At 39.1% G+C, this 63,624-nt stretch overlaps 3 protein-coding genes across 3 annotated transcripts in view; all 3 read left to right on the plus strand.

The window, feature by feature from the left end:
• gabrb2a (gamma-aminobutyric acid type A receptor subunit beta2a) overlaps positions 1 to 13,785 on the plus strand; it is a 47,524-nt gene extending 33,739 nt beyond the window's left edge. Inside the window, exons 7-10 of the mRNA XM_079631556.1 lie at positions 713 to 865; positions 7,748 to 7,992; positions 8,432 to 8,572; positions 10,801 to 13,785. Of these exons, the coding sequence (XP_079487682.1) occupies positions 713 to 865; positions 7,748 to 7,992; positions 8,432 to 8,572; positions 10,801 to 11,145 (884 nt within the window). The 3' untranslated portion in view covers positions 11,146 to 13,785. The remainder of the gene's footprint in view (positions 1 to 712; positions 866 to 7,747; positions 7,993 to 8,431; positions 8,573 to 10,800) is intronic.
• Positions 13,786 to 26,215: 12,430 nt separating this feature from the next.
• On the plus strand, positions 26,216 to 52,977 carry atp10b (ATPase phospholipid transporting 10B; the record flags this gene model as incomplete). The annotated part of the gene is made up of 10 exons (XM_079631044.1): positions 26,216 to 26,625; positions 43,390 to 43,594; positions 45,191 to 45,276; positions 46,841 to 46,947; positions 48,026 to 48,157; positions 48,551 to 48,678; positions 50,144 to 50,396; positions 50,615 to 50,826; positions 52,483 to 52,674; positions 52,888 to 52,977. 10 exons carry the CDS (start codon positions 26,216 to 26,218, stop codon positions 52,975 to 52,977), a joined length of 1,815 nt encoding a protein of 604 aa, XP_079487170.1.
• A 3,727-nt stretch (positions 52,978 to 56,704) lies between these two features.
• LOC307008304 (phospholipid-transporting ATPase VD-like) overlaps positions 56,705 to 63,624 on the plus strand; it is a gene marked incomplete at its 5' end in the record, with an annotated part of 17,011 nt that continues 10,091 nt past the window's right edge. Inside the window, 6 exons of the mRNA XM_079631045.1 lie at positions 56,705 to 57,191; positions 57,920 to 58,026; positions 58,118 to 58,244; positions 59,395 to 59,582; positions 62,318 to 62,618; positions 62,741 to 62,817. Of these exons, the coding sequence (XP_079487171.1) occupies positions 56,705 to 57,191; positions 57,920 to 58,026; positions 58,118 to 58,244; positions 59,395 to 59,582; positions 62,318 to 62,618; positions 62,741 to 62,817 (1,287 nt within the window). The remainder of the gene's footprint in view (positions 57,192 to 57,919; positions 58,027 to 58,117; positions 58,245 to 59,394; positions 59,583 to 62,317; positions 62,619 to 62,740; positions 62,818 to 63,624) is intronic.

A 63,624-nucleotide genomic window follows, 5' to 3' on the forward strand; every position in this document is an offset into this window, starting at 1 on the left:
ACATTCTCAGACACTGCGCTTATTATTGTGACCTGTTCTGCCACCTAATATATATTTGTGGTGGCCTGTTTGTTTACTAGAGATAGACCAATGCATTGATTTATCAAATTAAAGCTCTCAGCAGTCTGCAAAGAGCAAGAAAAAGGCTGATGGTAAAAAAACTGTTTATTGATAATCTGTTTATTGGCATCACTGTTAAAAAGTTTAGGGTCAGAACAAATTTTTTTTCTTTTATTCAGCAAGAGCGCATTACATTGATCAAAAGTGACAGTAAAACATTTATTATGTTACAAAAGATTTCTCTTTAAAAAGCTTGCTATTCATCAAATAATCCTGAATTTATCCAGGTTTGCACAATAAAAATAAGCAGCAGAAATAAGTTTTTTTCAAGAAATGTTTCTTGAGCAGAAAATCATCATATTAGAATGATTTCTGACGGATCATGTGACGCTGAAAATTCAGCTTTGACATCACATGTTTAATTTTCATTGTACAATATGTTACAATACACAATATTGAACAAAATTGCTGTATTTATGATCAAATAAATGCAGCCTTGGTGAAGATAAGAGACGTCTTTACCAGTCAAAAGTTTGGTATCTATACTTATTATTAATTTTAGTGTACGATTATTGCAATTTCCAGCATCTCTAGATTTGACTATAGAGCATGAATGAAACTGTCCTTCTCTCTGTTTTTTTCTTTGGACCAGGTTCTTATCCACGCCTGTCTCTGAGTTTCAAACTCAAGAGGAACATTGGTTACTTCATCCTGCAGACCTACATGCCCTCGATCCTAATCACCATCCTGTCCTGGGTATCCTTCTGGATCAACTACGATGCTTCTGCTGCCCGTGTGGCTTTAGGTGGGACTTCTGATCAAGTGATGTGTGTTGACTAACTGCATACTCTCCATATGCGAGTTGAGTTGCTGGAGATGTTTGCTGGGCTCATGGTGACCACTCTACTACATCTTTATTCTCTATGCTCAGGGATTGGTGGTTATTTGGATTACTGGTACTTGTTTTACAGCCTCTCATTGCAGTTGAGTAATACATCAGTGACTGATTTTGCCAAGACATGTTTCTGTATCAACATCCTTGTTGGTCCTGGAACAACATTGCTATTGAGTGCTGCAGTGATGATGGTTTTTTTGTCACCCTTGTTCCCTCAACTAAAAACCAATAGGATTTTTTTTCCGTTGGCTTTTGGATTATCGCAGAAAATAAGCTCTGTGACTAACAAAAGTGTATGATTCTTACACATTTTGTTAATCATGATAATCTTCACAAATTAGCATTTTGAATTTTGAAGCTAAACATATATAAACGAACTACATCACAGTCTGATGACTTTCAGACAACTCTTTCAGTCTTTATTTAAAAAGATTTTCCATGAAAGTTTAAGGTGTAATAGTTTGTCAGAGTGTGATTATAAACATAATGAGGCTGTAAAAGCGGCTTTATTTCAGGCATTTAACTAACAACCCATTAAAAAACCCATTGACTTCGGGACGATGGAATCGGAAGTGCTAAAATGCTAACTCGTTTCTGGGATTTAGGAGTCATGCTTGCAGCACTTTTATATGAACACTTTTTTCCCCCCATTTATAGTCGATGTGGGATATTCCGATGATATCTCAGTTTTCCAGAGGTGTTCCATTTACTCCCCACTCAAAAGGTGACGTACAGGGAAACAAGAAATCAGCAGAGAATAAGTCATGATACGCATTCATTTTGCAGGTGTGAGATTTTCTGCACATTTTTTTTTACACATCTGTCTTGTCAAACACTTGCTAAATAAGTTATATCTTATAATATTGGAGCTTTGACTCAATGATTCTTTGCATTTGCTCAAATGTCACTACTGTCTGTCTACATACTCCAGAGTGGCCTCATATTTGTGTGACGTCAAGCAAGTTTAATAGTTTGAAGTTCAATAGTCAGCGTAGCCAGATTTGTAACTGACGCCATGAGGTTATAGCCGCTTCAGTTTACCAAGGACCGCCCATTTAACTCTTTCCCCGCCAGCTTTAAAAAAAAAAACAGTTGCCAGCCACCACCAGCGTTTTTGATAATTTTAATAAGTTTCATGGGCCCCAGATTTTTTTATGAATATCTGGACATGTATATCAAAAGAAAGAACACAGGCTCTGATTTAAAACAAAACACCCTTTTTTTCCATCTAACTTCATGCATTCTTTTTTTACTTGAATGTGGGTGTTTCAGCAAAAATGTGATCAAAAAGCTAAGACAACAATGTGCATAAGCAATGCTTTTATCGCTTGTTTTTGCACTTTTTTTGCCCATGTTTTGATCTGGAGATTTTCTACTCTTTCAGAAGATGCAAACAGTGCCTCCTATCGTATAACAGTATAACAGGGAACTCTAAATTGTAGTTTTTTTGTATGACGGAGAAGCATTGTCTTATAAATAATGGAAAATTCCATCAATCACGGGTAAAGAGTTAAAGGGATATTTCACTATAAAATGCAAATTATGTCATCATATACTCACCCTCAAGTTGTTTCAAACCTGTATGAATTTCTTTCTTCTGCTGAACACAAAGGAAGATATTTTGAAGAATGTCGGTAACCAGACAGTTACCAGGTCCCATTGACTGCCATAGTATTTTTTTTTCCTACTATGGCAGTCAATGGTAACAGTTAACTGTTTGGTTACTGACATTCTTCAAAATATCTTCCTTTGTGTTCAGCAGAAGAAAGAAATTCATACAGGTTTGAAACAATTTGAGGGTGAGTATATGATGACATAATTTAAATTTTAAAGTGAACTATCCCTTTAACCACTTAGGAAGAGGTTGTCTGTAAAGTGACCAAAATGTGTTTTGGTGCGGTTAAAGGTCACTTATATTCGAGTGAAACGGCTCCTCGAACAAGAAATGTAGGGAGCGGGACTTGATTTTGCCCATTGGGAATTGATTGGATGGTTGTGGTTTGCTATTGGTTGATCTGATGTGAGTGACAGGTTGTCCCGCCCTCGCGCCAGTAAACACATCATCAGAGAAGAGATATTGCTTCAAGAGGGAGGGGAAGTTATTTTGATTAAAGATGACGAGGCACATGAATTTTAAAAACAATGATGTGCTCAGATAAATCATCCATAATAAATACTGCAATATGCCACACACAAATAATTTTGATATCATGGTGGCTTAAAACGAAATAATAGTGCAACAATCTAAAAAAAAAACATGATAAATTAGTTGATGTCTGTGAAGTTTAAAAAAAAAAATCCACCTAAAACAAATAAGCTCTAATTATTTCAATGGCGTTCACTTCATTAAAAGCCATCAGACGCTCCAGGTACACGTATGTTTGAAGCACATCTCTACACATTTTAGTGTCTACAAGCAATTTTGGTGATTAAGGGTGTGTTCACACTTGCAGTTCGGTTCACTTCATTTGTTTGGTCCGGACCAAAAAAAAAAAAAACCCATTTAGTCCTGGTCCGCTAAGCGTTCACATTGGCATTTTAACACAAAACCTAAATATACCGAAACTAAAAGCATAGGGATTCATTCACAACCTGATTGGTCCTTTTTATGACGCAGATTTTGTGATGGAACTTACCGCACATCCAAAACAATGCTGTGCGCTGGGATTAATGCGCTCGTTGTATGTGCGTAGCCTACATATGATATTGTTTTGACCAGCTGAGAACTTGTGAAGAGCTTATGAGATCTACTGTGAGGAGACGCGGTTCTGATGCCTGTACCGAACTGTGATGGGCAACATAATGACTATGATGAGAAAAAACAAGCATGCTTGAGTATTCTGTCCTTTTTAGGGTCGCATCTTGTGACATCATGTCCAGTTTTTGGTTTGTTTACATGTCTTTGGTTGTTGTGTTCATATATCATTCGAACCACACCAGAGTTCGCTTGGAAGTGGACAGAGACTCCTCTTTTAAGGTTTGGTGCGCACCAGGGTTCAGATGGCGGCGTTCACACTTATTTAAATTGACAGAGCACTAACAGAGCAATCGCACCAGGGTTTAATTGAACCAAACATGTCAAGTGTGAACACGCACTAAAAATACACTCACTTTGTGAGCACTGATTTGTTTCCTGGCAAACCATTACACGCCGCCACACACCAGGCTCCCGGAAATCAGGTAGAAGTTTCCAATCAGATTTAAACTTCTGACTTTGTGTTTCCAGTTTACTGTGCATCAGGCGTTCCATGTAGGCAAGAATGTTGATCCGGGATCGACAAAGATACTGATACAGAGACATGTCTTGGCAAAATCAAGGTGACCTTAATACATCTGAACTGCTCAGAGGTTGTTCTTTCATTGCTCAAGAGACCTAAACCTACTGAGGTCCTTTGTTTCATTTATCAACTCAGATGTTTCTCCCAACATTAGTTGAGGTGAATGTAGAGAAAAATGTTTGAATGCATGATGATAGACACAGACCTTTGATACACTTGCAAATCCGAGGACAGTTTGAGACATTGGGCCCTATCTTGCACCCAGCGCAATTGACTTTGAACACCGACGCATGTATCATTCCTATTTTGCACCCGCGCACAGCAGACTTTTCCCTCCACAGACGCACGTCGGTAAATTAGGGAATGAACTTGCGCTCGCGGGGGCGGTTCAGCGCAAAGAGGAGGCGTGTTCCGGCGCAAAACTGCCCTGGTGCTATTTTCCAGTTTTAGAAAGCAATTGCGCTACTGACCAGGAAAAAAACAGTCTAAAGACAGTGGCGCGTTGCGCGTTAGTGATGTGGTATTTTAAGGGCGCGTGCTTGGCCATAATGTAGTGTGTTAACGCGCATCCACTTTGATTCTCTAATAATTATAAACAGACGCAGCAGTTTTCATTTTTGCAAATCATACATTATTACAAGGAAAAATATTAACACACGAGGGAGGTTGTGTCCGTGAAGATGTGAAAAAGATCTATCTAGATAAAAAAAAAAAAATCTAGATTAGGCTACACATTTACCCAAATTATACGCCTGTTTAACCGAAGCTAATTTGGGTGGGTTTCTTCCATCATCCCCAGTGTCACTTCTCTGTGTTTTACGGCCCTGACGAGAACGTCGCTCTCCTCGGCTGTGAACCGCTCCTGGCGTGCGGCTGGCAAACCCGCCGTTATAATAGCGATTCGCCATGGAATAAGCGCGCCGGCTCTTAAAGGAAATGTGAGATGACGCTCTGATTAGTTTATTTCACGTTACGCCCAAACCACACCTATGAATAATGAAGCTACTTCAGACCAACCCCTTTTAGATTTGCGTCGGGCGCAAGAGTCGTTTATCCGCCGGGAAAATAGCAACAGCGCCCGGATCCGCCCACAAAGTTACTTGCGCTTTGCGCTTTGACACTTGCGTTTCAGATCGTTAAAATAGGGCCCATTATCTCTTCAGAATCTCTAGAGGAGACAAAATGAGATTACTAAGATCTTTTTAAATTTCCATCTCCAAACTAGTGAGACACTGCGGTCGTGCTTTCCTTCGTGCAGTACCTGCCTGTGCTCCAAAAGAGGAAGCTCAAATTGCAAATGAAATTGTATGATGCTTGGACTCAAGTGGGTCTTAAATCTGCCTCACTCCAATGAAGATGCTGCGCTGCCAGTGCTCCCCTCCCTCCCGCTCCAAACTCTATTAGAAGCGCTCTGTAGCCTTTCCTGATCTGCGCTGATGTATTACTGCTGATTAAGCTGACAAACTTTCCTCCGGTCGGTCTTTACTGACGTGTTTTATGTCCAGGGCCATGTTCCTGCCATTATGACAAAATGGCTTCTTCTGATGTTGATACTGGGGGGGTGGGGAGACGGGAAGAATAGATCACTGATGATAGGAAGGCCGGGCCTTTTGTGTTTGGGTGAACTTGTCAGAATTAATCTGTCTGCAGTGAGGGGCATGTGACAAGGAAACACATGTCTCAACCCTGCTGTATTGTTTAAACAGAAATACAGCATCTCTATTACAGACTTGACAGCTCTTTCTCTCTCTCCTTCCTTCTCTCTCTCTCTTTTCGAAATGAATTGCTTGAGCTTTCCTCAGTGAACGTGTGCTAAAGCTTAATGTGTGAAACCAGAGATGATGCTGAGCAAATTAAACATTTGGGAATATGGGGAAAATGCTGACGAATTGTTTTTGACTAATTTGGCACATGGTTAGAGGTGAGCTTAGAGGTGGAAATCCATCATATAACTAGATTTTGACATTTTCTTAAGAAAATGTCGTTGGTGCTTGCCTGTGCAAAAGTCACCACTCACCACCATGATGGGGGTCTTGGTGGTTTTTAGCATTGCTGTGTTCTGGGTATTTGCTAGACTGTTTTAGCTTGTTGCTAGGGTGTTCTGAGTGGTTGCTAGGCAGCTGCTTACTTGCTCAAGTCAAAAGAGCCCAGTCTCAAATCTCTGGTCTATTCTGGTCTCTAGATGCCTTACCGTTATCTAAGGTTTGGGGACAGTAATATTTGTTTTTAATAAATTAATCGTTCTATTCAGCAAGGATGCATTAAATTAATCTTACAAAAAAAAGCTCTTTATTTTAACTTTCTATTCTTCAAAGAATCTATCAGGTGAATATCTTAAGTCACATGATTTGAGTAATCACTAATGTAGCGAAACATTGCGTGCCAAAATTTAGACAAGATCGAACAAACCCCTAAACTCAGGTATTAATCTTCGTCATGTAACTCGTCCCGCAATGTTCGTACCACATGAGTGCTACCTGAAATCATCCTTTATTGAAATCCATAACCCTGTGTAGGATATGAATAGTGCCACTGAACACATCTCTAGTGCCCTGTTTACAACTGGTATTAAGATGTGTTTTGTTCGATCGGATCACAAGTAGACGAGGTAGACGCATTACGTTTACACCTTGTGTTTTAATCCACATCTTTTGTCCACTTTCAACCACTTCTGTCCTGATTTCTTCGAGGAGAAGGTAAATGTAGGGCTTTTTCAGATCTTTCGATCTAATGAACGAAATAAGCTTATGCAATTTACATATGAACGCGCCCGGAGACGACAGAAAAAACATACGGAGAACATCAGCTTTCGTTTCTGCTTCGACAGCCACAAGACCAAGCCGAACGCTATGAGTGCGTGTTAGAAATCAAGCCAGATGTTTATCGCTATGAATGTGTGTTTAGAAATTCTCTCAATGGTGAGAGAACATTGTGCTCGGTAAGTTTTTCATCTTCAAACATCTGGGTCTTCTGGCGTTAAAATCTCGTCTGGCTAGCGCAATTCCTGTAATGTTAATGCAGAAGGTCAGTTAGGTGGTAAGTAGGCAGTCTTTTGTTGCTATTCAACCACATAAGCATTTACACTACGAAAGCAATCCGGTCTAATGCGTTTTCAACTACCTCTGAAAGTGCTTGAAAGTGGACAAGCTCGAATTGTTTAGACCCCGTTTACACCGTCCACTTATGATCCGATGGACCAAAACGCATCTTAATACCAGGTGTAAACAGGGCCTAAGTATATCTTAATGCTTCTCTCTGGGAGTGCTGTAGCTTGCAGCACATCGTTCAGTTTGCATTTGCATTAGCACATTGTGTTCAAGTTTATTGTTGTCAAAGTTTTCATAATGGTTTCAAGTTTGAAGATGACACATGAATAACCTCTGTAATTGCTTAGTTGGCAGCTCCTACTCAGTACTTTCTGGATAATTACGTCTCTTGTTATATAAAGCTGCAATTGACTTGAGCTTCACAGTGCTGTGCTTAATTATCCTTGAACACTTTCTTTGAACTCCAGGTATCACCACCGTGCTGACCATGACCACCATTAATACTCACTTGCGAGAGACCCTTCCCAAGATTCCCTATGTGAAAGCCATAGACATGTACCTGATGGGCTGCTTTGTCTTTGTGTTCCTGGCGCTGCTGGAGTACGCCTTCGTCAATTATATCTTCTTCGGGAGAGGCCCTCAGCGGCAGAAGAAGGCGGCGGAAAAAGCCGCCACGGCCAACAATGAGAAACTCAGAAACGACCCCAACAAGGTACTGCCGAGCTGACCGCACACACACACGCCGTGCATCATTAGGGTTTGTTGAAAAAAGGCCTCTGGTCAGTAGGTGGTCAGTTCTCTGAGGTAATATGTTGTGACTTCTATCAGTGTCCTTTCAGGGTCAGTGGTCTTTGGAGATTGCTAAAACACCGGATGTATAGCTGTATTTTTTCCACTGGCATAAGCTTGTTCACCAACCACAAGCTAATGGGCTTTTACCCTCAGAAACATGTGATGAAATATCCGGGAGATCTGCGCAGACTTTTGTTAGCTGTAAACAACAGACACGCTCGCTCACGCCGGGCCGGCCGCGTCCGAGCTCGTGGCTGGCGGAGCCTCTAGGGCTTTCCTTCTAATCTCATTGAAAGAGTTGTGTCTCTCTCTTGAGTGCGGCCGACCTCTATAACAGTGCTGATTTTGTATGCTTGCAGTGGTTGGTGGGAAGTGTAGTTCAGAGAGACGATGCTCTCTATGCCAGAATGAAACAGAGGGAAATTGACGGGTATGACTCGATGTGGGATCCGATCTTTGCGGAGGATGCAGCATTAGGACTAGGCGATCAAAGACTTAAGGTACTGAATATTTGACCTGAAGTCAAAAAAATGCAATGGCTCTGCATCGATAACCAACCAGAAGTAAACACACCCAAGCTCTTTTTGTTTGATTATGATTTCTTTGGATGACTTTCTGTTATTCCTTTAGAGTAATGATGGTAGCCATCATCATTTCCACCATTACGTTGTCCTGCCCTTTTTTCAGTTACTGTTTGCACCCGAGCCTTTTTCCCAAACGCCCATTCCTGTTTGATCGGCGAGCGTGGCGTTTTGAGCAGTACGCTTGTTAGCATAAAAGCCCATTCACACCAAGCATAATGCTAAGTTTTAATTATAGTTTATATTCTCATTATATGAGAATAGGAAAGTCAACACCACAAATATAACGATAACAACACACAGGAATATATAATTGGAATTTTTTTTTTCCAGGTGATGAACGATAAAAACATTGACATTCAATCAGAATCCAACAGACTTTAAAGAGCTCAAGCATTTAAAGAGGCAGATGGCAAAACTGCATCGTCCCTTGATGTGGATGGTAATGTAGTTATCGTTATATATTAGATGTCTCTATAGTTATCGTTCTTGGTGTGAACGGGTCTTAACTGTCTGGAAATTTAGAGGGCAGAGTTTGATTTTGGGGTCATTTTTAGCACAAAATAAGTTCTTTAAAATTTTAAAATAGCGAAGATTATTATCTATATTTAAAACCTAAGTGGCCAATTGTTAATAAACTGCAGATATATGTATATGATATAATATAATTCAAAGCAAATGAGGTATAAAATGTGACCCTGGACCACAAAACCAGTCATAAGTCGCACGGGCAATAGCCAACAATACATTGTATGGGACAAAATGATCGATTTTTCTTTTATGCCAAAAATCATTAGGATATTAAGTAAAGATCATGTTCCATGAAGATATTTTGTACATTTCCTACCTTGAATATATAAAAAATTATAATTTGTGAGTGAATGCATCACAATCACGGACATAAATGGACAACTTTAAAGGCGATTTTTCTCAATATTTAGATTTTTTTGCACCCCCAGATTCCAGATTTTCAAATAGTTGTATCTTGGCCGGATATATACTATCCTAACAAACCATACATCATTGGAAAGCTTATTTATTCAGCTTTTATATGATGTATAAATATCAATAAAAATAAAAAAATTACCAATAAGACTGGTTTTGTTGTCCAGGGTCACAAATGTTCAAATTAAGTGAAAACTTCTGTTACACCATATTTCAAATATTCTGACAAAAGTCAAAAGTGTTTTCAAGGTTATCGGTAGATTTTTTTAAACAGCACAAAGGGGAACTAACACTTAATCTGTCGAATAGGCATTACTCAGTCTCAATGAAATCAAAATGATTTGAATATACTAATAAATCGCATTCTCACTAGCCAAAGGAAACATTTGTTACTTATGTACAGTAGCATTAGCAATTAGCAAACCGCATTAGCAATGTTTACGTCTCAAGGGCAGCTTTTGCCGGATAATTTTGATGATCAGTGAGCAGCTTAAGATACAAAAATCCCTAAAATTACACTTTAAAATTAACGCTTGTAACAATCTAACAGTAAAAACAGAGTTTTCGTAGGGTTATCGTGGAAAGTGGAAGCAACCAAATGCTTTCCTTCCCGCCCCGGCCTTTCCTTTCCTCCATCTCTGCAACCTGATTCCTCACTGTTGATCTAGACTTTTGCCTTCATGTTTTTGCCTTTTTTTTATTTGCATTTATTTGGCTTATTTATATGCAGACAGAATTTTAACCATGTTATGGTTGAAATTCGGAAATAACTGGATATTATTGCCTGAAAAGCTTAATTCACAGCTTACTATGAGTGCAGTGGAACTATCGCTGATGATTAATTTACTCTATATATTTGCCAACTATGGTTGTACTGCATTCATCATAGTTTTAAAGAGACAGTCCACTTCTTTTCAACATCTAGTTCATGATACCCATCATTGTACATCATTCCAACTTATGGAAAAACAGCATTAGCCTGCGGTCTGTGATTCAAAAAGAAGACGTTCAGGAAGTAAAGGCGGCTTCCAGTTACATCAAGAGAGTTTTGAAAATGTCTTACACAGATCTCAGAAAAATGCTGGTTTTGCACATATAGTGTTGACTTATAAAGGGCTCCTTAGCATGATTTCAATAACGTGCCATTTGAAGACATTGATTGATATTTAGACCTGATTCTACAATGTTTCTTCTCTCCACAGATGACCGCTGATGATATCCGGCTGACCACGGTAGAGATGAAGAACGAAATGGGGCCGTCCGATCTGTCCAGGGGTCTTGGTGACCCGCGCAACACCATGCTAGCATACGACAGCTCTACCCTGCAGTACCGCCGGGCGGCCATGGCTCGGCAAAACTACGGCCACAGCGCCCTGGAGCGCCACGCCACCCAGAAGAAAAGCAGGCTCAGGAGACGGGCTTCCCAGCTCAAGGTCAACATCCCAGACCTGTCCGATGTCAACTCCATCGACAAGTGGTCGAGAATGATCTTCCCCACCGTTTTTTCCTTCTTCAACGTAGTTTACTGGCTTTACTACGTCCATTAAAAGGATCCGGAGAGCGGAACGGACCAAAAAAGAAAACAAAGAAGAGTAAAAAAGAGAATAAAACAATACACCTTTTGCTGATTTATTTCAAATATATAGTGGAAAGACTAAGGAAAGACAGTCAAGGTAAAAAAAAAAAAATCAGGATGGACTCTCTTTCGATTTTTTTGGACATAAACATTGAGGAAACACATCGGCGGCGTAACTGGAGAAAAAACATGCAGTACAGGGCTTGTTCCAGAGTTTCAGTATACCACTTATATTTGTCATATGTAGATTACTCTGTGGATCAAATATTTATGCTTGTCTTTGCATATATTTTAGGGATTTGTTTTTTGGGTTAGTATATGTTTACTTCGTAGCCAACTGCATCCAAGAAAGCTTTACAAACGGAGTCGGTCTTGAAAGTCTATTTTCCTATAGTTAAGCTGTATATCAGATATCTTTTAAAAGCATGCTTTGGTTTGTTTTCTTTATCTCTTGCAGAGAGCTGGAGCACAATGCATTTTCATTTTGACACTTTAAAGGTTCTTCTGTTCTTTCAAATGAGTTTGCAGGATGCAATGCAAAGACGCTGTCAGGAAGCCATACAGGGTATTTTCAAAACAGGTCCTTTTACTATTGTTTTGTTTTTCTTCTTCTTCTTCTTCTTCTTTTTGATGTTGGGCCAACAAGGAAACTCAGCCCTATTAAACCGAAGGTTTTATCTGATGCAGGGGAAATACGCACAGGCTGGGCCACGACGAAGAAGGACATATGTGCAAAGGACGGACTGACATGGACCATTACCCTGGTGGTTGGACTCACTGTCCACTCCAGCTGTGTCAACAGTACCTTGGCCGTGTAAATGCTAAACAGTCCTCATCTCTACACTGTATAAACTTTGTGTGGTGAGCCGCTGGGGAGGGGACACGGCTGTTTAACATCTCTCAAGTGTTTTTCAATACATAGGTGTATTGGACGAGGCCAGTTAACCTCAACGAAGAAAGACGCAATATATCTGTAAACCATTAACACTATCGATAGATATAAGTTGAAAACTAGTAGCTGATATTACATCATGGTAAAAAAAAAAAAAAGAAACTTTCTGATTCAATAGTTATAATATCAGATGTTAATGTTATGGTTCATTATTTAAACGTATTTTTTGGTGTATTAGATTTCTTAATGTTGAAGACTTTGGTTGAAGAAAAAAATCTTGCTTCTTAAAAATTGGGCAAAGGATCTGAATCTTTTTCAAAGGCCTCAAAGTGTACCAGTTGAATTTCAAGCAAGAAACCCATCATTGCTACTCTCAAATTTATGGTAACTATCACTTCTGTTGACTAACAATATGTGAAGGATCTGGATCATACAATCAAGGCATCTGTCAGGCAATTTTGTATAAAATCCTGTAAATTATAATGATATTTCATAATGACCTGTAAATATATATATTGTGTAATGATTGTCAACAATAATGAAAATGTATCTAAATTAAATTATTAAAGCTTAATGAAGCTTATATCTCTTAAACCATTATCTTACAGAATTTTTACTCATCGTTTAACGGCGGCTTCAGTCAGAAAGGCTTGAGCTGGAGTTACTAGATTACCAGTGTTACCCATTACAGGTAACGCGAGTTACGTAATCAGATTACTTTTTCAAGCAATGCATTACTTTTAAATTTATTTTCCCATTAATTGACTGACAGCTCTCCTGTCGTGGAGAGAAATCGTGACAGCTCTCCTGTCGTGGAGAGAAAAAGTGCAGAGGCGTTGTGTGCGCTGTGTGAACATGCTGGTTTTACAGCTAAATGTGGACATGCATTTACTCATCTCACTTGCACAAAAACAGATTCAGTATTCCTCAATATGAGAAAAAAATGTGAAATGCAATCTCAGATTATTACGCAAACCTGCTGTAATTAAATGTTAAATAACACAAATATACTTTATGTATTTAATCTCACTTTATTAACCAACGTCTTTGCTGCTGAACTTCGATGATCCAATTCAACCGTACTAAAAGGCTAAAATGACTAGTTATACAATACTCTCCAGCATCCTATTCTTCTGTGACTTTTTGTATGAAAAGGCCTTTACATTTTCCAAAAATATAACTTTTTTTGGTAATAAATAACATACAAGCAAGCAGAGTCCAGGTGAGAAAAGGTAACTCAAATGTAACATATTACTTTCTATAAAAAGTAACTAACTATTAGTTACTTTTTCAGGGAGTAGTGCAATATTGTAATGCATTACTTTTAAAAGTAACAATCCCCAAAAGTGCTAGTTTACTAATAGTGCACACTATATATTGTATACTGCCTACTATTTTTCTTTTTACAGTTGACAGTATACAACTATAAATATTTCAACATTGTATTCTTCATTGTTGTCACTTGACCTCTTCACATTGCACATTGAGTGGTGTCTAGATATCATATCATTATTTAGCATTTTCAATTGAATTATGATTCATTAAAATAAAACAATTTAGCATTTTTATTTTTTATTTACAGTTTTTTTTTCATGCCGTTTTTTTGGTCATATTCAAGTCTTTCCTTAACGACATGTTAAAATCACAGTTGTAATTATTTCTGGTCACACTAAATATGTAATTATTTCATTTGTCACACTAAAAAGGAAAGTCAAGTTGAGTACTTTGCATTTTTCTGTTGTGTACTATGCGTTTTGGCGGATGTAAGGGTATTCAATGCATACACATGTACTTTAGAAATAGTATGAGTATTATGGTAGTGTACTATTCTGAACATATCCACCAGCTCATTAGATTAAGCAGAAGAACAATATTGAATTTGTTCTCAGTCATGTTGTGCGTTTAATCCCATTGTAGGCCAGTTGGGACGTGTACATGATTACGTTGCTCACAGTTCATTATCTCTGGTTTGTTTGAAATATGGATTCTGCTAACACAGCACAGGACTAATATCTTTATGGATCCCTGGAAAATGATGAGCACTTTAATAACTTTGGAAGATTTTCAATAGCCCTTCAATGTGCGTTGACGTATTACGCTTAAATTACCATAAATCCATGCGAGCTCCATACAAAGGAGAGGAGAAGATTAAGATGTGTTATTGTCGCCAGGTGATTGAGAGACTGGGGTGTGTGTGTGTGCTTCAGGAGCGAGTGGAGTGGGGTGTTGTGCTCACGCTATGACTGACTGGGTGCCAGAATGCATAATGGACGAAAACACTCCTCTGATAGACAGAGAGGGGGGGAAATGCAGTTCTCATGGGCAATGGAGGCTGCCACAGGGGACATTAAGGCAGAAAGGCATGAACGTTTCAGTACACTATGGACTCAGTGTAAAAGAATGGCCCTGTAGGCCAAAGGAGCAACGAAATGAAAGCTAGGCGGAAATAGAGATCAGAAATAAAGATTTTTCACCTCAACAGAACCCTTACTGACTCACAAACATGCATGATTTTTTTAAATGGTGATTTCCAGGCTAAAAAGTCAAGGGAATGTCTATAGTGAATATACATAGTTATGCTTATAGCTTTAAATAATTATTTTGTTTTACAGTAATGGATATCTAATACCTTTTTGTGAAAGGAATCACTGTTTATATGTTTTTATTATCAATTTATTCTCTCAGTGCTTGTTTGGCATGGTAATGGATATGACAATGTTGAAATGTTTGGTCTTGGCTGAATAGATCTGCTACGCTGCTGCTACTGTTATTGCTGCTGCTGTTGTTTATTGCTGCTGCAGAGCAAGTTCGGGACTTGCTACTGCCAATAGATGCACGACACATTGCTGTGTGAGCAAGTAAGACATGCTACTGCTGTACAATATACTGTAGCATCCATAAATTACCCGTAGCAGATCTATACAGGTGGAGCTGGGGACGGTGGAGGGTTTCTGAAAGTGTAGAAAGTATCTGAAGCGAGCTCATTGGCTGCGGATACAGCAGGAACCAATCAGCTGTGCCCTATAGCGAATTATGCGATTACAAGCAGATTGAGTTAAAGGAGAACTTGGCAACTTTTTTAACTTAATAAAACTGTCTAGAAATCATTTGGATAGTTAAACAACCTGTTCTGGTGATGTTGGTGACTTTCCCCAGTGTTCCCAGGCGGAAAACCAACCGTGCAACTTGGGGACTACCGTCCCGGCAAGATAGAAATTGGACGTCTCGTGAGAAGCGAGAACGAGCGAGAAACACGAACTGCTTTAAAGTTGATAACCGAATACAAAATGTACATGTCAATGTTCTATTCTACATGTCTGTGTATGATGTATTCCCACCTCGGTAGACATAGCTCCACATGATAAAGTTGGCTTTCTCCGATCATAACAAATGCACATGAGCAGCGGTTGAAAGGGGGAGGAGGGTGCCGCAAGTGAGTTTTTTACGACAGTGTTGTGAAATATACGCCCCACAGCTGTAGGGGGAGCTCGTGGGGAAAACATGCGACAACAAAAGTGAAAATCAGCGTAGAAATGACTAGAGTTGCCGAGTTCTGCTTTAAGGACCGATCAGCCTGCGCCATCTAGAGTTTCATGACAGAACTTTGTTTTTGTTTTGAAACTATGAATATGCTCACTTAAAAAAAAAAGTGTAAAATGTCCAGATTGTACAATGTTAACAACCCTTGCTATATATATATATATATATATATATATATATATATATATATATATATATATATATTTACTTTGAAACTTCACTCTGAAATTTCTAGATTTTTTTTTACAATTATTACAAAGAAATTACATTTTCAAGTAGGCTAGAAAGACTTAAAAAGTATTCCAATGATCTTTGTTTTGTTTACGACTCACTGAAAATCAGTTTTTACAGTGTATTTCCGTATTCAGTCATCCGTGGTTTTACTCCTGAGGATTAAATTCCTCTGTCTTAATAGCCCTGAAGCTAACTATGTTAAAGAACTCCACCTGCACAAAGCAGACACACAGCCATACTCAATGTCAAGTGTAGTTGCCATGGAGATATCTCTGCCAGGAAGTGAGAGAACAAGCTGGCTGTCTTAAAGACAGGGTTGCACGTTCACCCCTAGAGTTGGCAGTCAGTGTGACGGGAGCTGCGGTAATTAAATAGTAAAAGTCTGCACACGGGCCAGCGAGAGGAAGACTGTCACGTCTGAACCGCTGCCACAGCGGGACCATCATCACAGACTGTGCTCAGATGACTTAGTCTTCTCAAAACACAGCATTTTAGTCAAAGTCGCTGATGTGACTTCTGTGACTTTCTCTTTAATATCTCAATTGTGTCTCTTAGAAAGTAATGATTCTCCTGCTTCTCATATTTTTTCACCAGAGAAAAGATCCCATTAATCTCCCACTAGTCTAGTGATTTATATTTCATACAGTGTGCAAAAAGAGACCCAGGTTTAAGCCCTGAGCAGATATATATTATTTTTAATAAACCAAGCAAAATATCAGCTGAACTTGGCAGCCAGCATTATTATTTAAAATGGCAGATTTAACACTTTGTCCGGTAATAACTATGTTTGTTTTCCATGAGAACAAGTAATCTAGACCCATACTAATAATAATATATACATACCGTTCAAAAGTCTGCCGCTTTTCTGTAATTCATTCATTCAAATAAATGCAGTCTTACCACACTACTTTATCTCTTGTGTCTGATTCAAAGTGGACAGAAAGCTAGATCTAACGAGCCATAACTGATGAAAATAACCATAAATTTGCTTCCTTCTGGTCAAATATTAAACAGAGCAATGTCAGAGTCAACAGTATTCACACAGGGTAAGTGTGGGGTTCAAAATAATCAAATATATTTGAAAATGAACAAAGACATTGTTTCAATCCCCTCTATTTCTTACCAAAAGGACCATTTGGAATTCCTAAAAACAAAGAGGAGTTGATAGTGATCAAGGCTTGTAGGCCAAGAAGACGATGTGTGTACATGGAGGGTCTGCTAGTTGACACACCTTTAGTACAGTGGGGGAAGTTGAAATCTTCTGATTGGTCAGTTTGAATGTCTCACATGTTTTCAGTCACATGGGCACGGAAGGGATAAAAGAAGATTGTAACTCTTTTCGCTGGCTCTTCTTTCCCTCTGGGTCCCTTTCTTAGGGCACTCTTCTTTTGCCTCCTCTTTTCTTTGCCTCTTTCTTTCTACACTTTCTCTCTCTCGCCCTATCTCTCTTCCTATCATTCTACATATATGCTGGGAACGATTAATGGTATACATTTTTATCATCTCATACATCTATTTCAAAGGGGTGGTAAAATTGCCCTTTTCACAAGATGTAAAATAAATCTCTGATGTCCCCAGAGTGTGTATGTGAAGTTTTAGCACAAAATACCCCACAGATATTTGTATATAGCATGTTAAAGTTGTCACTTTTTGACGGTTTGCAAAAACGCACCGTTTTGTGCCTGGCCCTTTAAATGTGAATGAGCTGCTGCCGAGGGCGGGGTTTCAAGAGCTCATGTGTGTTAGCAGCTGCGATTACCTCACGCAGACACACGAAAGTGACAGAAACTGTTCTGCCTTTAATGTTAAAACGGAGTCAGACAAAGATGGAGAGACTCAAGAATGCAAGAGGACGTCTCTGAATGGTGAGTTGATGAATTTATGTTGCTGATGTGGAGTTAACTATCTTCAATTAGGATATTCTGTCATGGTAATCTTTAAATCGCTCGTATAGGAACTGTTGTGAGATGCACACAGAGTGACTTTCTATTGCATGTGAAAAGATGGATGCTAAAGTTTGAGCTGACTCACAAATGTACTCCTATACAACAACTTTTCCTCTTCTCAACATGGACTGTGTTCCCGGGGGCGGGGTTTGTTTATGTACATTTTAGGGTTGGTGATGTCACTAACCTGGGAGTAATGTCGTGTAGTCCCTACCAGCCGTTTGTTGTAGTCCTTTTCTTTATAAGCAAATACCTTCCTTTGCTTTGAACTTTGAGCGTTGTAACTTTGCAGATGTTGTTTATGCTCAAACCGCAACATTACACACTAACTAAAGTTAGAAAAGTGAAATCATACTCAATCACCCCTTTAAGTGCAGTGTTGGGGAAAGTTACTATTAAAAGTAATGCCTTAAAATATTGCGATACTCTAAAAAGTAACTAATAGCATTACTTACAGTAGTTACTTTTTATGGAAAGTAATGCGTTATGTTACTTTTACATGACTTTTCCTAATCTAAGCTGGGCTTGCTTGTTTTACTTTTAATAAGAAAAAGTTATATTTTTGGCAAATGTAAAGGCCCTTTCACACCAGAAGTAAAAGAAAGAAGCCTCAGGCAAATCATACCTGTACAGTAGAGGGCGCAACTCAAACAAAGCTTTCAGCTGTGTTGCCGTTCTGGATCACAGAAGAATAGGACACAGTAGAATAAAGTTCAACACTTACTTCAGCAATAAAACAACAACAAATTAACTACAATAACTATTATGTTCACACAGCGAACACAACGCCTCTGCACTTACTCACGAGTTCTCTCAACATGGGGACAGGAGAGCTGTCAGTCAATTAATGGGAAAACAAAGTAACTTGCGTTACTTATTTGATAAAGTAAATCCGATATTTTGTTGTACATTTAAAAGTAATGCGTTACTTTACTACTTGAAAAAAGTAATCTGATTACGTAACCCGCGTTACTTGTAATGCGTTATCCTCAACACTGTTTAAGTGTAACCATATTGTCATTAAACCTTTTCAATGAAAAATTATGTGAAAAACTAGTTTTGATTCAGTATTAACATTAATGTGTTACCTATTGCAATACAATATCGTCACTAAAGCAACGCTCTCCCACATATTTTGCTATTATAACTGCGCTTATTTCCGTCGTTGGTATGAGTAGCAGTGGGTGGTAATAGACAAGAAATTTACAGTTTTATACCATCTTGCTGATAACGCTTCTTTAGTCATTCGGCAATCCTGCAGCCTCAATAATCAACAATTTATTAATCAACAATCGTCATCTCTGTGTATTAAACTGGAAAGTGTTCAAAATAATAACACACTTCAAATGGCACATAACTGAGCTGTCTCCTGGGCTAAGAAAGAGCAACCTCTGAGCAATAATATTTTCCTCAGGGAAGATAGCAATGCACATGAGACCTATAAGCAAACATAACAAAAACATGGGAAAACAAGAGACCCTTCAACACACAACATCGTATTAACTTATATATAGCATTTAAAGCAAGATCTTGTTCCCTCCCCTTTTCGTTCCTTTCTTTTCCTCTCTGAAAGGGCCCTAGTGTTGTTGAGATGCGAGAGGGCTGAAAAAAGAGAAAAGCAGAATAACCAGATGCTTTCCTCTCTTCAATGCTTCTGTGCCACTGGAGGAATTAAGGATTCACAGATCTTTGTCCTATTTGTCAGGAAGTGGAGAGATGGAAGAGAGGGGAAGGAAACCGAGAAAGAGAGAGGGATGGAGGGAGAGGGGTGATGCTCTACTATAACAGCTGCTCCACCGCACTGCACGAAACAAGAGGGCCAGGCATCCTGGGACGAGGCAGCCGTACGCTCCACTACTGAACCTCTGCTTTCATCAGACTTACACAACACATGGTGCGCTGCAGGGCCATGTCAGCTAGTGACAGCTGCAGAATGGGCTCTCTCTCTTTCTTTCTCTGTGTGTGTGTGTGTGTGTGCGCTGCTATACTTGTACCGAGACAGATATATGAGCTCACTGCTTTTAATCACAGTATGGTATTTATATATTAGTCACTTCACATGTGAATCCAGTAGCTTGAGGTGCAGTGATTATATAGCAGAAGTTGCTGGATTTGAAACGCTTGGGTTCATGTAGGCATGATGATTCCTCGCTGAGAAAAGGTGCGGTCACATTTAGCGTTGTTCTGCGAATTTTTGCAGGTGAAATACGGTCATTTTTAATGGGAATCCATGTGATTTGGGAATTTTGAGTCAGGGCGAAAGTTAGTCGTGCGGTATAGAAAGCTGCTTGTGATTTGAAAGTGACTTTTGTGTGAGCTGACTGATGAGCAACAACTTTAAAACCACCTGCCTATTATCCTGTAGGTCCCACTTGTGCCGTTAAAACAGATCTAATGTGTTGAGGCATGGACTCCACAAGACCTCTGAGCGTGTCCTGTGGTTTTTGGCATCAAGACATTAGCAGCAGATCCTTCAAATCCTGCAAGTTGCGAGGTGGGGCCTCCATGGATCGGATTTGTTGGTCCAAAACATCCCACGGATGCTTAATGGATTGAGATTGGGGAATCTGGAGGCCAAGGAAACACCTTGAACTCTTTGTCATGTTCCTCAAACCATTCCATTCCAGTTTTTCGGTGTGGAAGGCTGCATTATCCTGCTGAAAGAGGCCTCTGCCATCAGGGAACATCATTGTCATGAAGGGGTGTACATGGTCTGCAACAATCTTTAGGTAGATGGTACGTGACAAAATAACATCCACATGAATGCCAGGACCCTATGTTTCCCGGCAAAACATTGGGTCTAGAGCATCACTTCCTCCACCAGCCTGCATTCTTCCCATAGGGCAGCATTACGTATGCCAGCAGTTTGAGCTACAGTAGCTCTTCCGTGTAATAGGACCAGACGGGCTAGCCTTCGCTCTCCATGTGCATCAATGAGACTTGGGCGCTCATGACCCTGATGCTGGTTCACCGGTTGTCCTTCCTTTTACTTTGATACTAACTAGGGCTGCACGATTAATCGAAATGAAGCCGCACACGATTTGGTAAAGGCTGCGATTATTTTATGCGCAGCTTGTCAGTGAAGCACGGCTCTCGCGCAACCAAATTTGACCCGCAGAAGTAGATAATTAATGTCATTTCAGGAAATCCCTATGGGCATCATAATATTGCTGTAGCTGAATGAACAGAACTGGGTGTTCATTGGGACCGGGAACTGTTTTGGAGATGCTCTGACTCGGTCATCTAGCCACCACTATTTGGTCTTTGTCAGAGTCATTCAGATCTTGGCCATTTTTCCTGCTTCCAAAACATGAAATTCAAGATCTGACTGTTCACTTGCGGCCCAGTATATCTCACCCCTTGAAAGGTGCCATTGTTACTGTGGTATAAATTCCCCTACACACCTGACTAAAGCATCTCCTAATCGACACCCAAGGGTAGAGTCTCCTAATCAATGCTCCTGATCGATGTCTTGCTGAGTCGGACGACGTCTCGCCCCTTATGAACACTGTCACTTGGGAATAAGGTCTCTAGTGCTCCACTAACCTGCTGTGCAGCCGACAGACAGACTCCAGAAAATGCCTTTCAATATGTTGAATCACGGCCGGGAGGATCTCGGACTAATTTCAGAGAGAATCCATAAAGAGTGCAACAGTTTTTATAAAATAGGAGCATGGCAAATGTGACATGATTCATTGCATAATTTTACTCCAATATGATTTGTTCTTCACACATATAACTCTCTGTTAAAAGCAAATTTAGATTCATTGATACTTCAGCTTGTTGTTGGGGTCATGAAGTTACTGTAGACCAAACTAGACAGCTGTCTAGTTCCGTTTCCCCTTTTGTTATATTCAGACACACTAACTTTGTCCCAAGTGTTGGGGACTTAGTACTCAAAAGCAAATGTTATTCCTGGAAGAAAAATAAATGTTAGTTGTTTAATTAAAAAATACCTCCACATTACAAAATAATCAGTCTCGTTGACTTCTTGTGGCTGATCAGTGTATATCAAAACACTACTGACAATAGGCAAAATATATATATTTTTGTGTGTGAAATTTTGCCGAAATGTAGCTAATGTGACTGCACCTAAAGGTGTGATTTTTTTGAACGCTCACATATACACTGTCTATAGACCTTATGCGCCAGAGAAACAAGTTTTGTGTTTGAACTTCAGTTTTTGCAGTAGCTCTCTACATTTCTAAGGCATCGCTGTCGAAGAGAAATTAGCTGGTGAAGTGGATTTACTTTTTAACAAAAGTTATCATGAGCATTGTAATGTTTGAACCGGATGTCATAACAAATGTTAGTAAACCGAGAAGATTTTAAAAGGAGCAGTTATTTCATAAATCCATAAAACCTTCATGCTGTGGAAATACAAACTGGAAGACATGAACCCAACGACCGCAGCGATGAAAAGGGGTGAGACTACATAAGGTCTATACTTACCCACAGTTCAGTAGTTGTTCTTGCTAAGGCATCATGATTCATCATCGTTGCTCATACTTTGAAAATATTCAAAATAAACAAGAATCGGCACACTGCCACTTCTGCTCCCAAGAATTTATTAAAATAAACAACGTTTCGACCCAAAGGGTCTTCGTCATAATTTCTCCCATAAATTCTTGGGAGCAGAAGTGGCAGTGTGCCGATTCTTGTTTATTTTGAATTTGATGCTTCATTTGATCGAGCACCTGCCAAAAGTTTTTTGGATGTGCGCACAATTTCTTTTTTGAATTCATATTTTCAAGTCAAAATATTAGGCTAATATGTCCCATATATTTGTGTCACAGATTGCATTAAATTGGTGCACAGTTGCTTTTCTGGTAACACTTTTCAATAAGGTCATTAGTGATCAGTAGTTAGTAATTAACTAACAATGAGAAATACATTTGTTACAGTATTTATTAACCTTTCCTTTGTTAGTGTTAGTTAATACAAATACAACTATTCATTGTTAGTTTATGTTAGAGCAAATTTATTAGTATAAAATGATATTAACAGATACATGCCTTTAATAATGTATTAGTAAATGCTGAAATTAACATTAACATATTTTTCTTCGTTAGTTCATGTTAATTGACCTATGGCTAAGCCACGCCCCCTCCACTCACTTGGACAAACAGTCAACATTCGGTGACAGGCGCTATGGCAGCTTATGGAGGCAATTGATGATTTTTGGAGACAGAAAGATTATATATCATCTCGAAGTCACCAAAAGGGCCTTAACTATGCATTGGAGGGTTATATTAATAATTTTATTGTTGAGAAGGTCGATGAAAAGCTTTAGCTCCAGGCAAAAATGTACAGGTCACAGTGTAAACGTGATAAACCGCAAAAATAAATAAAATAAAACACAAAGTTCCCCAGTTGTTTTGGTAGAAAGTTGTCTAAAATGTTGTGCTTCAATATGTAATTAATGGTTCATGATCAAATTAAATATGTACGGGTCTAAGATGCATACGTTTCCAGGACAAACCTTTTTACCATCTTTACCAAGAGTAGCCTACCTACCTCTCTGTTAGCTTGGTGCTACAGTATTTACATGATTCATTCAGCACAACATTGCTAACATTTGTTATCTCAGTTATTTACAGATACGTTAATGAAGCTAAGTGACATGATGTACAACGCAGCTAGAAGCTAACGTTAACGTTTTCTAATGTTATGCTATTGTTAGCCTAACGTTACATTAGAGATGTTAAAGATAACGTTCAAATACGTTGTTGACTTTCCTTAGAACAGATGTAGACAACCTTGTTTATTTTATCCACGTTTAGTTAGTGTTGTGGTCTATACCGCATAACTTAATCCAGAGCAGACACTTATCTCGGTTGAGATGTGGCTTGGGAAAGGTTAAAAAATACACACCGTCGCCCAGCCTCTCGGGATACATAGTGTCGGAGTTGCATGTACCCCATGCACACCATTTGACCATTTTAAACTTAAAATGACAAGAAAAAAAGATATAAAAACGAATGAAAACTGACTAACTGCAATGCATTTCAATAGACATGGAAGCAGAGAATGTCAGAGTGTATTGGGTTAGCTATGCGCACTGTGATTGGCTCATCGCGTTTGGGGGCGTGGCTTAGCCATAGGTCAATAAGTGCAATTTAAGGGTTAGTTCACCCAAAAATAAAAATTCTGTCATTACCCTAATGTTGTTTCAAACCCGTGAGGAAATCTTCGGAAAACAAATGAAGATCTTTTTGATGAAATCTGAGAGATTTCTGTCTCTCCATTGACAGCTAAAGTAATCCATGTGACTCCAGTGGTGTAACCTCAATTTTATGAAGCAATTGCTATGAGTTGCTATTCAATTTTATGAACCGCAATTGCTTTGTTTGCGCAAAAAACACACACACACACACAAAAAAACAAACATATTTTACCATTTTATTACAAAATATGCATTGTGGTGCTCTCATGAATATGCATTGGAGATTAATATTTGGTTAATAAAGTGATAAATTGTTTAGTTTTTTTGTGCAAACAAAGCACTCGCGTCGCTTAAAAGTTACTTTAATTATGTCTACCTTTCTGGGCATTGAAAGTGGTAGTTGCGTAGCTGTCAATGAAGGGACAGAAATGATTAAAAATTATTATCATTTGTGTTTCGAAGATGAACGAAAGTCTTACAGGATTGAAATGACATGAGGGTGAGTAATGTTTATTTTTTGGGTGAACTAGCCCTTTAACTAATGTAAACAAATGAAATCTAATTGTGAAGTGTTACCACTTTTCTGTTGCAAGTATTTGTCTTTGGATTTTAGCCTGCGACTGCATAGCAATGCACCTGAAGCCGCTCAGAACTCTTTAGCAACCACATAGCAATGCATGTCAGAAATAAATCTAGTTCTCTTTAAATTTCATCCGTCACTTCTCTCTCGATGTAAGACTTGACAAACCTCATCATTATCGCACATGTAATGTATAGATGTTTTTTATTAGTATGGGCCGACTCGGCCGAGTGGAGGTGATGATAGACAGGATTTTATTTTTGTACTCGTTTAAGGTGAAGTGACACATAGGTCTTAAAAATACTGCAGGAAATGATGACATCCGCCTGCGAACAAGTTTGTCTTCATTGCATGGGCGCGACATCACTGACTGGCTTAATTCTTAAAATACACAGCTAGAAAAGGGTTTAGACATTTCATTCTTTATCATGACTATTTTCCACATTGTGTATAGTCATTCATAGTAAAGTCATTGAAGTATGAAAAGAAATAATTATGTGAATAATGTAGCGCTCAAAAATGTTAAACAAGCTTTTGAGTAGGTACTTATTTTTAATAAGCAATTACTTCACAACAAAAAATAAGTATGTTCTATGTAGTATGAATATAATCTGGCCGTACTACATTCGCCATGTCATTGTCATGTGACCTACCAGTGTCCGTTATATGCACACTTCAGAATCTCACCGGAAGTACTGGGTCATCCGGGTACTTTACTCTTTTATGAGTACCGGTACTTCTTTTGTCACATACTGTTTTTCGCCCACTATATAGTAGGGAAGTATGCGATTTCAGATGCAGCCACTCTTTCTCTAACCAGCATCACAAGGTGCATCCTGGGATGTATTTGAAGACTAGAGTTTTTTTTTTTTTTTTGGCTGCTTTTCCTTCACTATACATATTAAAAATTATTGTTTTGAAAAGATATCCATTTTGTACCAAAAGATACAAAGCTGTCTCTGGGGTGGTACACTTTAGGTACTATTATGTCCCTTTAAGGTATTCATTTGCACCCTTCAGGGGTTAAAAAACTTACACTTTTTGAAAAGATACCACCCCAGTGACAGCTTTTGTACCTGTTTTTTCCCTGCGAGTGTACTGCAGAAATCTAATTTCAAGCATTTAAGCATAAATTTTCAGAACAAATCATTTTATAATTTTTTTTTAAAACTTAATTAACAAAATGTCCAGGCTTCTGACCGGTAATGTGAACACTGTGTCTGCAGTGAACATGCACTATTATTTATGCGGATGACTGCAGTGAGCTTGAGTATATCCTGCTCAGAGCTTTGATTAATGTAATTGGGTCACTGGGGTGCCGTTGTGTCTTTGAATCTTTATTTCCAGCTTTGATTCTGGCGCTGTATCTGTGGCATACGGTGCTCTGACAGCATACCTTCACCTCAGACAGGTGTTCGTTCCCATAGAGGGCGGTCAGGGGAGTTTAACAGGTGTAGTCTCAACCCACATTTTTTTGCTCTCTCTCTCTCTTTCGCTTTCTAACTCACTCTCTCTTTCTTGTTCTCCGCATTTCTCACTCGTACAGGTGATGTGAGAGGCATACAGGGCAGCTTCTTATAAATTTTGGTAGCTGTGAAGGAGGACCCCCCAAAACTGCAGGATTTAAATTAAAGCTCCAGATTTAAGTGTCATGCAGGGCAGGTTTATTTTGGCTGAGACATCATGACTTGGACGAACCCTCTGACCCTTCTTCGGCAGGGCTGGGTGAGGCACAGGGACCGGGACAGACCCATCAGGAAAGTGGTCTCCAACCTGCCCTCGGAAGATCTGAAGAAACGTGACCAGCCGAACCACCAGTATGAGGGCAACGCGATCAAAACCAACAAATACAGACTTTGGTCTTTCATCCCTATGAACTTATTCGAGCAGTTCCACCGTATGGCCAACGTTTATTTTTTGGGCCTAGCCATCTTGAATTTCGTCCCGGTGGTGAACGCGTTCCAGCCGGAGGTGGCTCTCATTCCCATTTGTGTCATCCTGGCACTGACCGCTGTCAAGGATGGTTGGGAGGATTTCCGGAGGTACCAGAGTGACCAGCAGCTCAACAATATGCCTTGCTTCATATTCAGCAGGTAAACAGCTTGCACGTCATTGGTGTAATAACTGTGAAGTGAAAATACAGCATATGATTAATATTCATAAAATATTACTATTCAAATATATTATAGGGTTGTCAGTTGAACATGTTACTTTAATGTAGCGGTTCTCAACCTTATTGCCCCCTGTTGTACAACATAATATTCAAAGCCCATTCAAAAAAGATATTTACAGTAGGCCTGTTTCGTCTGTGTTTTTGATAAAGCTGATTATTTTCAAACTTTTATTGACATTTTTGATTAATGTAGCTAATAAAATTAATTTGTTAAATAAATTAGCCATGCTTCATTTGAACTAAAACTAATTATTTTAAAACAAGCAAAATTAACACTATAAAATGTATTTATTCATGCACCCTGCATTCCATAAGGCACTTTCCTACCATCGGATCAATTCTGAAATGCTGAAAAACTGCTAAGGTGCTAAAAGTTAATGCTGAATGCTAGCAAACAGTGAGAGGCAACATTTAAATGGTTAATTTGTACAACACATTCAAAAATTGCATTAATTATGTTCCTTGAAGTTCACTTATAATGTTAATACTGTTTTACACACACACACACACACACACACACACACACACACACACACACACACACGGAAGAACTATTATTTTCAACGCTCATTTTGACCCTCTGTCTGAAATTATTTGTTTTTAAGGGGCGGCTCCTTTAAGGCTTGTCAGTAAATGGCCACTGTTGTGATTGGCTAACGTCATTGCAAAGGAAACAGTATCAACAGCCATTCGCTATTGCACACGAGTAGGTGTCTTGAAAACATTATGCATATAAAACGAACATACACTTGTTTGAAACTGCGTATAGAACCTATTATAATCACTGACGCTGTCTACTCTGGATACAGTATACAGATATACAGTATACATATACTGGATACAGTGCACAGATTATATTTTGCTTCTAACGTGACGCTGACATCCAGTGCAGGCAAGTATCAGTTGTTAAGTGACTGAATGCTAGTGGGCGGGGCCTATCGTGCAATGATTCGTCATGTCTAGCTCTGGAGGCAGTCATATGCAAATATACTTGCCCATGTGAAGCCACAGACCCCGCTGTGAAACTTGCAGGATGGTTTAATGATACAAAGACCTCTTATATGTACATTTTATTTTTACAAATTTGATTTCTCATTTAAAAAATAATAGAATGGAACATCGGAATAGAGAGGTTCCGGAAGTAAAAAGGTCATTCATCTTCTCCATAGGGAAATTGATTTTGAACGGTAATATAAAGAGATAAAATTATATCATGGCTTATAACTCTTTAATGAAGACTTTAAAAGAAAAAAATCCCATTGGGAAACATGAAAGAGAAAAATACTTCTGGAACCAGCACAGCTGAAAAAGAGGGCTGGCGCTAATGCACTCTATTCACCTTTCGCTGGGAGTCTGGATGACAGGCGATCTGACCAATCATAACGCTGAATCCACCATTTTGTCTGACAAACAAACCAGACAGGAGAGTTAAAAGATTAACGATGTTGACTTACATTTGAAAAATGGTGTCTATTGACGTATTTTCGCGGTTGAAACAACATACCTTCTGATGTTCATTCATGCTTATTTTGTGCTATAACTAGTAGGAAGAGATGATCGGTTCACGTGCCGCTTGAACTGAGGTGCTACAGCGATCTGTCCCGATTCATTAAAGAACCGCAAAACTGTATTTAGGGGAGACCGGGGATGGTTGTAACACGGGTTAATTGTAACACTTCCAATTTCTTTAATCAGGAACATGTTACAATGTTAACCAGATTCACTTCACACATGCTCGGTTTAGTCCTTATTCCACATGTGAGTGAGTAGGGCCCTGTGGCACCCATACCAGACTTTAAAGCAGAAAAACTACCTAGTTTAACTAGTAACTTTTTTCACTTTATGTTTATTGCGTATCTGTGTAGTTGTTGGTACTAATGTTTTGGCTGTCAGATGTGAGCTAGTTCATGGCTACAAGACATGAGTTGTAACATCAATGAAGCATGTTACAACCTAAAGAGAAAGACAAACTGAGGGGTGTCTCTCAGCATTTTGAAGAGAGCATAAGATGATGTGTAAGAGCTGGGAAAGTCTGTAAGATCTGTAATGCCAATTATGACTGACAGTAACACACACACACACACACACACACACACACACACACACACACACACACACACACACACACACACACACACACACACACGCACGCAGCTTATTTAGTTTCAATATGATGATGCTAGTGCAAGGGTTCCCAAACACATTTGCCCACATAATCCTTATTTCATTTTAATTTAATCTATTTAACCAGGCAAGTCATTTGACTAACCCGGACTCTGGGGGGAATTGTAACATTTCACTCGTGTTTGAACCCAAACCATTTTCGCATTTTCATTTTTTTTCATTAAATTTTTTGCATTTTCTGTTTGTGCTGCAAAAATAACAGTTATGTCATTTAATAGCTGACACTAGTAACTAGGTTTAATTCCATTTTAAACAAAAAATAACTCCAAGATACAGCCAGAAAATTCAAAAATGTTACCACCATCCCAGTCTCCCCATATTGTTTGAATGTTTTGATGTGACAAAATTTGAAAGCCGAAACATTGTTTCACACCAGAAGTAACTATGTCTTGTCTGTTGTCAGTGTCTTCTTTGCTCCGCAATGTATTTTTCACTGCGGTGAGTAAATGATGCGTGACGTGAGAAAGCGTCATGGCTTGTCGAACCTAGCAACAGTAACTAAGGGGGAGCGGTCTTTGCGAAGGGACAATTGCAAGAAGTTCTCTCATCTTTTCACTATAAGCCTACGTAGCATCTTAAAAATGTGGCCGTTTAGGATTAATTTACATAGACTAACATAATTAATGAATACTGTAGTGCAGATGGGTGCTCATAAATCATTTAGCTGTCCGAACAGAACGGTTTCTGAATTCCTTGTTAGGTGTATTACACTGGAAAATTGGTAGAGGTTTTGATAAATATATAAAAATAAATAAGATGAAGTTGCTGGTGACTATACAGTGACTACATCAAATGTCTCTCTTGCTCTTTGCTCTCTCTCTCTCTCTCTCTCTCTCTCTCTCTCTCTCTCTCTCTCTCTCTCTCTCTCTCTCTCTCTCTCTCTCCTCTCTCCCCCCATCTTTCTGTGAGCTGTGTCGTGGTGCAGGCTCGCTTGAATTTGTGTTTCACTTCATCTGTGTTTCGAAACCCCATGGGAATTTTTGACCTAGAAATAAAATTTGTGTGGGAGATTTTTTTTCCTTCTTTTGAAGAGCAGCACAATGTCTTGCATCCAACGCATGGTGTGCATTTTGACGAGATCCTCATCATTGTGTTGCATCAGAGGAGTAGACAGAGAGGCATCATTTAGATCTATTTTAAAATGACTGAATAGCTGGTGGGAAAAAATGAGTAATTCACCACACTTGAGAGGTGGAAGGACTGAGAGACTAGCGGCGAGAGAGAGAGAGAGAGAGAGAGAGAGAGAGAGAGAGAGAGAGAGAGATAGATAGAGAGAGAGAGAGAGATAGATAGAGAGAGAGAGAGAGAGAGAGAGAGAGAGGGGGGGAGTGAGAGAGAGAGAGAGAGAGGGGGGGAGTGAGAGAGAGAGAGAAAGAGAGAGAGAGAGAGGGGGGGAGTGAGAGAGAGAGAGAGAGATTTCGCAGCAGTCACAGGTACACCCTGAGATATATTTTTACTTCCAAAAGAGATTCCAAATCCATCACTTATTGCCATGGTTACTTAGTCTCTTTCATTTTATTTTGAGCTAAGCCGCTGCTCCATTTTGTGATTCCCGAAGTGTTTCCATACGGGGGAGCCCAGGTGGCCCGACAGCACAGGGGCAGGAACTGGCTCGGGTCAGTCGAAACTCAAACTGTCCTGACGTGCCTGTCATGCCCAGAGGGGCTGTTAGAAAAACTACCCCTTTTGCCATTTCTATTATTCTCAATATGTGCTTTGCTGTTGTTTTATTCATGTCTCAGTTTCAGACAGCTGGGTTATATTATATTCAGATCATTTTACATGAATTCTAAATGTATTTATTCATTGACCATATATACATTTACTTGTTTCTGGTCTTATAGTAGTATATCAGTGCATGTTATTCCAAAGAAGATTGTTTGTCTTCAAATCTTTTCGTTGTTGCTTATAAGTTGTAATCATACAGATACAGGTACATAAAATACAGATGTGATCAGAATTATTGGCACCCCTGGTATGCCAATAATATGAACAAAGTGTAACGTACGGAATGAGGCGGTCGGATCCATGTGCAGCACTTTATTTCAACTTACACACGAGCAGACAAACTCAGGCAGACAATTCAACAAAGGGCAATCCGGTAACTCGTGGTCAAAACAGGCTTAGGTCGAGGCAGGCAGCACAGGTTCATAAACAGTCCAGAAAACAGACAAGGGTCAAGAGTCCAGGGAAACACGGAATACTAACACAAGGAATAATGCTCAGAGATGTACGCTTACAAGTGTAACAAGACTTCGCAAAGGACACAGGGAAAACTCAGGTTTAAATAAGGAACTCAATAACAGGTAATCAAACACAACTGAACATAATTAAACAATAATGAGTCCATGGTGGAAAATAACAGGAAGAGAGTGCCCTCCAGTGGCTCATGCGGGCACTCCAGCCGCTGATTGTCACATAACCCCCCCTCTAAGGAGCGGCTTCCAGACGCTCTTAAGAGCTCCGGGGGGAGGTCAACGGGGGATGGGATGGAGGGCCAGGCCCGTGCAGGGGAACGGGACCAGGACACAGCCAAGGCGGGCCTGGACCATGGAGCGTGGGCGACCAGGGCGGAGAACATTCAGAAGGGAGCCAGGGTGGAGCACACTTGACACAGGACCAGGGCAGAGCACACTTAACAGGGGACCAGGGCAGAGCACACTTAACAGGGGACCAGGGCGTGGGGAGCACAGGGCTGGACAGGACCAGTGACATGAACTCAGGCGAAGGTGGACGTGCAAAGGTCCATGTAGGCGTCGCCTCCATGGCCCTCACAGGGTACCTACGGCCCCCCCCCAAAAAATACTTGGGGAAATCTACGGCTAAAGCCTCCAGGCTGGAAACCACCACAGGAAGAGGCGCAGGTAACACGAGGCGAAGAGGCGGAGCCGGCAAGGCGAGGCGCAGAGGCGGGGCCGGCAGGGCGAGGCGCAGAGGCGGGGCGAGGCGCAGAGGCGGGGCCGGCAGGGCGAGGCGCAGAGGCGGGGCCGGCAGGGCGAGGCGCAGAGGCGGGGCCGGCAGGGCGAGGCGCAGAGGCGGGGCCGGCAGGGCGAGGCGCAGAGGCGGGACCGGCAGGGCGAGGCGCAGAGGCGGGGCCGGCAGGGCGAGGAGTCTGGGAACGCCCTCCGGAGCCTGGCGAGCCCAACGAGTCCTCCTTCTCCTTCTGCGACGGCGCTTCACTGGGCTTGATTCATTACAGGATGCAGTTGACTCAGTTGACTCACAGGATGCAGTTGACTCAGTTGACTCACAGGATGCAGTTGACTCAGTTGACTCACAGGATGCAGTTGACTCAGTTGACTCAGTTGACTCAGTTGACTCAGTTGACTCAGTTGACTCAGTTGACTCTTTCGAGTCGGCTGGCACGCGCTCAAACTCCGGTTTGACTGGCGAAACCTCCGCTGTCTCTGGATTAGCAGACTCAACAGGACCAGTGTGGAATCCGGGCTCGCGGGATCCAACACGATGAGTGGGTTTGGCAGAAACGGTATATTTGAAAGCCCCTCTGACGGTTATCAAGGGAGGATCAAACAGTTTAGCGATATGAGTCTTCAGTGGCGTGCGGAATGAGAGAGAGAAATCCGCCGCATACGAACCTCCCCGGCGCAGGGACAAGAGCAGTTCCTCGGGATCCTCCTCTCCTGCGGGGAGTTCAAAAGCCTCTCTGAATCGGGCGACAAAAACGGCATAAGAGGGGAACGAAATTCGACCTGGTTCCCAGAACGCGCCTGCCCACTCCAGAGCCTTTCCAGTGAGCAGTGAGCAGATGAAGGAAACACGGTCGTAATCCGAGGTGTAAACCTGAGGCTGATGATTAATATACAAGCTGCACTGCTGAAGAAATCCTTCACACGCCCCAGGTGAGCCATTAAACTTTTCAGGAAGGGACATACAAGGATAGCTAGATGCAGTAACGTTACTCACACCGGGTTGCAATGGAACAGGTGCAGCGGGAGCTTGGGCTTGATTAACGGCTGTGCTTGAGCTCTGCGGAGACAAGGATTGCGTTGAGCTTGCTAGTTCCTCGAGGAGAGATGTTAGTCTCGTCAGCTGTAACCGATGAGAGGCTAGCATGGAAGCTTGGGTCTTGATCACGGTGGATAGATCCTGAAAGACTGCTGGATCCTCGTTAGGCGAAGTCTTCTGTAACGTACGGAATGAGGCGGTCGGATCCATGTGCAGCATTTTATTTAAACTTGACACACAAGCAGTTGAAGCAGACATACACTCAAGCAGACAGTTCAACGAAGGGCAATCCGGTAACTCGTGGTCAAAACAGGCTTAGGTCGAGGCAGGCAGCACAGGTTCATAAACGGTCCAAATAACAGGCAAGGGTCAAGAGTCCAGGGAAACACGGAATACTAAAACCAGGAATAATGCTCAGAGATGTACGCTTATAGTGTAACAAGACTTCGCAAAGGACACAGGGAAAACTCAGGTTTAAATAAGGAACTCAATCACAGGTAATCAAACACAACTGAACATAATTAAACAATAATGATTCCCTGGTGGAAAATAACACAGGAAGAGAGTGCCCTCCAGTGGCTCATGCGGGCACTCCAGCCGCTGATTGTCACACGACGCCTACATGGACCTTTGCACGTCCACCTTTGCCTGAGTTCATGTCACTGGTCCTGTCCAGCCCTGTGCTCCCCACGCCCTGGTCCCCTGTTAAGTGTGCTCTGCCCTGGTCCCCTGTTAAGCGTGCTCTGCCCTGGTCCCCTGTTAAGTGTGCTCTGCCCTGGTCCCCTGTCAAGTGTGCTCTGCCCTGGTCCCGTGTCAAGTGTGCTCTGCCCTGGTCCTGTGTCAAGTGTGCTCCACCCTGGCTCCCTTCTGAATGTTCTCCGCCCTGGTCGCCCACGCTCCATGGTCCAGGCCCGCCTTGGCTGTGTCCTGGTCCCGTTCCCCTGCACGGGCCTGGCCCTCCATCCCATCCCCCGTTGACCTCCCCCCGGAGCTCTTTGGAGCGTCTGGAAGCTGCTCCTTAGAGGGGGGGTTATGTGACAATCAGCGGCTGGAGTGCCCGCGTGAGCCACTGGGGGGCACTCCTTCTCTGTTTCACTCATTTTTATGTTTTACTCTGGACTGATTAATGTTGATTTTATGCACCTGTGTTTTATTATCTTGTTTAGCGCACCTGTCTTAAGCCTGAGTGGCCCGTTGCACCAGTGCTCAGTATTGTTTGTGTCTTACTGCATTACCCAGCGTTTTCCGAGTTCCTTTGTATTTTCTAGTTTCACGGTTCCTGGATTCTTTGCCTGTATCTGGTTTTCCCGTTTGCCTTCTCCCTGCATTGTACTTCTGATATTGGACTGCTTACCTGGTTTTGACCCCTGCCTGTTTCCTTGTACCTGTCTCTGGATTCTCCTCTAATTAAAGCCTGCATTTGGATCACCACTGTCTGCGTCCTCGAGCAGTTTATGACACAAAGATGGCTGTAAAAATAAATCTGCATTGTTTATCCTTTTGATTTTTCATCAAAAAATCGAACCTTTCATTGAAGTAAAAGAATCGAAAGTGGGGGAAATCACATTTTATGAAATAAATGTTTTTTCTTCAAAACACGTTGGCCAAAATAATTGGCACCCCTATATTTTTTTATAAGTGAAATATCTCTGAAGTATATTCCCATTAATATTTACATTGGTTTTTAGCACACCAGGGTGACTAGGAGCATGAAATTATCTAGCTGTGACTTCTTGTTTCACAGTATTTCAGACTCAGAGTATAAATATGAGGAAACACAAAGGCCAAATTCCCTTAATCATCCATCACAATGAGTAAAACCACTGAATATAGTTCTGATGTGCAGCCAAAGATTCTTGAGCTTCAAAAAATAGAAATTGGCTGTAAGAAAATAACTAAAGCTTTGAAAATTACCATTAATGTCTATGTATGTCTATGTCTATCTACCTATAATGTCTTAATGCATGGCGAGGAGGAAAGTTTGAGGACTCTCCAAGAGAGTCTCCAAGGATCACAGATGGAGAATTGCAGAGATTAGTTGAGTCTTGGGGTCAGAAAGCCTAAAAATACAAATCAAACATCCCCTACATCACCTCATGTTGTTTGGGAGGGTTTCAAGAAAAATCCTCTTGGCTCATCCAAAACAAACTCCAGCATAATCAGTTGTCGGGACCGGATTCTGTGGTCAGATGAAAACTTAAAAAAATAACTTTTTGGCAGCAAACACACCAGATGGATTTGGTGCAAACAGGGATAAGTACCCCATTGCCCACAGTTAAATATAACTAACACGGTTAAATATAATTAAATATGCCCACTGAATCTTTAATGTTGTGGGCCTATTTTTTTGCTGGAGGTCCTGGACATCTTTTTCAGATACTTGGTATCATTGATTCTAGCAAATACCAACAGATAAAAATAAATAAAATAAAACAGATTTTCCTTCAGGACAACGGTCCAAAACAAACATCAAAATCAACACACAAATGTGTCACTGAGCACAAAATGAAGCTTCTGCAATGGCCATCCCAGTCCCTGAACCCTATAGAGAATGAGTGGGCTGAACTGAAGAGCAGAAGCGCCAACATGGATCTGGGAATCTGAAGGATCTGGAGAGATTCTGTATGGAGGAATGGTCTCTGATCTCTAGTCAGGTGTTCTCCAAACTCATCAGGCATTATAGGAGAAAACTCAGAGCTGTTATCTTGTCAAAAGCAGGTTACAACAAGTATTTAATAAAAGGGTGCCAATAATTATGGCCTACGGGTTTTGAAGAAAAAACCTTTAATTCATAATGTGATTTACCCCCCAATTTCAATTCTTTTACTTCAATGGTTAGGTTAGATTTTTGCAATTTTTTTGAATGAACAATGGATTAACAATGCAATAAATTTTTACAGCCATCTTTGATCATATTTACCAGGGGTGCCAATAATTCTGACCACTGTATGTATAGGCTACATAAAATATATCCAGGTTCGTACACTGAATAAAAATGGTCAAAATATCATTATGACATCACTGACTCAACCTAAATGCATTATTTGGTCACACTTTAGATTAGGGTCCAATTCTCACAATTAACTAGCTACGACTTTTGCCTCAACAAACTCCTAATTACGGCTTATTAATAGTTAGTAAGGTCTTTGTTAAGTTTAGGTATTAGGTAGGATTACGGGATGTAGAATATGGTCATGCAAAATAAGGCATTAATATTGTTCTTTACAAGTACTAATAAACAGCCAATTTCTTAAGTTTTACCCATTATTTATACAAAAAAAAAAACATTTTTTAAATCAGGTATCAGTATCTCTTTACGGTAACAACTGTAGGTTGCCACTTTTTACGGTCTAAGTGAATGAATTAGGATTTTGGACAGTCTTATAGGAAGTGATGTTGCGGTAGGTATTATTGTGTGTAGAATCCTGAATTTTCCGGCCTTACTTTGAGATCGTAGTCAATACTTTTTGAAGCAGGGAGCACAATACCGTACTCCAACTTCCTCCGCGGATCTGTGGAGTTTCCATACCACTCTGTGATTGAAAAAGTTAATACGCTTTCCATCGCTGCTCTATAGAACTGAAGCCTTTCGGTCTTTGATACCTCAAAACTTTTTGAGCTGTCATAGGAAGAAGAGCCTTTGGTGAGCTTTTTTGATGATGTAAGTTCATTTCAGCACAAGGTTGTTAGCACAGCACCATTCAGTTAGAGATGAGACCTCATTCCTGCAACCCGATCTGTGATCAGATCAACCAATGTAGCATTTTGACATGATTGTATTAAAATGCTAGCCTAGCATTCTGAGAAGCAATTGGTTCAAATGATTTAGAGTTAAAAAATAATTATCCTGTCATTAGCTATGAGTAAATAACAAGTGTAGTAAACTGTAAAACCATTTAAGCAACAAATATGCGTTGATGATCATGATAATAAATTAAAATATTATTATAAAATACACCAGTTTGCAAAATCTTGATTTACAGTTACTTTTAATGTTATGCATTAAGTAAGTGGCGACAAGTCTTTATGAGTGAGTTATTGAATCATAATTATTTTTACCGATTCGTTAAAAAATTCTGATTCATATGAGTGAGTCATTGAATCATTTACTTAACCGGTTCGTTCGCTGATTCGTTCAGGAACGAAATACCAGTACAATGTGTTGCTTACAGTGTCAGTTGAATCTGCTGTGGCTTTGCTTTGAAGTGTTTTTGTTGGCAGGATAAAAACAGACAAAGTAACTGGCAATATAGTGTCTAAAATGGAAGTAGCTCAATATTAAGTTCTTGTTTATTGAAGTGTTTTGCCATAAAAGCAATATTAAAATCACAATAATGTGATATTGCTTAAGTACGCCACATTTCGTAAGTAAAATGCATTGTTTAGTCTTGCATGTGATTTCAAGAGAATAAATGTACAGGCAACATCTATTGTGCTTATGCGCCATGATGCATGACAACCAGTAGCGATGTTTTCATTCAGTTTCTTTGCTAGGGCTGCTTTCTCTTTATGACATTGTTTTATCATGCTGGAGTTTCATACCCATAAATAAACAATTCAATTTCAAACGGTTCCCAGCAGTCAGACAATCCCTCGTTCCACTGGCTCCACAAGGGAACCGTCTGTCTGAAAGCAACAATATCATTACGCTAATCTAATACTTCACACGCTTTTACACTGTACAGTGTTGCTAATGCTTGTAATGTGCACGTTTCCCTCCCATATTCGGACTGAATGAACCGTGGTGCTCTCCTCCAGCGGTTATGATTGATTAGTTCCTATTCTACCCCAAAGGGAGAGAGTTTTATAATATTGTTCACACACATAGTCGAACCCCCTTTCATTAAAACAGCTCAGGGCAGACAAAGTGATGCTTATTCCATCTTAGCTGTTTAATTTTCTCCTGCTGAGAATTTTTACTGCTGTGGAATGTTTAAATACCGGTAAGCAGCTAGTCGTCACATTCATTTAGTACACAGGATTTTTACAGTTTCTGAAGAAAGCATGAGTCATGCTTTCTTCAAAAAGCATGCTAAACTAACCACCATGATGATAGGGTGTTGTGGATGGTTGCCAGGGTGTTGCTATGCAGTTGCTAACATGTTCTCGGGGGTTGCTTGGGTGTTGGTTGGGTGTGCTGGATGGTTGCTAGGTGGTTGCTGTCTAGATATGGGATAGGTTACTCAATGAAGGCCTACTTAGGCTGCGTTTACACTTGGCATTAACATGCGACCTGCATCCGGATGTTGTCCACATACACATTGAAAAGACGAGTGTAAACGCGCTTCTGATGGGAATGTGATGCGCTCAGTGTGTCCTGGTCGAGAGGTAGTCGAGGACGCATTGTGATCGGATCTCAGTGTAATGTAAACGCAATCCAGCCGTCGTATCTGCATTCACAGGTGGACGTCATGTAAATCCCTGCCCAGTCTCCCCACGTGCTGTCAGAAAATAATGGACAGACGCAGTTTAGACGATAAATTTAATTTATTTGAACCTTACAATAAACGTCAATATTTAAAACAGTTTATTTAGACTTACATGATACTGTGTGTGTCATTTTTCATTTTAATTGTGCAACATTATCTGAACGAGGAGATCGCCTGTACAATCACAGCTGTGATCATGTTGAATGTTTTTATTGTTTCAGCATGTTTATTAATCTCCCATTTCTGTTAATATAGCCTAGTCATTGCATGCTATAACCTTAAACCCCGATGATCGATGATGTGACAGTTTAACATGATCAACCCAGTTATTTTTGTATGATCAACTCTGGAAATATTCCTTCGTTCAAAAAACCTGATTTGATTTAAGGATGGAGATTGCACAGGAAAGTAAAGTGAGTGAGTGAAAGCAATTGGGACATTGCTTAATTTGTATAATCTTTACTCTTATTGGTGTCGTGCTACAGACCTAATTTAAATATGCAGGAAACAGAAATTCGATCGGTTATCCAGATACAGAGGCTACTTAATATGAACAAATGTAAACCCACGGTGTCCTGATTGGCTAATGATCCGATCTGCTTGATCGGATCATGGTGATCGCATGTTAATGCCAAGTGTAAACGCAGCCTTAGAGTGGTTTTAAAATCCCCAATAATAAGTATGATCTAACTGATCTCGACTTCCAGTGATCGCCCTGTATGGAACGCATCAGAATTTACTTTTTGACAACTATTATTATTTGTAATTAAACTTAAATTCAGCCGAAGTGAGAACATACATTATTAACGCGTACATATTTCATTAAATGCGAAATCTCTTTGGTTATGTTATGTTATGTTATGTTAACAGTGTCTTTATTTAACAGTGTCTTTGTTACATGTTACATGTAGTTACTATAGTAATAACTATAAATTATGCATAATTAAAAGCAAATAACCCCAATCCTAACCCTAACCATCTAGTACAAGTAGTTAAAGGGATAGTTCACCCAAAAATTCTGTCATTAATTACTCACCCTCATGTCGTTCCAAACCCGTAAGACTTTCGTTCATCTTCAGAACACAAATTAAGATCTTTTGGATGAAATCTGAGAGCTTTCTGTCCCTCCATTGACAGCTACGCAACTACCAATTTGACACTTTAAAAAGTTCATAACGAGATCGTAAATCCCAAATGAATTGAGCGGTTTAGTCCAAATTTTCTTGCGCTTTTCTTGCGGAAGCTCAAACGTGCTGTGTAACGAAAGAACCTTGCGATGAACCTCATTGGTTCTTGCACGTCAAGCGACACGCTTGAGCTTCTGTTTACCAGCACTGATGTGTAACTTTGAAACTTTTTTAAGCGTCAAAGTGGTAGTTGCGTAGCTGTCAATGGAGGGACAGAAATCGCTCCGATTTCACCAAAAAGATCTACATTTGTGTTTCGATTTTTGTGAACGACATTTGTGAACGAAAGTCTTACGGGTTTGCAATGACATGAGGGTGAGTAATTAATGACAGAATTTTCATTTTTGGGTGAACTTACCCTTTATTTATATTACTCATTACTTAAATGTATTATTACACCTTTAAAATAAAATGTAACCCTTTTGTAAAATCACTCAAAAACTCATTGATTCTGCACAAATCACTAAAAAAATTATATTTTGGCTTCAAAATGTTGAAATTCATCAAAAAAGGTGACTTTGGGGTGCCATTAATTTTGTACTTACAATAAACTGGAACACAATTGTGAACCTTTAGAAGTTCAATTCAAAATCCATTCTCCTCAAATTCTAAGGGGGATATTAATAGTGATGCATGCTTTACCAAACACCTCTAATACCTAAAAAAAGGCAGGTTTGGGCTTGTCGTCTATAATCAGGCTCCTGGACATATGTGTGGAGAGGAGAGGGGCAGTTGGCGTGGAGGAGGGATGCTGGAAGAATTGTCAGGAGTGTGGCAGGTAGTTATTTATAGATCCCTTTCCTTGTGATGGAACATACTGCCCCCAAATTTTCATTAAGAAATGCATCTGCCGCAAACAATGGCAAACTTTAACACTCATAGTTGCCAGGCTGGCCGACTTCACGAGCTCTGAAGTTTACATGGCATGCATTTGTATTACAAAAATGTGAGTAGGATGCAGTGTAAGTATTAGTAATGCCTCCCTTCCTGTTGAGTCACGCCGACCTTGTGCAAATGGTTAAGCTTCAGCACAGTACATGCACCTTTCCCACATACTGTAGGGTCATCACGCTTCTGCTAGAGCACACATGACCTAATGTGTTGTATGCATTTATTTGGTCCGGTGCCCGTCATGAGAACTAGAAGAAATTGTGATCTCTCCCCTGCTATTTAACTGAGAGGAATGCAGATATATTGGTGGATTAGATTGAAAAAAAGATGCGTTGAAATGCTGACAAAAGCTTGTGGATTCACCTACATAGTTAACATGTGCCGTGAAAATCAAACCAGAGACACTTGAATTCAAAACATATCTCAGATGATAGGATGAGGACTTTCTGTTGGAGAGTAGAACCGGTGATTATGATTGATTATGATGAAATGATAATGATCATGATGAAATTGCCTGCCACGCACGATCATATTTTATCTTCAGCCACTGTAGTTTTTCACTTTAAAGACGCCGTGTGGACGTCACAAACTGAGTTAAAATTCAGCGTGCAGTGGAATGCTGGGAAATGGTATAAGGTGTTGACTCGCGTTCAAAATAGAGTATTCAAGAGCAGGTGTTTGTCTCACACATCATCATTTCTTCACACTCACACATTTTGACTGACAGTTAAATGCCAGAAATAGACGTCTCGCTAATCACAGGCTGCAAACAGTGAGTCCTTCTGGAGGAGCGCTCCTCGCAAGATTTATCTCACGCCACTATCTGAAACAGACATCAGGCACTTCATTCAGAGAAATGCTTGCTTGGCACAAAACGGTGTAGTCTTGCCTGATTTGGGGAACTAATATTCTTTTGTCAGCCATTTTATTAGTCAAAAACATCATAATTAATTCATTTTCTTCACTTGGTGGTATAATTAAAATTGATTTAGGTTTGCATGAAGTAAAATAAGTTGTTTTGGGGGCAATGTTTGCCAGCAGTGGGGTTTGAATAGTACATTTATCCATAATTTGACAGCAGCAAGTTGCGTCATATACTGTACCTCAAAATCTAAAGAAAAAAATAAAAATTTGTAAGGAAAAGTATAAATATAATTTTCCCTGCTCATTATTGTAATGCAAAAAAAATCTCTTATTACTGTAAAAAAATTATAATACATATTATTTTATGGAATACAGTTAAAAATACTACATTGAATTAACGTGAATCTTATATCATTAATTTGGCTTATTTGTTTAAAAAAAATAATGTTACAATACAACAAATCTCATATTACTGTAATGTGAAAACATATATTTCATATTATTATTTTTTGTGATACAGTGAAATACTATATTGCATTAATGTGAATCTAATGTCCGTAGTTGTGATTAATTGCTATAAAAACAATGTCACAATGCAAAATAATCTCATGTTACTGTAACGTAAAAAAAATACATTATATATTATTATTATTTTTGGTATTATATGACATAGTCTATAATGTCTATAATTGTATATAATGTCCTTAATTGGGCTTAATTGTTATAAAAAATGATTTCACACTGCACAAATCTTATATTCTGTAATGTGAAATATATATATTATATATATATTTTTTAATACAGTTAACATATTATATTACATTCATGACAATAATGTCCTTAGTTGTGCTTAATGGTTATAAAAAATAATGTCACAATACAAAAAAATCTCATATCACTGTAATGTGAAAAATACATATTTATATTATTAATTGTTGTGATACAGTAAAAATACTATATTGCATTAATGTGAATCTAATGTCCTTAGTTGTGCTTAATGGTTATAAAAAACAATGTCACAATGAAAAAAAATCTCATTACTGTAATTTGAAAAATATATAGGCTATTATATATTTTTTATACAGTAAACATACCATTTTACATTAATGACAATAATGTCAATAGTTGTACTTAATTGCTATAAAAAATTATGTCACAATGCAAAAAATCTCATATTACTGTAATGTGAATATATATATATATATTTTTGTAAAACAGTAAAAATAATATGCATTAATGTGAATCTAATGTCCTTAATTGTGCTTGATGGTTATAAGAAATAGTCACAATACAAAATAATCTCATATTACTGTAATGTGAAAAAATATATAGTACAGTTTTTTTGTAATACAGTAAAATATTATATTACTTTAATGTGAATATAATGTCCTTAATTGTGCTTAATTATTATAAAAAAATACTCGCAATGCAAATAATCTGATTACTGTGATGTGAAAAATATATATTATATAATTTTATTCAGTAAACATACTATATTACATGAATGTGAATTGAATGTCCTTAATTGTTATAAAAAAAATAACGTCACAATGCAAAAAAATCTATATTTTGGAATATAGTAAAAATACTGAACACTAATTAATGTGACTGGACATGTTTTTTGTCAGACTACATTCATGTAACTTGACAGCAATGTAAAGAGAACATGTGAGCTGCTCCCTGAAGTTCTGTTAAGCTTCTCCTCAGCTGCACATCAGGCTCTGTGTGTGAGGAGTGACAGCGACCTTTCTCAAGAGGGCCGTCAGTCTGTGAAGAACCCCCCCAACCCAGTTGTGCGTGTAGAGCCGCATACCTGACGTTCACAGCGTGACTGCGGTATTCTTTCACTGTGTGCTCTGTGTCATTAAAACATACTTGAAGATGCAAACTCACAGTTTTGTGTGTTTTAGGTTTGTTGTAGGTTGCACATAAAAAAAAAAACCTGTAGATTGAGATGTCTGGCATAACACGCTCATATTAGCAATGAATGTGTCCTGGATTGCTTTTCATAACTATACATTTTTCATACATATATTATGCTGTCTGCATGTGTATTCTTCCCATATTAACCGAGTCCAAGACAAGTGTGTCTGTGCATGTACCGAACCCCCACGCAGCTTTAGAAGAGGTCCGTGTGAGGCATTAATTCTCGTCCTCTCACAGGAAACAGATGCGTTTGGTGAAGAGGAGATGGAAGGATGTACGGGTGGGGGATTTCGTGAGAGTGCTCTCTAACCAGATCATCCCAGCTGACATCCTGCTCCTGCACACGTCCGACCCTAATGGAGTGTGCCACATGGAAACAGCCAATCTGGATGGAGAGACCAACCTCAAACAGAGGAGGGTGGTGCCAGGCTTTTCTACTCCGGTAAGTGCCGATCACAAAGGGAGAAGTCTAAAGCTCACAATGAGCCCATTAGGACACTCACTGTGTGCCACAGTAAAATATTCATAAGTGTCAGTAGCTATGTTTCCATGCAAAATTGGAATAGCGCATAAAACATTTGCAAAGATTCAACTCATTTTTTTAAAGTCGGTTTAATGTAATTTAAGTTGAAGTGACTCAAACATTCCAAGTTGATTGTACGTTAAAATTTAGGGCTGCAATTTTTTTTTTTTTTTTTTTTACTGTACATCTAGCGAGTCGAAGAGAACAAAACCGTCACATTCGATAAACTGCCGCTAAATTTCACTAAGAATATTAGGAGATGCCACTGTATATAATAATTTTTGTATGTAACAAATTAGAGCTCGCAGATGAAACGCAATAAAGTGATCTTGGTTTCGGAGGCAGATGTCTGCTGTTTGGGAATGCAGTCGCGTAAGAGAGTTCTGGGAAGGATTATCCTGAAACACTTTGATGACAGACTTTGCTCAGGCATTTCAGAACAACCAAAACAGCATTTCAGATGCTATGCAAAAAAAAAAAAGGTCCTGTGGTTAGTCCAGTTAAGTCGTTCCTTTTGCAAAGTCACATGATTTTTTTGAAACGCATCAAGGAATTTATTCTGTAAACGTGTTTCCATCATAGTTTCTGCGCGGGTTTTCTTATCGGATATTTTTTTTTTATCATACTCAAACGAGCGCATGCGTTTTTTATGCACATTTTTGGAATTTATGCGCGTCTTTGCAATTCCATGCGATATCACAAAAAATGCATAAAAATAGGTGTTTAAAGTATTAAATCAAGTGGAATATATAGTATTATATAATATAACTATATAACTATAATTACCGGGACTGTTGGTATAGCCAACATAAGTATATTCCAGAAGTTTCAAGAATAAAATAATGTTAATAAAATAGTTCTGCTGTTTAATATTTTTATGGTAACCATGATGCATTTTTTTCAAGATGATTTAATGAACAGAAAGATAAAAAAAGAGAATTTATTTGAATTAGACACCTTTTGTAACATTATAACATCTTTTGACATTTGTAAAAAAAAAAAAAAAAAAAATCAATTTAATGCATCCCTGCCTGCTGAACAACTTTTACTTTCTTGCAAAAAAACGAAACAAAAAACTTACTCACCCCAAACTTTTTAAGAGAAGTATATATATATATATATATATATATATATATGAGTACGTTTTTTTTTAAACGCAACCCTTATTATATGTCTTTATTTTCGACAGCTTCTGAAGTTTCCTAATACACGTTAGGTCACACAGTTTATAAAAGCATGACTCTTCATTATGAGTCAGTCAGATGTCAATAGATAACACACTCACATACCTGACATACAAGTCTGAGTGACACACAAAACACGTTACACTGCCTTCTGTCTTTGAACATGTACAGGTAGGATTTGTTGATGTTTTTTTGGCCACGTGTAGTTTTACTGTCAAACATTTGGACTTGTTAGACAGCCCTTGATAGTCAGTTCAAATTACAATATAATTTAAAAAATGAGGATATAGTAGGAGGAAATCATGCATGGCATCTTTCTCACGTGTTTCAGGGCAAACCGTTCCAACCTCAAACATTTTCCAGCACTGTCGTGTGTGAAAACCCCAACAACAACCTCAACGTGTTCAAAGGTTATGTGTGAGTATCTGAAATCAATTTCACTCAATTTCATGCTCGATTAAATACATCACGACTCTATCGTGACTGCCTCTTTTGTCAGATCCACACCAATGAGCAGAATTTGTTTGGCCTTCACATCTGTCATTTCCTAATCAGGGAAACTTCTTAAACCCTGTGATGCATCACAAAGGAAAACATGTTAACGTCTCTCTTTTTTTAAATTAAAAACAAGTACATAACCATTACCGGTTTTCTAGTGAAAGGTACACATCTGTCCACTATGTAACCCACTATGTAATAATTTTGGCTTTTTATCATAATTTCGTCAAGATTTTGTCATAGTTATGACTTGGTATGTCATAATTGCAACATTATCTCATAATTTAGACTTTTTTCATCATAATTATTAGATAAAATGTGAAAATTATGACTTTGTATGTCATAATTTAATTTTTGTCATAATTTCGACTTTTTATCTCACAATGACATAAAAACTAAAAATTAAGAACTTAATTTAAAAGTCATCATTTCATAATCTGATAATTATGACTTAGTATATTATAATTGTGACTTTTTATCCCATAATATGGCATAAAAACTGAAAATGTACTTAGTATGTTCTAATAAATAAATAAAAATCTCATAATTGTATTACATAGCATGTCATAATTTACAATGTATCTTATAATTTGAACTTTTTACATCATAAATATAAAAAGTGGGAATTATGACCAATTCTGACTTTTTCTCATAATTTCAATTTTGTCAATTCCGATTTTTTCATCTCATAATTATGACTTATTTTGTACTTTATCTCATAATTTTTACTTTTTAATATCATAAATATGACTTAGTATGTCATATTTTTTTACTTTTTATGTCCAAAGTTTTACTTTATATATCATAATTACTTGGTATGTCATAATTTTGAATTTATCTCATAATTACTTTGTTTTGTCAAAATTCCAGGCTTTTATCTCATAATTGTGACTTAGCGTGTCATAATTTTGACTTTATCTCATCATTTCAGCTTTTTCATAATTTCGACTTTTACATCTCATAAATATGACTAGTCATCATTTTGCCTTTTTATCTCATAATTATGACTTACTATGTCATTATTATGATTTACCAAAGCATGAAATGGGCTTCCATAGTCCACTGCGATATATTTCAGAGGTTGATGCATCAGCAGTTGCCATGCCATCTGCCATGTTGAATTCATCTTGTCATAAATAATAAATGCAAAATATAAAGAGGACATTCGTCTACAATAATGGGTAAGGCTCAAATATCATAGATGTAACATACCTACACCACCATCAGAGGGTTAAATCGCCGTTGCAAAGTTTCCCCACACAGCCTGGACATAAAGTGGGCTGACAAACCGATTTGGCCCTTTTTTGGTCCCGTTGCAGTCATATTAACTGGTTTATCACGCTGAGAGATGATTGTGATGTTCCCAAGCATTATAAAGCTCTTATCCTGCTCTTCCATTCAAAGACGGGCCCGTTACTCACGTGGCACACACTGAGGTAATTAGTCTGGGTGACTAAGGAAGATGCTGTGTTTGATGTCACAGGGAGAGGCCTGATAAGAGGAGAACAGGCTTCGGCATCGATAGTCTTCTGCTGCGCGGGTGCACAGTGAGAAATACTGATGACGCCGCTGGAATAGTGGTGTACGCAGGTACATTTCATCATCACATTTCACATACCCTCCACACTACTGTGTGTTCACATGGGATACACTAAAATACACTACATACACAAAAAAATTTTTTTTGTGATGATGCACTTTAAACATTTATTGTTTTTAATAAATTAATGAATCATAGTAACGTCATGTGGATGTACCACACAAGGATATTTTGATATTAGTCATGGTGCTAAATGTTAACCATGGTACTTTCTTGTTTTTTTGTGATAGTAAATGTACATTATTACCATACCATTACCTTTTATTACCATAGTAAATTTATTAGTAATTTGGATAATGTAAAATGTATTGCACCATTCAAGTTTTTTTTAATAGTTATATTCAGTAAGAGTGCGTTAAATTGATCAAAAGTGACATTAAAGACATTCGTAATGTTACAAAAAAATCAGTTTCAAGTTAATGCTGTTCTTTTGAACTTTCTATTCACTGTTTTCAACATTAAAAATGTTTCTTGAGCAGCAAATCATCATATTAGAATGATTTCTGAAGGATCATGTGACACTGAAGACTGGAGTAATGTAGACACCTATAAAAAACATTAAAAAATATTACCAATCCCAAACTTGAATCACTTTCACATTCTTTTCTTTAGTTCTCCCATATATCATCTGTAAGCTGTTTTGTTTTTATAAATCACATTGTACATTTCCGTTCATCATCATTCATAACGATAAAGCCTAATATACTGTGACTCTAACATCTAATAGTGCAATAAGCCCATGCTATACAGCCAGACTCTTTTTTTTCTCTTAAGTCTTTAACATCCCATTTACACCGGCAGTGACGCAAAAAACTAGAACGTTCTCCCATTATAATCAATGAAGCCGTCTATAGTGCAAACGTGCGTGTCAGCTTAGTTGATTATAATGGGGGTATTATAGTTTGTTCTGTCGCGTTGCGCACTCGCAGTGTACTTGTGTCTTGAAAATGGCATTTTCTCTAGCCCACTATTTCTCTCTTGATAAATTATACACATGGTATGGCTAGTAAATGGGTGTTGCTATTTTACAAATGTTGTTGTTTTTACATCGTGAGTTATTCATTGCAGGCCAGGAGACCAAATCCATGTTAAACAACAGCGGGCCCAGGTACAAACGCAGCAAGATTGAGAGGAAGATGAATACGGATGTTCTCTTCTGCATGCTTCTTCTATTTTTCATGTGTCTCATCGGAGCCCTGGGTACAGTACGGGGAACATCCCCCTCGATAATTCAAAACGCACTACACGCACATTACTTCAACATACAAGCTCCAAAATGACACTTTGATTCTGAACTCCGAGGCTGTGTTCGGTCTGTGTCTGTTCTTCTGATCTCACAACAGTCTACAGAGATAAAGAATAAAGTGCTTTCACAACCTCACACAACCCTCACACTCTCTTTTCCTTCTGCAAGGCATGAGCCAAAGAAGGACACTACAGATACCCAGAATAGCTCACTCATACACTGGTCTCTTATGAAAGCGATGATTATTCTCGCTCTTCAAGTTCAATGACGCTTTATTGGAATATCTGCTTTATTGGAATACAGTACTGTCAAAAGCAATGTCATTAATGAATGTAAATGTCTCTCAGGCCATTCTATCTGGTTGGAGACTTTTACCACCATGCCCTCATACATCGTCCCCGACAGAAACGGCAATTATACTCCTTCAGTACTAGCGGGATTTTACATGTTCTTCACAATGATCATCTTACTACAGGTACACAATCTGTCACACACGGACCATTTAATGAAAGTAATGGCCAGTTTACACTTAAATTGACCATAAAAGATTCCTTATATGGTTCCATGAAGACCTTTAACATCATCAATGGAATCTTTCCATTGCACAAAATGTTCTTTATAGCTGAAAAGGTTCTTTAGATTGTTATATGTTCTTCACACTAAGAAGAAATTGGTTATTTTAAGAACTGCGCACTGAAAGGTTCTTTGGGGAACCCAAAATGGCTCTTCTATGCATCACTGCGAAAACTTAAAATACATTATAAATGTATTTTTAATTTCCCTTTCGGTCAATTTAATGCATCCTTGGTCAATAAAAGTAGCCAATCTCATATAAAATACATATAAATATCTTGACAATCAGTACAGTGTTTCCTGAAGGTTAAAGGGTTAGTTCACCCAAAAATGAAAATAATGTCATTAATGACTCACCCTCATGTTGTTCTAAGCCCGTAAGACCTCCGTTCATCTTCGGAACACAGTTTAAGATATTTTAGATTTAGTCCGAGAGCTTTCTGTCCCTCCATTGAAGCTGTATATACAGTATACTGGCCATGTCCATAAAGGTAATAAAAAGATCATCAAAGTAGTCCATGTGACATCAGTGGGTTAGTTAGAAGTTTTTGAAGCATCGAAAATACTTTTTGGTCCAAAAATAAAACAAAATAAGACTTTATTCCGCATTGTATTCTCTCCCGGGTCTGTTGTGAATCTGCGTTCAGGACTCCGCAGTGACGCTGCTGACGTAAGACGCTGATGACGTGTTATCTGGTGCGCCCGAGCTTCGTTTACAGTCTGAGGGAGACGCACGCTATATTCGAGCTATTCTACATTGTTTGCGTGGATATCATTTTTTTAATGGTGCGTAAATGTGCATGTCGCGGATGAGACACTTTTACAGCGTGCGTTTCCCTCAGTCTATAAATGAAGCTCGGGCGCACCAGATAACACGTCATCAGCGTCTTACGCCATCAGCGTAACTGTGAAGGATTGACAACAGACCCGGGAGAGAATACAATGCGGAATAAAGTTTTATTTTGTTAGTTTTGGACCAAAAAGTATTTTCGATGCTTCAAAAACTTCTAACTAACCCACTGATGTCACATGGACTACTTTGATGATCTTTTTATTACCTTTATGGACATGGCCAGTATACTGTATATACAGCTTCAATGGAGGGACAGAATGCTCTCGGACTAAATCTAAAATATTTTAAACTGTGTTCCGAAGATGAACGGAGGTCTTACGGGCTTAGAACGACATGAGGGTGAGTCATTAATGACATTATTTTCATTTTTGGGTGAACTAACCCTTTAAGCATTTACTTTCTGCTAATTATTTTTTTATTAAGCTTGTACCCTGTTCATGACAATTGCCAAAGATTGACATTGCGGGTGTTTATCTGGCTCTTCACACTAATTATTCCTGGACTTTCTCTCTAGGTGATGATTCCTGTGTCATTGTATGTGTCCATTGAGCTGGTGAAGATGGGGCAGATCTTCTTCATCACTCAGGACGTGGAGCTTTACGACGAGGAGCTGGACAGTCGGGTCCAGTGTCGTGCTCTGAACATCACAGAAGACTTGGGACAGATCCAATACGTCTTCTCGGATAAGACGGGGACGCTTACAGAAAACAAGATGGTGTTCAGACGCTGCACCATCGTGGGGACTGAATACCGTCACGATGAGAACGGTGCGTTTGGAGCTTCATTCTACTTTTCTTTTTATTTTTTTAATACGTTTTTCTAGTTATACAATATTTATCTTTTCTATTTTGATTTTGTTCATGACCATTTTGTTGTTTTTATGACTATTTTGTGTTTTAGTCCAGAGTTTCATTCTATTTGCTGTTTATTGTTATTATTAACTTAAGGAATAATAAGGACAGGTTTTATTTTTGGCATTCCTCAGCTGCTCGCTTGGCGGTTGTCAGTGGAGCAAATGAAGAGGAGGAAGACACTCTCTACCAACAGACAAAGCTTCCAAAGCTCCCTCTGGAAGAATTACAGGACAGCCACACAGGAGACAAAAATCACGCCAACACTCAAGTCACAGCTGCCAATCGGCACAGATCAAGAGTGGCAGCGGGAGCCCAATGTGACATGGCCTTCAGCACTCCTCTGGTGAGATCATAGATCAGAAGATGCTGATATCTGTGTTTCAGGGTGAAAATTGGGAATTCAGGATGATTTCTTTGGAAAGAAACCCTCCTAAAATTGGCTGAATATTTAGATGAAATGGTAATTTAGGGCACGTTTGCACGATGTACTAAAAACGTAAAAGTTTTTTCTCTGTGTTTTGCATGTACGGAACATTGTCAAAATGATCCCCGTTCACACGGAGCCATTAAAATGACACAAAATGCTGTATTATTCATGCCAGGCCACTAGTTGGCAATGTCACTTTGTAAAGAAACAAACGTGCCTATAGACTGAACACGTAATACGCATACACATGACGTCACCGTTTTCACAAATTGGTGTTTTTGTTGTTTACACGGAGACGATAATGGTATCGGTTTCAGAAACGTGCTCTTTGAATCACGGTTTCTAAAGTTCATGTTAGGGTTAGGGTGCTTTTTGGTGTGTTCCACTGTTGAATCTAGCCAGGGTTTTTTTGGGCCGATTCAGCAAGTTGAATTGGCGTCGGGCCGACGGTGTGAGGGAGAACTCTGATTGGCTGTTCAGCTCAGCGAACGAGAATAAAAGCAAAAATGATGAAAGCGAGCAAATGCGTCAAGACGTTACAGACAAAGGCTGTTATAAGTTTACTTCATCTTACCTGAGCATTTAAATGTACAAATATTTTCATAATAACTTGAGCCGACTGGAATAAATAAAGAAATGGTAAGCAAGCTCTGCTTTGTTTACGGTTTGTATTTCTGCAGTCCTAGATTCGGTTACTAAACAAAACTAGGTTAAGCTACACCCATTATGTCTAGAGAGGGGGAGCTGGACGTCATGGCATTGCAGTGAGCACCTTTTAAAGTAGGCAGGTGGCTATTTTTTCATATTTTTAATATAAAGCATTTGGATTTGTTAAGGCTTATAATGGGCCTGTTCTTTTTGCTAGCAAAATCTGGTAACACAAATGAGGCTCTAGTCTATAGCTTTTCTTGTGCATACAAAAAAATACACATGCACATTTAAATAAGCATTAACAACTAGTTCTTCAGTTTGGTTAACACCGCAGACAATTTTTGTAAATGCAGTTGTCACTACCTATATTTTTCAGGAGTTAATTCTGTTGTAGAATGCAGTTGTCACTCCCGTAAACTACTGAACAGGATTAAGCACTAAAAGGTAAACTGACAAACCAAATTTATCTGCAGTGTGGATGTCTTCTCAGATACCCAGTCAATAAAATGATCAATTAATGGAAATGACACCATAAATTCCCCACGGTTAAATCATTTGAACAGAGCTGAAGTGTGTAATTTCTGACGTCTCGTCCCTGACCCATCTTCCTTCCATTCCCCTGCATGCTCACGGTCTGCCCCGCAGATGGCCGAGCAGTTTGGTGTCAGTTATGAGCACAGCAATGCTGGCTCTGATCCGCTATGTTTCGATCTGTTGACATATGGGGCTGCTGGGGTGCATTAAACATGGGCTACTGCTACTGTACAGATTGTCTCGCGTCCCGCTGCCTCCTCGTATGACGTTGCGTCTTTTGTTGTTGTATGATCGTGTCATTTTCCACCTATGGAAACATACCACATGGTCTTGCTGTGAATGATGTAATCGGATTACGCGCCTAACCATTCATATTTCCTCAAACAGGAAACAGTGGTGGTTCCAGACAGGAAGCTGACGCTGGAGGTGGACCGTCAGATGGCGAGCATCCTGAGCGGGCCCTACCTGGACTTTTTTCTGGCTTTGGCCATCTGCAACACGGTTGTGGTTTCCACAGTGACGGCCCAGAGACAGAGGGTGAGAGCGGGCGACGGCACTGACCTTGCTGGAGCCGAGAGGGTTGGGGGCTCTGACTCACAACACAAAAACTGCCCTCGTGTCAAAACAATAACAATAATAGCCCACCATGTAAATTATGTAAATTAGTACCTGTGGCCGCAGACTCGTTGCCCAGAGATATTTTATTACTGCCCCTGCATGACTAATACTTCTTTGGCTAGTGCTTCGCAGCCCAGTGGTATGTTTTGTAATTACTACATTTTAATTCTCAAGCAAGCGCCAATGGCTCACTTGGTGGAGGCAATTAGATTTTTCATCAGTCGGGCGGACGGCGTCCCCCAAGTCCACCCCACACGTCCGTAATGAGTTGAGTCTGAGAGAGAAGTTTAGTGTAGCTGAGTATCCTTCACTGCTGGTCAGTGCTAATTTCCCAAATTGCACTTGAGGACCCCGAGCAAAGCACTTTGTCCAGGGTAGAAATTATATTTGGCCTCAGACCTGTAGCACTGAGACGTTCAAAGACATTGGGTCAACGTTAATTAAGTTGATTACCAATGGAGCATGATTGTATCACCCTGGGTCCATCACAACTTAAGAGGCAGTCACAATGTATGCAGATTCACAGTACCTGAAGAACTAGATTATTAGAGCGTTTCAATATTTGCAATGAATTTCAGTGTTATCATAATTAGCAGAACACAGTTATGCAGAAAATCATTTCATTTCAGAAATGGGTTTTTAACATTGATTTTAAATAGCCGTGAGTTATATAGTGCAAATAAATACTACTTCTAGCTATATTTGCAGAAAATCGATTTGTAATTTAACAAATAATCAATATGTGCACTACCATTCGGGGTTATTTGATCGAAAGTACTTTAAAAAATAATATTGTGAAATTGTATTTAAATTGAAAAAAAAAAGTTAATATATTAAATGTAATTTATTCTTGTAATGCAAAGCTGAATTTTCAACATAATTTCTTCAGATTAAGCGTTACATGATCCTTCCGAAACCATTAAAATGCTGATGTTGTCAATGTTGAAAACTGTTTAATATTTTTGTGGAAACCTTGATACATTTTTCAAAGTCAAAAGGTCAAAAGAACTGCATTTATTTGAAATAGAAATATTTTTGTAACATTATAAATGTATTTAATGTCACTTTCAGTCAATTTAATGCATCCTTGTAGCCTGGGAAAACCCAGACCACTCTCAGTTGTAACTGAGTTAGGGTCTGGCAAAGCTTCATAGACAATTCATTTCCACAGGGGCGTCACCAACGGACGTCGCTCAAATGGCTCTGGGCGCAATTGGATAGATCTAAAACCAATCAGAGCGACGGAGAAACATCTGAGACGCAAAACCCCGCCCTCGAACGGTTCTCGTCCAATCCTAGCTCAGCAACTGTAAGGAGAAGGACCTCCGTCAAACATTGCGATTTCAGCAAGATAGTGAAACGATGCGCCTATGGCAGTGAGGTCTGAACCCGGCCCGTACCCGAAATAATTTAACCTGACCCGACCCGAACACTACGGTTATATTTTAAGCCCGACCCGAGGTCCGTTTCTCACCTTTTTTTTCCTTTTTTTTTTTTCATATGCTGTATTTTATGATTGCTTGCAACTATAATTAAAAAAATAGGCTACATGTAGCCTACTAACACCGTTTCACTACGGCACTGCGGCCCCTCATCAGTCAGCAAACAAGAGGAAAAAAAGAGAAAAAACACGGACTTACTAATTACGAAACTTTGATGTGGTTGAACAGGAACACAGTTACAAATTCCTCTGGAACTCAAGCATTAAACTTCAAAACAAAGTTCGCGCAGTTGCACAACTATTTACACAAATATATCCTTCTCAGTCCGCTAGTACGAGTTATGAATGAAGAGAACAGCATCGAGAGTTGTTGAGTTCAGCGCGTCCTCTGATTGCAGTGTTGTGACTGGAATAGCGCGCGCGGGAGCACATGCGCAAAACAGTTTTGTAAAATGACATAAATATGATCAAATAAAAATGATTGATATATAATTTTACAAAACTGTTTTGTGCATGTGCTCCCGTGCGCTATTCTGTCTATACTTTCTGTCGTGCACTGGAGGATATGTCTGCTTCATTACTCCAAAAACAATCACTTAATGACGGGCGTAGTAACAATAACTAAGGGGCGTGGCTTTTGCGAACGGTCAATTCTCTGTTTGTGTTTTTCAGGAAGATGTAGCAATGGCTTCTGACGACTTTGCCGTTTTTGTAAATGACAATTTTAAATCGCTTGAAACAGACGTGATAGCTGATTCGAACGAGTGATGTTCCACGGCGGCATCCATCTCTGTAATGTACAAAATCTGCGTCACCGTCTCTGCTCTGTCGTCATCGTGTAAAGCCCGCCCCAACGTTTCTGATTGGTGCCGCGATTTCGACGGATTGGAAATGGGCTTCAATGGGCTCTTTGCCAGACCCACTTGCAGAGCAAATCTAAATTTGCCGGAAGTGGTCTGGGTTTTCCCAGGCTAGCATCCTTGGTCAATAAAAGTAATAATTTCTTTTTTTTTAAATTGTATTGATCACACACTTTTGAACGCTGATCTAACATTTCACTGCACATACAATTTGCACATGCATTGTTAAGAAAGATGTGTTCAAGAAGCATGCTATCATATTATGCATGCTATTTCTGTAACATGTATACTAAGCACAGAATGAGAAATAGCAACTGCATTTGTCTAAAAGTGTTGTGTTCAATAGATCCCAATGCACTGCATGGATACTGTATACCACAATGCAATGCACTTGTGAAATAACATTAGCCATAGTTTTTTAACTTCTTCCTTGATTCATCATTTGAACAGACTTTGAAAAAGACTTAAAGAGGTAACTCTCACCAAATTGCAACCTAGGCTATTTTTGTTAATCTACCCGAGTCAAACATTCATGTAAAAGCATAATTAGAAGGGAAACGCCACTTTTAAGATTTACCGTATTTTCGTTTTCGGTCAAAATGCCTTTTGAATGGGAGTGCTAGGGGCACTACAATGATAGCATCAATATCTCTATTTTTAAAACACTAGGAAGGCTCGACAAAACATGAAACTGTGCTTGATGTATCACCAGGGGCTCTACACATGAACTCGAGCATTGACAACATTGTTTGTGTACACAAAGTTTACTAAAAAGAAAGGTTTTGTACGACTCACTTTATCAGTTTCCGGTGGCTGGAATTTTGTCAGTCAAAAATAGTCGATCTACGAATGCAACGTAATGAACTGACTCCATATGAGGAAATGTCATGAACTTGTAATTCCATTGAAAAGCATGATAACTTTGACACTTAGCTCATGGAAATGTATATGGAAACAAGCTTTAGGAGCTTTCCATTTTTACTCTCCTCATTTTACATTGCATTCGGAGATCGACTACTTTTGACTGACAAAATTCCAGCCCCCGGAAACACTAACTGATAAAGTGAGTCTTAGTAAACTTTGTGTGCACGAACAATGTAGTCAATGCTCAAGTTCATGTGTAGAGCCCCTGGTGATACTTCAAGCTCAGTTTTATGTTGTGTCGAGCCTTCTTAGTGTTTAAGTAATAGCAATTTTGATGCTAGCATAGAAGTGCCCCTAGCACTCCCATTCAAAAGGCATTTTGACCGAAAACAAAAATATGGTCAATCTTAAAAGTGGCGTTTCCCTTCTAATTATGCTTTCAAAATTTGACTCGGGTAGATTAACAAAAGAGCCTAGGTTCAATTTTGGCGAGAGTTACCCTTTAATTAAGCACACTTGAAATAAAAATAGCCGTATTTATTTCAGATGCGATAACTCTACTCACTAAATTGACATTTACATTTAATCATTTAGCAGACGCTTTTATCCAAAGCAACTTGCAACTTGACATGCAACTTGATTCTGAGCAAGGTTTCACATGCTCTTAAAAAAAAAAAAAAGAATAATGCAGTAATAAGGCAGTTATAATGCTGTAATAATGCAGTCAGCAGTACTCTAGTACAGTATACAGCATCTATCAAGCAAATAAATGTATGTACTTTTCCAGGACAAGGGGCGCAGTAACTCCGATGGTTCATTTCATATTATGGGACAGTGGTTCAGAAAGGGATCTCTGAGGAACGTTTTCAGCTCCATGAAGTTCTTCAAGAGAGACGGGGAGACACTCGCAGATCCTTTCGCCAAAGATGAAGACGGGCCTGACATGTTTCACAGCTCTGATGTCTCAGACTCAACCACAGGTCAGAAGGTCCTCTCAAGTGAAGGTGAGGTTAAACGCAGTCTGTCTCGAACAGAGGAGGTGTGTTATGAGGCCCACAGCCCAGATGAGGCCGCCCTGATACATGCAGCAAAGGCTTATGGGTTCACCATGGTGGAACGCACTCCTTATCACGTGACCGTCAAGCTGCCTGATGATACGCTGCTGAAGTTTGAGGTGTTGGACGTCCTGACCTTCGACTCGACGCGGAGGAGGATGTCCATAATAGTACGACACCCACACACCAATGAAATCATCATGTATACTAAAGGAGCTGATTCAGCCATCATGGAGAGACTGGGGAACGTTTTTTCAGGTGAGCGTGAAAGACTGAGTCAGAATCATTTAGATTGGGCCATTCCTGATCAAAAAATGAACCAACATACACTGAACAAAATTATAAACGCAACACTTTTGTTTTTGCCTACATTTTTCATGAGCTGAACTCAAAGACCTAAGACGTTTTTTATGTAGACAAAAGGCCTATTTCTCTCAAATATTGTTCACAAATCTGTCTAAATCAGTGTTAGTGAGCACTTCTCCTTTGCCGAGACAATCATCCACCACACAGGTGTGGCATATCACGATGCTGATTAGACAGCATGATTATATATACTATATTTTAAAATGTAATTTATTCCTGATACAAAGCTGAATTTTCAGAATCATTCGATTTTTTTTCTTTCAACTTTTGTCTTTTTACGTTGAATAAAGGAATTTTATACATTTTTTTTTTTAATTTTAAGAAACTATTATTTACTTAAACTCTTAAAAAATAGAATACATTTTTTTATTCATGGAACACAAATAGAGAAAAAAAATTAAGATGCTGATGAATGGCAATCTCCAAAAACCACATGATAATAATGCTCCATATGGCTTGTGCACTATATTCCAAGTCTCCTCATAATCATATGATATTATGATAGTGAAGTACAGGCTGCATTTTTATTCATGAAAATCCTCCAGCATTGAAATATGTTGTAATTGAAATGTAGTCAATGTGGCAGATTTGAATGTAAGTGTGTCGTTTGTTTTCCACAGATATGTCACAAGTGGATAATGTAGCGAAGCAAATTGCTGTAAAAACTCAAAAAGACCTTGACATGTACGCCAGGGATGGATTACGAACGCTGTGCTTTGCCAAAAAGGTAGAAGTTTTGCAGAATGTAGTAAGGCTGAATCTATCTGAAAACAGTTTTACAGTCTTGCTCATGAAAAGCTCTGTGTTTTTCTCTGAAGGTTATCAGTGAAAAGGAGTTCAAGGCCTGGTTTGCTATCAGACAGGAGGCATTGTCAGCCATTGATGAGAAAGAAGAGCGTCTTATGGACACTGCAACCAACATAGAGAACAACTTCACTCTGCTGGGTACAGTCAAGTACTACTAATGAGTGTCATCCTAAACTTCCAAATAACATTCAATGTCACAGTGTCATTGAAAACATGTTAAAGTATTGACAGTTTTGTGACATTACATAGATTTTGTAAGGGTTAGTTCACCCAAATATTACAATTCTGTCATTAATTGCTCACCCTCATGTCGTTCCAAACTTGTAAGATTTTCGTTCATCTTCAAAAACACAAATGTAGATCTTTTGATAAAATCAGAGCGATTTCTGTCCATCCATTGGCAGCTACACAACTACCACTTTGACGCTTCAAAAAGTTAATGAAGAGATCGTTAAACGAATCCATATGAATCGGTTTAGTCAAAATTTTCTAAAGAGACGCGATCGCTTTATCTGATGAACAGATTGAAATTAAGCTTTTATTCATATAAACATTGATCAACTCACACATCAGTTGTGGTAAACGGAAGCTCATTTGCTTGACATGTGAGAACCAATGAGGTTAATTTGCGTGTTACGCAGCACATTTGAGCTTCTGCAAGGACCAATGAGCTTCATTCTTGTGTTACGGAGCTTCTGCAAGGACCAATGAGCTTCATTCTTGTGTTACGCAGCACGTTTGATCTTCTGCAAGGACCAATGAGCTTCATTCTTGTGTTACGGAGCTTCTGCAAGGACCAATGAGCTTCATTCTTGTGTTACGCAGCACATTTGAGCTTCTGCAAGGACCAATGAGCTTCATTCTCGTGTTACGTAGCCTCAGCAAGATCCAACAGGATTCATTCTCATGTGTTATGGAGCACGTTTAAGTTTCTGTTCTCACACGTCAAGCAGGTTTGTTTGAGCTTCTGTTTAGGTGATCAATGTTTATATGTGAATTATATGTGAAAAGCCTAAATTAAATCTGTTCATCATATAAAGTCTCTTTAGATTAAACCGCTCAATTCATATGGATTAGTTTCACAATCTCTTTAGTAACTTTTTGAAGCGTCAAAGTGCATTGCATAGCTATCAATGGAGGGACAGAAAGCTCTCAGATTTCATAAAAAAGATCTTGATTTGTGTTCCGAAGATGAAAGAAACTCAAACAGGGTTGGAACGACATGAGGGTGAGTAAATGATGACTGTGTGAATTAACCTTTTAATTCGTTTACCTCTTATGCCCACAGGGGCGACCGGCATTGAGGACCGTCTCCAAGAAAATGTCCCAGAAACCATCCAGGCTCTGAGACGGGCTGGCATGCAGGTGTGGGTGCTGACAGGGGACAAACCTGAGACGGCTATCAACATCGCATACTCCTGCAAGCTGCTAGACCATGAAGAAGACCTGGTGTTCACCTTCAGCACAAACAGGAAGGTAGTTGATCTGACACTGTGCCATTCGGTGCCAACTAACTAATGCTTTTATAACTGAGCAGACCAGACACTCCTTCCAATGATTTGACCTCCATTAGTCAACCAGCTTCATTAGAAAAAATATGCTCAACATCGCATTAACATACTTAAATTGAGTGTTTTCAACAGGATCAACCATATCCCATATCTCAATATGAGCATGTTGATGGTTTTTCATGTGTCTGGGATTTAAAACACTGAACCCGCACAAAAGGAAAAGGGTTAATTGGTTTATCTGGGACAACAGAGGCTTCAGTGTTACACAGTTTCATCCCCTCAAGAGTGAAGTTCTACATAGCTTGTTCAAACACATAAATGCGCTTGCAATAATTTGTCAGATATGCTGTTTTTCATTTCATGTCTGCCTGAGTCTGTGTTTAAGAGAGCTGAGAAAAAGTGCATTCACCATTCTGAATGGCTCATATTGCTGCTCTGTAATCCCATTTTCACACTTCTGAGGAGGGCAGGAAACCGTTCTACTTTCATTTCAACATTAAATCCCTTACTGACGACTTTCACATATTGTTTCACACACATTTTATGAAATCCCTCATCTTATGCATCTAAAACCTTCTCTTTCTGTTGTCCAAGTAGTATTTTTTTTAAGGTACAAGATTTATTTGTCATCATCTTGTAAATTAGTTTATTCCCTAAATAGAAATCTGTGTGGAAAATAAGCCATTTATGTAACATAGTGAAATAGGCAGCAACTGAAATTTAATTTTGACAACCTTAACCTAGATATATTCTCATACCAGTCACGTTATGTATAACATATAGCAGTGAAGTATATGGGGTGCCTCGTGACATTGTGATGTCACAACTCATGAATATTAATTAGGTCATGCTGTCATTGCAAGACAGCATATCCATTCACGTAATCTCATTTAAGATAAGATTTGCAATGCTGCCCAACTTGATGTGACATCATGCTAACGTGTCCCACAATGCACATGTGATAACAAGACAGCTGCAGTTTTCAGAGCCAGATGCTGCAGTTGATCTTCACAGCGAACTGAAGGCATGATGAGAAATGAATTACTAACATCACAGCTTAAAGCTCATTGGCTTAGTCATATTTTTGGCTTGTCTAAAATGTTATTTCCTTTATAGACTAAAAATGGATGTGAAAAGGATACAATACAATAGTAGTTAAAAGTACCCTGCCATTCAAAAGTTTGGGGTCAGTGTGATTAAAAAAAAAATGAATTTATTTAGTAAGGATGCATTAAATTGATTCAAAGGGACAGTAAACCATGTATATTGTTGAACTATTTTCATTTCAAATAAATGCTGTTCTTTTGAACTATTCATCAAAGAATCCTGGAAAAAACAGTTTTCACTAAAAGATGAAGCATATGATCTCAACATTGATGATAATCAGAAATGTTTCTTGAGCAGCAAATCAGCATATTAGAATGATTTCTGCAGGATCATGTGACTGGAGTAATAAATACAGCTTTGACATCATAAATGAATAAATTAGGCTACATTTTAAAATATATTAGAAAACCATGGAAGCTTGTTTATAAAACATGGAGTTAAACAATTTAAAGGGGTCATCGGATGCCCATTTTCCACAAGTTGGTATGATTCTTTAGGGTCTTCATGTACATTTTGTAACATACTTTGGTTAAAATGCCTCAATGGTTGTGTAAAACAACACCCTTTTAACCTCCTCAAAAACAACTGAACCAGTGAACCGTTTCGGTGCATGTCTCTTTAAATGATAATGAGCAACTGCCCCCCCCCTCCCCCTCTCTCATCTGTGGGGGGTGTCACACAAGACACATAAAATGCTGCCTTGGTGGACAGTATACAAATGGATGAGGGTGTAAATATGCTAATACCGGAAATATGCTAATACGGGACAGTCCGTCAGCGGCTATGTGCGGAGCATGAGCAATATGACATCATATTGCTCAGAAAATCCAAACGGCTTGATTATTGAGAGTGGTTGGGCTTTTAAAAGGAATGAATGGATTTTTTTTCATTGTATGGTGGTTGTGTCCACAAACTGCAAAAACACATTTATATGCAAACACCATGTAAAAGTGAATTTTGCATCCAATGACCCCTTTAAAAGATAATTGCGACTTTTTTCTCAGAATTGCAAGATTTAGGCCTAAACTTGCATTGTGAGTTATAAAGTCAGAATTGTGAGATGTAAGCACGCAAATATGACTTACGCATATCTTGCAAATATGACTTTATAACTCGCAATTCCTTTTTTCAGAATTATAAATGCAAGTTATAAATTCCAATTCTGACGGGGACTTTTTTCTCAGAATTGCAAGCTAATATCTTGCAATTTTGACTTTATAACTAGAAATTGCTGGTTTATATCACGCAATTCTGAGAATTTTTTTTTCAGAATTGTGTGAAAAAAGTAGCATTTACAGTTTTAATTTTTTTTATTCTGTGGCAGAAACAAGCTTCCATAGAAAACAGTTACTTTAAATTGAAACAATATTTCACACGATTACTGTTTTTACTGTATTTTTTTAACATTGTTGAGCATAAGAGACTTCTTTCAAAAACATCTGAACAGGAGTGTACACTGAATACACATCATACATCATCAGATTAAAGTATATGTATTGCAAACGCATCCATTTTCCACTGCAATAAATAATGTGAGTGTAGTTTATGTTTTTGCAGTTCAAATACTAACACAATCCGTGTTATATATTGCAGTCTGTGTGTAAAATGAGGTTAGAGGACACACTGGGAGAGGTGCGACGGAGTTCCCTGTCACCCGGAGCGGAAGTCCAGTTCAGGGGTAATAACTCAGGGTTTACGCTGATGGAGCACAGTATCGGGCTGGTGATAGATGGGCCGACTCTGAGCATGGCCATGTCAGACGACCTGGTGGAGCAGTTTGTGGAGCTTTGCAAACACTGTCGTGCGGTGCTTTGCTGTCGAGTGACGCCGCTGCAGAAGAGCAGTGTGGTCAAACTCATACGGCAGAAACTGAGGGTCATGACCCTCGCTATAGGTAATGAAACCTTTGATTTGAGGTGGAAGGGTTTCTGAAATCATTTATAAGATTACTTTGGTGCAGGTTTGTGAAGTACATTGGTTTTCTGTTGCGATACATTATGATTTGTGTCGATTTAGGTGATGGCGCCAATGATGTGAACATGATTCAAGCTGCAGATGTTGGCATTGGGGTTTCTGGGCAAGAGGGAATGCAGGTTTGTGTTTTTGTGTTTTGTAACCCTCTCCCTGGTGAAGTTAAGGCACTGAAATGTATCAATCAATAAGACCTTCATTTTTAAAGAGGGATTTTCTGATTGACTGGATCAGGTGTGTTTTAAGTCTCCATTGTGATCGATGTTTCTTTCCTATTGTGATGATGAAATGTAGGGCTAGGCTTGATTTTTTCCATTGGGAAATGAGGGAGGGGCACGGTAATATTTTAAAAGCGCCCCCATTATGCTATTCTAAAGGTTCCTAATTTTGTTTTGGAGGTCTCATACAACAGGTTTACATGCATCAAAAGTAAAAAAAAACACTTACATTTTTTTTAAACCACATTTTTCAATGATTCTCAAATGACTCGTTGGATGATTCGGTCTCTCTAAATCCCTCCTTTTCCGTGAGCTTACACTGTTCTGATTGGCCAGATTGCCCAGTCTGTTGTGATAGGTCGACTGGTTACAGCGTGTTTCAGAAGCTAATCGCCCATTACCGTAACTGAACTTCAGCTCCGGAGGCTTCCTCAGTCCTCAGAGATTGTACACAGTCAAGTCAAGTCATAAGTCAAGTCAAGTCACAGCTTGAAAGAACCAATACAGCAAGAAAGTCATTGTCCAGTTTAAGTAAGTTTTTGATCTATTCATTTCCGTTGTAAAAAGCATTAGTTATCAACTTAGGGGCCGTTTACAGTCTTTCTTTACAAAGTGACATTGGCAAAATTACAAGTTTACATTTTCATCCATGTGAACGGGAATCCCCCCTGACAACAGTTTTTGTCTGTACAGAGGGAAAGGGGAGGGGGG

Source organism: Phoxinus phoxinus (assembly GCF_949152265.1).
Source record: "Phoxinus phoxinus genome assembly, chromosome: 12".
In the NCBI taxonomy this organism is placed as follows: domain Eukaryota; kingdom Metazoa; phylum Chordata; class Actinopteri; order Cypriniformes; family Leuciscidae; genus Phoxinus; species Phoxinus phoxinus.